General features: G+C 40.9%; 5 protein-coding genes across 13 annotated transcripts; 1 reads left to right on the top strand and 4 right to left on the bottom strand.

Annotated features, from left to right (window-relative positions):
* Positions 1 to 273: 273 nt before the first annotated feature.
* Positions 274 to 2708, top strand: LOC143518478 (DELTA-stichotoxin-Hcr4a-like). Of its 2 annotated transcripts, none has more exons than XM_077010963.1 (3): positions 274 to 425; positions 1386 to 1531; positions 1934 to 2708. In XM_077010963.1, the coding sequence occupies exons 2-3, from the start codon at positions 1389 to 1391 to the stop codon at positions 2361 to 2363; spliced, it is 573 nt and encodes a 190-aa protein (XP_076867078.1). In that variant the 5' UTR covers positions 274 to 425; positions 1386 to 1388; the 3' UTR covers positions 2364 to 2708. The 2 variants fall into 2 exon arrangements, with proteins under 2 accessions (XP_076867078.1, XP_076867079.1); XM_077010964.1 differs by having other exon boundaries at positions 364 to 425; positions 1296 to 1531.
* A 2753-nt stretch (positions 2709 to 5461) lies between these two features.
* LOC143518466 (NACHT, LRR and PYD domains-containing protein 1b allele 3-like) lies at positions 5462 to 16489 on the bottom strand. 4 transcript variants are annotated; one of them, XM_077010947.1, is made up of 14 exons: positions 16340 to 16489; positions 16133 to 16183; positions 15911 to 15949; positions 14832 to 14845; positions 14355 to 14415; positions 14165 to 14260; positions 13124 to 13340; positions 12095 to 12184; positions 11782 to 11999; positions 10457 to 10710; positions 9883 to 9993; positions 9667 to 9742; positions 8969 to 9004; positions 5462 to 8635 (listed from the first exon to the last, which is right to left on the bottom strand). In XM_077010947.1, exons 2-14 carry the CDS (start codon positions 16149 to 16151, stop codon positions 8370 to 8372), a joined length of 1497 nt encoding a protein of 498 aa, XP_076867062.1. In that variant the 5' UTR covers positions 16152 to 16183; positions 16340 to 16489; the 3' UTR covers positions 5462 to 8369. The 4 variants fall into 4 exon arrangements, with proteins under 4 accessions (XP_076867062.1, XP_076867060.1, XP_076867063.1 ...); XM_077010945.1 differs by having other exon boundaries at positions 9667 to 9805; positions 16340 to 16487; XM_077010948.1 differs by lacking the exons at positions 14832 to 14845; positions 16340 to 16489 and having other exon boundaries at positions 9667 to 9805.
* Positions 16490 to 17143: 654 nt separating this feature from the next.
* On the bottom strand, positions 17144 to 23550 carry LOC143518463 (uncharacterized). Of its 3 annotated transcripts, XM_077010940.1 has the most exons (9): positions 23310 to 23550; positions 23123 to 23175; positions 22577 to 22897; positions 22354 to 22367; positions 21544 to 21571; positions 21191 to 21219; positions 19962 to 20022; positions 18842 to 19705; positions 17144 to 18593 (listed from the first exon to the last, which is right to left on the bottom strand). In XM_077010940.1, exons 2-9 carry the CDS (start codon positions 23139 to 23141, stop codon positions 17419 to 17421), a joined length of 2511 nt encoding a protein of 836 aa, XP_076867055.1. In that variant the 5' UTR covers positions 23142 to 23175; positions 23310 to 23550; the 3' UTR covers positions 17144 to 17418. The 3 variants fall into 3 exon arrangements, with proteins under 3 accessions (XP_076867055.1, XP_076867056.1, XP_076867057.1); XM_077010941.1 differs by lacking the exons at positions 21191 to 21219; positions 21544 to 21571; XM_077010942.1 differs by lacking the exons at positions 21191 to 21219; positions 21544 to 21571; positions 22354 to 22367; ... (1 more) ...; positions 23123 to 23175; positions 23310 to 23550 and adding an exon at positions 20226 to 21174.
* A 4908-nt stretch (positions 23551 to 28458) lies between these two features.
* Positions 28459 to 38261, bottom strand: LOC143518459 (uncharacterized). 2 transcript variants are annotated; one of them, XM_077010924.1, is made up of 11 exons: positions 38084 to 38261; positions 37833 to 37885; positions 37089 to 37409; positions 36041 to 36054; positions 35667 to 35684; positions 34359 to 34395; positions 33882 to 33907; positions 32935 to 32995; positions 31313 to 32665; positions 30654 to 30728; positions 28459 to 30532 (listed from the first exon to the last, which is right to left on the bottom strand). In XM_077010924.1, the coding sequence occupies exons 2-11, from the start codon at positions 37849 to 37851 to the stop codon at positions 29286 to 29288; spliced, it is 3171 nt and encodes a 1056-aa protein (XP_076867039.1). In that variant the 5' UTR covers positions 37852 to 37885; positions 38084 to 38261; the 3' UTR covers positions 28459 to 29285. The 2 variants fall into 2 exon arrangements, with proteins under 2 accessions (XP_076867039.1, XP_076867040.1); XM_077010925.1 differs by lacking the exon at positions 30654 to 30728.
* Positions 38262 to 42096: 3835 nt separating this feature from the next.
* Positions 42097 to 58808, bottom strand: LOC143518482 (uncharacterized). Of its 2 annotated transcripts, none has more exons than XM_077010974.1 (4): positions 58637 to 58808; positions 45045 to 45118; positions 43645 to 43787; positions 42097 to 43085 (listed from the first exon to the last, which is right to left on the bottom strand). In XM_077010974.1, the coding sequence occupies exons 2-4, from the start codon at positions 45045 to 45047 to the stop codon at positions 42662 to 42664; spliced, it is 570 nt and encodes a 189-aa protein (XP_076867089.1). In that variant the 5' UTR covers positions 45048 to 45118; positions 58637 to 58808; the 3' UTR covers positions 42097 to 42661. The 2 variants fall into 2 exon arrangements, with proteins under 2 accessions (XP_076867089.1, XP_076867090.1); XM_077010975.1 differs by lacking the exon at positions 58637 to 58808 and adding an exon at positions 49007 to 49599.
* Between the last annotated feature and the right edge of the window lie 2140 nt (positions 58809 to 60948).

The raw sequence follows: 60948 nt of genomic DNA, 5'->3' as shown, positions 1-60948 counted from the left end.
CATAACAGGTCCAACTGTCCAGGTGAGATGGTCCTTCTCGCGTCCCATGGGTGTCTGCATGCTGGTGTAGGTGGAGCTCATGGTTGATCTGGTTCTTACCTGTGTCTTAGGGTGAAGCACCTCTACTAAACATGAAGGATCAGGTGTAGTTTGTTGAAATCAGCCCTTATAAATAGGCAGGTAAAGGTCAGATGTCATGAAGGGTAAAGGTAGCTGCAGCTCCTCACTGCTCCCCTGTGTCAGGTGTGTTCTACGGGACTATTTTGTTAAGTATAATTATAAACTGGAAAGGGGAGTGATGTGACTTGTGGGCGTGTCCTGGGGCAAGAACAAAAACGTGATGCTGTACTGCTGAAGTCAGTCACCCAGGTGGATGTGTAACCTGCACAGTGACACCTTTGGGCAAACCTCGAATTTAAGTACCGGTAAGTAGATTACTTCTTGCAAACCACACCTTTGTTGTTACTATTCAGGCTTATTCATGGAAAATGTACTACATTTTTCATATCTGTCATATCATTTATAGTTATTATAGCTCCGCTGAGCTGATCATCAATTTGGTTAGAGAGGTAAATATGATCAATTGAACACATGAGTTGCAATTAATCTAGTCCAGGGTTAGCAATGTTAACAGGAGATCTAGTCTAGGGTTAGCAGTGTTAACAGTAGATCTAGTCCAGGGTTAGCAGTGTTAACAGTAGATCTAGTCCAGGGTTAGCAGTGTTAACAGTAGATCTAGTCCAGGGTTAGCAGTGTTAACAGTAGATCTAGTCCAGGGGTTAGCAGTGTTAACAGTAGATCTAGTCCAGGGTTAGCAGTGTTAACAGTAGATCTAGTCCAGGGTTAGCAGTGTTAACAGTAGATCTAGTCCAGGGTTAGCAGTGTTAACAGGAGATCTAGTCCAGGGTTAGCAGTGTTAACAGTAGAACTAGTCCAGGGTTAGCAGTGTTCACAAAAGGGTGATAATCCGGTTTGTCTGAGTGTAACCGGTAATCTAGAAGACCGTAGGATCTTACAGTATGATGTAAAATGGAAATTATGTATGTGTTTATGTGGATTTTACATGGGAGAGTAAAACAGTGTCTCATATGATCACACTGGGGGAGCCATTTTATGTAAATGTAAACTGTGGAACTGTGGAATTATGGAATGTAAACTGAAGACAGACAAAGTCTATCCAGAAACTGCAGAGAATAAACAGACCCATAATATCATTGTTTTTATTGTCTTAATGTAGAGACCCTTATCAGTCCAACAAAAGCTGAACAATGTTATATGTTTGCCTTTCATGACAGGTTACCCCTGTGCCTTTACAAGGACATTCATGAATAATAGTAATGATGAAGAATGATTAATTCATTTATTAGTTTATTCATTCACTACAGGCAATGGCATTCACATCAGCAATTATTCCTGGGGCATCTTTGACCGGCACAAGTGCTGAACAAATATCACAGGGCATAAACACAGGAAGAAATGTTGTTATTGAAATTTCCAACTTCAGTGACACGTATACTCTGGGAAACCCGAAGTAAGTAAGAATGGACACTTTAATGAATTAATTCTGATTATTTTTAAACATTCACTTTGTGGTTTCCTGTGCTGCTATGGGGTAACAGGCTGAGGAGTTAAAGAGAGAATGCATCAGACATCGACTATTAGCTTGATGAATTTGGTTAATTCTTTAAATTCAGTTTAAAACTGTTCAGGATAAAAAGTCAGGATAATTCAAATTATTCAGATTCAGAAAACTTTATTCATCCCCGGGGGGCAATTGAGGGATTTATATCTAGGTCTTAACACAATGAAGCTTTTCTCAGTTTCCAAAATCACTGAAATGTAAAAACAATCTTAAAGCATTGTCACTTGATGTTGCCAGAGTAATGGTGACAGGATCCCTCATGTTGACCGAGTTCCTTCTCTCCCTGTACAGGGTCCACACCAGCAGTGGATATTGTCTCAGTCCTCCACAGCCTACAATCCAAAAAAAGACCAAAGAAGCTTGTTCATTTACCAAAACATCAGACACAGCCTGTGGAGCTGTAGGGGTCCTCACATACCAAATGCTCACCAATGAATCCTATCCTGTAGGTGAACTTGCCATTATGTTCTCTGTGCCTTATGACTACAATATGTATGAAAACTGGTTTGCTCTTGGCATTTTTAATGCAGGCCTTTCATGTAATGATGATCTGTTCAAGAAAATGTATTATGATCCATCCACCAACCACAGCACATTCACCAGAGGCAAAGGGACAGGAAGTGAGATCACATTTTCTGGAGGAAAACTCTGTATTAAGGGAACAATGTCACCTGCAGGCAAATCAATTATGAAAGTGGAGTTTTGGGATCGGTTGTTTTGAAGCCTTTTACCAAAACTCAGGAGACACATACCTGAGGCTCAACATGTACATTCACCAAAATATATAGGAAGAAACAAAAAAACAGGAATTTGAAAATGTATAAACGGACAAGTCAGCCAGTATACATAACACATGTACGGCTTACTACAAATAAAAAAACTTGTTAATCTGACTTTTTGCAGATTAACACACAATATTATGCTGCATTTTAAAATGTTCAGTTTGGCTGATTGGGTCTCCAGGATACCAAATATGGCAATTGATGAATTAGTTTCAAATGTAGATTCATTTATTTGCTTTTCTGTAATGTTTCCTGTCACATAAATACATGATGGGGATTTTGTCAAGACACCAACTCTTGCTCTGTTTACTATGTTTATCTGTCTGTAGGTAGATCTACTCACAGAACAATTATTCAGTTTAGGGGTGTGGCGCACTTTCAAGTTCTTCTGGATCCACTGCCCTATAAATATCTAGTTGGCACTAGATACTAAGTTATTCAGCATACTAAACATTTAACAGGTTCTTCTCCTTTAAAATATCTCAGTTCTCCCTCGATCAGAAATAAAATATAGCAGGTTTCCTTTCACCACTGACAATCGTCTAGACTTATCAGGTTTAACACTCGTCCTCATCATCAATGGAGGGAGTCAGATACCGTTCTGTAACCTCTCCTCACTGACCTATGACGATGCACGGAGGCGTGTGTGTGTGTATGATTTTTATTCAAATGTTCTGGAGTGTTCTGTCTCAATAGGCTTCTTGGTCATTCATCTCCTTCACATGCAGTTATAACACAATGCCACACACACACACCTGCACACACACCCATATACAAAACCTCTCCAAAATATTTCATCCTGACAAACACTAACACATGGTTGACACTAACATACATGTATGAAGCATGTACCTTATATCAAAACATAAGCACTAATTTAAAGGTCAGACAACTCCTTATATATATAAGAACTATATACAGATACAGTTAGATTTGAAAGTTATAGCTGCTTGGAAGAGAGAAATATTAAAGAATTTATATTTGATATGTTATATTTAATAGTAACATCAGAGAAAAGCTTATTTCATATGGCAATTTCAATATACAATGTCAATACATTCTAGTGTTATTTATGAACAAAGTATTCCAAGATTCAGTAGTTTGTACAAATCTCTTCACATATAGGCTAACCAAAATTTGCATTGACGTTCTTATAGCATTAATTAAATCACCAAACAATCCTGCCTTGAAGTACAGACACTCTTTACTTAGGAAAACATCAAGGCTTTCTTAGTGCATTTCTAAATCTACACATAAGTGTCAGGAAACACCATTCCTGGATTGGGCAGGCCTGTGAACAATATGTGACCTACGTCCCCGATACATGCAAATGCACACACACACACACACACACACACACACACACACACACACACACACACACACTCTAGCTGACCCAACACCAACTCCACCCTCAACACTCAACCTTCACCATCACCACCTCAATTCCAAGTAATGACTTGAACTAAATACAAGTGAATAAAAGAAGACTTGAATCTTTTGTCATCATCAGAGCAGTGTCATTTCCATTTTCCTCCGCAGAATAACGTTTGACTGCTAGACCACAGACTCCTAGACCACAGACTCTGAGACCACAGACTCCTAGACCACAGACTCCTAAACCACAGACTCTGAGACCACTGACAAGCAATACTCAAGAACTTTTATGGGCTTCTCACACATGGTCACGCTTCGATTAATCTCTTCAGTTGTTATTCACGTTGGACCTGCTTGTGAGCACTTGTTGGTTAGGATCAGTGACTTTTGTCCATTGGATCATTTATTCATGCTCATGAGACATGATTCTACCTGTGAGGATTAAGGTGTTGATTCCTGGAATTTGCGTTGCCTCTGTATGAAATTCAAACAAACTTGCCCTCGCCTGTCGTTGAGGAGAAAGTTACTGCAACAGAGCCAACATCGGCTGGCACGCTTCCTTATGTTGGTGTGCTTGGGCTATTTTATGAGTCAGTAATTCCCAGTATTAGCAGCACTTGTGTCGGCTTCCAGTCCCCTCGTGGTTCACCCATCCATGATGCAGTAGGAGATGTGTTTGTACAGGCTCTCCTTATAGGAGGACAGCGCCACCTACTGCTATTTTAGAAATAATACACTTGGATGTTTGCATTTGTAAGTTTTGCTAGTTTCTTTCTTTTCTTTGGCAATGTTCCTCCGGGGAGGAGGCCCCGAGGAAGACCCAGGACACGTTGGCGAGACTATGTCTCTCGACTGGCCTGGGAACGTCTCGGTGTTCCACCCGAGGAGCTGGCTGAGGTGTCTGGGGAGAGGGAGGTTTGGGTTTCCCTGCTCAGACTGCTACCTTCGCGACCCGGCTCCGGATAAGCGGTAGATAATGGATGGATGGATGTATGTTCACACGTCCACAAATCAGCCCAGTCCCATACAGCCATATATCCATACTGTATACTATATCCCATACAGCCCTATATCCATACTGTATACTATATCCCATACAGCCCTATATCCATACTGTATCCCATAGAGTTCTATATCCATACTGTATACTATATCCCACCCAGCCATATATCCATACTGTATACTATATCCCATACAGCCCTATGTCCATACTGTATACTATATCCCATCCAGCCATATATCCATACTGTATACTATATTCCATACAGCCCTATGTCCATACTGTATACTATATCCCATCCAGCCATATATCCATACTGTATACTATATCCCATACAGCCCTATGTCCATACTGTATACTATATCCCATCCAGCCATATATCCATACTGTATACTATATTACATACAGCCCTATATCCATACTGTATACTATATCCCATACAGCCCTATATCCATACTGTATACTATATTCCATACAGCCCTATGTCCATACTGTATACTATATCCCATCCAGCCATATATACACTTCCATACTGCTTACATTGTTTATTCTTCCTTCCATCTTCCACATATCGACTGCCATATGTTACAATGTTCCAGTTTGGTCTTCGCTGAGAATCGCAACAGCAAATGAAGGACCAAGACAACTTTAATGGTAAATAAATGTAGGTTGTTTTTATTTTTGGTTGTTAGTATTAAGTGTGAAAAAATGATATTATGAAGCAGCCAACCCAGAGGCAATGCGACTACTCAGAATATTATATGTTTATACTTCTCATTCAACCACAATCAAATTCACTCTATCCGGATTAGTCAGGATATGGTTTTTTTTAACGATGACATGCCGGAATGAAAACAAGTTGAAATGAAATTGCAGTAACGAGGCTATTTTTAAAATGTAAGGAGTAGAAAGTACAGACAATGGTGTGAAAATGTAAGGAGTAGAAGTAAAAAGTCAGCTGAAAAATAATTACTCCAGTAAAGTATAAACAAAATTTCTACTTAAGTAAGGTAACGAAGTATTTGTACTTCGTTACTTGACACCTCTGCCTCCATCACCTGCTGAATGTATTTACACTGGAGGGTTGGCACCTCCATGCCAAAAATAACTCAAAAGCAATAGAGAGTTTGGTGAAGGTGAATCACAACAAATCGTGGCTGTTCAGTGAACCAGTTTGTACTTGAGCAGCCCGGTGCAAACTTATGTTGTTCCAAACGACAACAAACCTGGACTGTTCTGGTTCATCCCCCTGGTGATGGAGAATGAGTATGTTGTGCTCTGTGTTGAAGAAGGTGATGATGCAGTGTTGTAGGGACAAAGAGTGGCATGATGATGAGTGGCAAATTCACTGCGCAGTTGTTTCACACTGTCACTGGCCCAGTCCGGATAGACTCACTGAATGGATGTTGCTGATGGTGACATTGTCAGTAATGATGTGCTATTGAAGTTGTCGGAAACGTATGCAGTTGTTTGCTCTGACCATATTGATGATGGTCGCTTTCTGTTCTGAGGTGGATAGCCACCCACCAGGAGGTAGTCTAGTACATGATGTAGTATGTATAGAGGACTACGTATCTATTCTCATTTTGAATTGTCTGGATGATGCTACAGTGTAGCAGCACAGATAAGGTTGGACTCTTTGCCTCCATAAAACCCAACATATGCTTGACCACATGGTCAATCAGAGTGGCTCTGATCTCATCCATTATGGTTGCTCATCCTCTTCCTCATTCTCTTCATCGTCATCTCTATACAGGGTTCATACACTTTTTTGACAATTAATTTCCATGACTTTTCCATGACTTTCAGGCAAATTTCAATGACTATACATTCTCTAAACATATGTGTAGACATGAAAAATAAGAAAAAATCCAGGCCAAAATTCCACAGTATATCATAAATTAATGAAAAGCCACGTGGTTTAATTGAAAAAATAAACATTTACCGTATTTTCAATATCAATATACGTCGCACCTACAAAGTTTTTTAAATGGAAAATGTTGTAGCTATAAGCCGTATCCGGGCTAAAAGTGAGTCCCCGCTTACCGACGGGTCTGGTTAACAACGGACTGGAGTTACGACCGACTTTTCGTAATTTTGCGCGGTGCGCGAAGGTGCAGTGGCAGCACAGTAGAGTGTAGTGGAGTGGTGTATAGTGTATGATAAGCTGAAGCAGCGCAGCCTCCACCGTAGCCCATCTCGACAACGCGATCGCTCTTTCTCGCGTTGTACGCACGCAGTTTTTTTCTATACTGTATTTATGATTAAAGCGTATCTAAATCTAGGGTCACGCTTAACGACGAAAACTGCTTTACGACAGACTTTTCAGTCTCTAACCCCATCGTTAACCGATTGGTTAACCGCACATTTTGCACATGTCCTTGTCTTTCTCAAACCACAGCTTGTATTTGTCCAACTGAAGCAGCCATTGTTGAATCGGCATTTACCAGCATTACGCTGATTTACATGTCAAAGTACAATCTACAGCTCCGTTTGGAGTCCGTCGCTAACGCAGCGAACTAACGTGTGAAGTTACGTTAGCGGTCCGCACAATGAAAAAAAAGGCTATATATATATTTCTTCCGGTTATCAGAACGACAAACATTTATTGTGTCAAGCAAATTTCCATGACTTTTCCAAAACATTTGAGTATTTTTATTTTTTCCAAAACTTATCCAGGCCTGGAAATTGCTATTTTCAAATTCCATAACTTTTCCAGGTTTTTCATGACCGTACGAACCCTGTCTATATAATATTGAACTCCAGTGATGTGCACACTAAGATTTGCAACTTGTGGCCTCTTTATAGGGATTAGGCTTTGATGTCTAAAAATGAGCTAGAAGTGTTGTAACATGAAAACTGGAAATGAATTTGGGAGTCATGGCCTGGTGGTTAGGGAAGTGGTCTTGTGACCGGAGGGTCCTGGGTTAGATTCACAGACCTGAAGCCATGACTGAGGTGCCCCTGAGCAAGGCCCTTAACCCTCAATTGCTCACTTGTATAAAAATGAGATAAAAATGTAAGTCGCTCTGGATAAGGGCGTCTGCCAAATGCCGTAAATGTAATTTTGGTAGGTGAGTGTAGCAGTTGTGTGGCAGTGTTTTCTAAAAGAAATACATGGTTTTCAGTTTAAAACGCTGTGTCTTTAACGTTTTTGCAAAAAGTGTGTTTTAGATTTTCTAAATGAGTGTAAGGCAGAGAATGTGCTTAAGGTTTAGTGCACCCGGTCAATAGATAAGACTACATGGGTTAGTTGTTTAGTGCACCAGGTCAATAGATAGGCTACATGGGTTAGTTGTTTCAGAAATTGTGCTATAAGGACCACTTTTTGTGTCTTAGCAGCTGCAAAAAACTGTAATAGTACTGTATAGAACAGGACAGATGCCATGCTGAAGACAACAAGTCTACAATCAGGTGCCATGCTGAAGTCCACAATCCTGCTTCAAGGATTCAGTGGCATCTGAGCTGTATCTCTCCATGACTCATTAGAACTCATTCATGTACACAGACTTGGTCACAGACCTATGAGAACTGGGTAAAGACCCATTTGACTGAAGCTCCTCTAAGCTTAGGTGGGTCCAGACTCCAGTTCCTTCAGTAAGAACGGCTGTTTCTGCTTAAGGATTCCATAGAACTCTTCTTCCACAGCTCTGCCTCCTGATGTCAGAGCTTGGTATAAGATCCTCATTCTCTCCTGAGAAGTTCTTGCTGCTTGTATGCTGCTGTACATTTCATCACTGATCATGCTTTTGCTTTGCAGCCCGTCTGCTATCTCCATCACTGAGGAAACTCTCTGAATGAGCTCCTCCCTGTGTGTATTCACAAATGCAGCACCTGGAATTAAAACATCAAAGAACACCAAGGTGTATGTCTCTTCAGAACCATTTTTTCTCTCCATCACACACACACACACACACACACACACACACACACACACACACACACACACACACACACACACACATTCACTTTCCACCAGCCTCACACTCCAATATACACATTCTAATATAAAACTGTAATTCACTATAGTATGAAACAATAATATAAAATACGTATTCAAGCATCTCAAATGCATGTCAAGAGCATGTCTTGTCAAATGCATTGAAAGAGCAACACAGTATTGCCAGGTGTGAGATGATTAGAGCTCTATATACTGGAAGCTCATACCTGCATCCACACTGAGCAGGGGTGACTCTGTACAACCTGATGGGATCAGACAGAATCTATTATTGCATAATTTTATACACCTGCGGCCATGGAAGTACACCTGAATTAGATCATTTGGATGGGTGAGCGCGAATACTTTTGGCAATATAGTGTGTGTGTGTGTGTGTGTGTGTGTGTGTGTGTGTATGTGTGTGTGTGTGTGCGACTAGTTGCACTTAAGTCGCCTACAAAAAGACTTCAGACTTGACTTGAAACTCGTACCTAATGACTCTCGACTCAACTCAGACTCCAAAGTAACTACTTAAGGTAATATATAAAAAAGTTATTTTCCATCTCCTGTCCCTACTCATGACTTCATTTGGACTCCAGCCTATAAACTGTATTTTGCAACTTTTGAACATCTCTGATTTTATTAAAGCAGGAACTGTACAATTTCCAACGAGTACTTGTTAAATGATAATCACCTGTTCTAAAATATAATGAAACACTATTTTTATCAGTGTTAAAAATGAAACACTAAGAAGCCATGCCTCTTTTTAAGGCTACCAAGGAGCTCAAAAAAAGAGAACCACATAATGTGTTTATAAGACTGTTAGACACAAAAATGACGTGTTATTGGTAAGCACTCTTCTCTTTGTGTATCTCAGATTATATCCTATTTTGTATAGTGTTCCACTGCGTGCATTACCACAGGATACCTGTAAGATACAGCTGGTGGGGCTTCCAGACCTCCTCTTTGTTCTCATCCAGGAGGCTTACTTTGACATGGTCCGCCTTAGGGTACATCACAAATGTGGGGTGGAAATTTGGACCACAGTCACGATCAAATGTTGCAACCTGAGTAAGAAAATGGCAGTCTGAATACTCCAAGATGCTGATCTAATGATCTAATGATGATCCTTTGATGTGGGTACCTCTGGCTCTGGTGTATGATGGTCACAAGAAGGTCTGTAATTTTTACCAGGGATCAGTACGCATGAGGAACTGGTATTGATATGTTTAAAATCCATATGATGATTCTGCACCTGCAAACGTGTTTTCATGCGATATTCAAAATGATCTTGTTCACAAACACAACTATAGATATTACAAGATGGAAGTTGGAAAAACTCTACAGTTTGGAGATTCAGTACAGTGTAGTGTGGTGATTCAGTACAGTTTGGAGATTCAGGACAGTGTGGTGATTCAGTACAGTGTGATGATTCAGTACAGTTTGGAGATTCAGGATAGTTCGGTAAATTAGCAGTTCCATGCTTAAGAACACCTTGATCCAAGTGAGTTAATGAGAACGTTTAAGAAGCCGTGTTTAGAGCAGTAAAATCATGTTGGACTCTCATGATAGAAAAAGAGTATCAGGGTTAGTAAAGGATATCACTGTATTGTAATATACTGTTAACACAATACATAGTAAATAATGGCAGTTACAGTGTTACTGGAATAATGCTGGTGTGGTGTGAAGAGCTCCCTGTTTTGATAAAGGTGAAGTACCTCTTTCACTGGAACGTTCCCTGGGAGCAAATGGATGTTTAGCTGTTTCAGGTTTTGCCTGCCAGTTATTGGTTTACAGAAGAACAGAATCTGTGCATTGATGTGTCGTGCAGGGAAAATCGTGTCTAGCAGCAGGCCAAAGAGAGAGAGTCCACTGATGGCAACGATCACATGTGTGTCTGTCACTTTCACTGGTTTAATGACCTCCACATTATCACATGTGAAATGGGCCACATCCAATTCAACCTGTTTCTCTGTAACACACAAGCAGAAAAAGGTTTAATCATGGAGAGCAAATTTGAGTTAAATTTTATAAATACCTTCCTGGTTAAGAAAGTTATATATATTGTTAAAAGTTCTAAATGTTTGTTGCATAAAACCTTAAGCCTAACACAAAATCCTAACAGAGTGAGCAGCAGATCACAGGGACGTCTGTGTTATGTTACCCTTCAGCTCAGCACCTCAGAACTCCCATTTCCCAGCATCCTCGGTCAAGGCAGGTCGAAAACACATCATTGAGGACTTCCTCAATTGTCATCCCCAGACATTTATTGGTTCTGACTGTACTTTCCTGCTACTGTGATCTTTTGGATTAGCCCCTCTGTGCTTCTGCTGGCATGATGTGTTTTTGGTTTTGACCACTACCTGCGTTTGGATCCTCACAGTCTGAAGCACAGCCCTGCATAACCTGTTCTCACGCATGAACATCTTAAACGAGTGAAGACACTCTGTTATTCCTCACTGAATTAGTGATGACAGAGAACAGTATTGCCGCACAACGTGTTAAGATTTATGCTCACTCAAGGTTGTAAATGAGACAGGCAGGCAAGATATTACCTTATCTTGGCTAAGGTAATACATAATACACAATACAGTGAGAAGAAACTATTTGTATCAACTGTTTGTACATCCATCTTATTGTTTTTGTGTTTACCGGAAGCAGAATTCTTAATTATCAGTGAAATAATAGTATGGCTGGAGCTACGTGTGTGTGTGTGTGTGTGTGTGTATGTGTGTGTGTGTGTGTGTGTGTGTGTGTGTGTGTGTGTGTGTGTGTGTGTGTGTGTGTGTGTGTGTGTGTGTGTGTGTGTGTGTGTGGAGGGGAAGAGTAACCAGTGAGTCCAATGTGACAACACCTGCCTCACTCACAGTACACGTCCCATTAGAATTTATTTTCAAGGATCATTTAATACTCTTTAATACCCAAATTCTTACAGGGCACTACAACGTTCTCCATGGGATGAAATGAACAAAAATTAGGATAGAAAAATATCTTCAGAATTCTGGAGACAAGATTTATCATAAAGCTTCAAACATGAATTTACCCAAAGCGATTTCACAGTGTGGCAGGTGCAGATGACTGACTGAACCTTCAAAGCAGTCTATATTGTACAGGGGTCCTGCAGGCTGCATGTGTCCTAACCCGTCCATGAGACGCATGTCCCAGGAGACGATTCTGTACAGCACCTCCCCCTTATCCTCCATCTCAAACACGAGGTTGGTGATTTTACACTGGAACACACCAGCGTGAGGGCACTGGAACCTGCAGGACAGAAGACCCATATGACAGAAACATGTCAGATACAACAACCTGGTTGTGCAGTTTGTAGGTCAACATGGAATATGCACATACAATACCTGTATGTGTGTCTGTTCTTATTCTCTAAATAGGTTTCAGGAATAAATACTGAAGTCTGCAGTGACTTGGTTTCCTGAGCATTGTCAGAACTGGAAAGAAAAAAAATAATGGACAAAACATTTAAGATAACTTTGGGTTAGAGTTAGGATTAGGGTAAGGGTTTAGGGTTTAGGGTTTAGGATTAGGGTTTAGGGAAGGATCCGAGGTGAGCAAAAAAAAAAAAAAACCCCAATTGAGCAGTAAGACTTGTAATGCTAACCATAGCACTACAAGACAACAGAGATGGGATTGTAACAGTAACGAAGTAAAGATGGGATTAAAGGGCATGCAAGTAAAGAGTACCTCGTGTTCACATCATTGGGGAGGATAAGAATATAACTTGGGGAGGATTTGGCTAATTGGGAAAGGATTTGGAGTGGGATATAACAGGGATATTTAATAACTGGGATCCGTTTCTCTTGTGATCGATGAGACTTAGACTTGTTGTTTTAGCATATGATTTATTTATGTTAACATTTATTTATGTTAATATTTTTACTATTTTACTAATGGAGACCTATATAAAAGTCTGTCATTACAGGCCACTCAACAGCGCTACTAAATGAGAACACTGGTCAATTCCACCGAGAGTGTTCGTTCACATGTGACAACCACCACATATATGATAGGCAGTTTGCTTCTTTCATTTATTGCTTCTTAATGTCATGATGCCGTGTTATGGAAGTCTGTCATTATTACCGAATAATACTGTTTTCTGAGATTTGCAGCAGAAACATTAGTAGCTGTTGGTTTCAGTCAGTTTCCCAATTTGCTCAATATCCTGCATGAATAACAATATTCATATATTGTTGAATATATTCAATTCATATATTGTAACTCAAAGTTTAAACAGTAATAAATAATACAAACGTATGTATAGTGGGTGGTCATCTCTCAAGCACATTCCCAATCACCCACTTAATGATTATCATATTCATGATTATCAAGGAAGACTGACCATGTGTTAATGTTGAGAGAGGTTTACTTACCAATAACCAGAGGTCCCACTCTCGGAATCCCACTGAAGCAGTTTGTCCATTCCTGCCAGTTCAGTTTTCTGTTTCTTCAGGATCTCGTCTATTTGATTGCCGTGTTCATGCAGTTTCTTTGCTATTTCCTCCAGTATCTTTTTCGTTGTTTCAATCTCTTGGTCTGTATTCTTTAGGAATTCATCTTTTTCATCCGGATGGCTACTTTGTACTGTTACTGTTGTATAAGCATGGCAATTACAATGATAATATTATACAGTTATAAGATTACTGAATTATAAGATTAAGATTACAGAATGTTGAGTACATTTACAGTAATGGTATAAGGAGCACATATAGAATTACAAATATCTTGGGAGTTGTTGAAGAAGACTGAAGCACAAATATGAATGAGATTAGTAATGTTGAATTTAATGACCTGCCTCTAAATGTAAGCTTTGTTTCACAGTGTTACTGAAAACCAGGCTGAACAGAGCTGAACACAGCAGAACTGTAACGTGATGGTTAGCCAGAGGTGAACTGGGTGAGCCACCACAGGGTTTGGGGTAGATAGGACCCACTGAGTGGTCTTAACTGGGAGTGAGAACAAAAGGGGCAACAGGGACCAGTCAGGAGAAGGTAGAGGGTAAAAGGAAAAGGGGCAAAATCCCTGAACAGTTTGAGCGGGAAGAAAAGGACGCAGGGGAAGGACTGGCTCTCTCATTCAGTGAGAAACAGAACTACACTTCCGAACAACAGAACTACACTTCCCAACAACAGAACTACACTTCCCATCAACATCCAGGGGAAGGACTGGCTCTTCGTTCAATGAGGCAAAAAAGGCTTCCCAACAAAAGAATAGCCAAAACAAAACAAAACTTGTTCTTTAGTTTCAAAGCAACAGCTTTTTGTTGAGTAGAGAAAATGACCCAAGACGAGAGATAGAGAGACTGGAGAGAAAGAGAATAAGAGGCCACAATTATCCTATGGCCATATCATATGCATGAAACGAAATTATTTAAGATTTGTGTAATGGCATAACATCACCACTCATGAACTCACCAGCAAACTGAGATAGCATTGCAGTTTTCATTGTCACCAGTTGACTGCTCATATCTGTAAGTTCTTTCATGATGTCTTTTGCTCCTTTTATACATGCTAAAATATTAAACATGATTGTCAGTATAGTTTGTGGAATCTTCACCAAACATCTCTGCGCTTGAATGTGGACCCCTTCTCCTCACACACTCACCTGTCAGCAGAGAAGACGTCTTCCTTTGCATCCACTGCACTACTTTCAAGTTGTCATCAATCTGTGAAAGTGAGTAAAACCGTGCGATCAGCCATCAATAGTAACTCACATTCAATTATACAGTTAACACCCCCCTTCCATGGGGTTATGACCCCATCTACAGAATGGAGTCAAGAGTGGAGCAAACAGGCACCGAATGTACTGTAGTCCAGGATGGATCCTACATCTTCCAGCGGGGTACCAAGTTCAGCCAGGACATCTGAGAGATATAATCTTCTCTGTGATCAACAAACTCTCTCCTCAAGCGGTTTTGTGTTCTGTCGAGCTTGTGTGTGCATCCTAGCTAGCATCTTTATATGACACTGACATGTACCTGACTGCTCTGCATCAGCTATTAATCATGAAAATAAATTACGGTTAGTCCAAACATCCTTTGTGTGTGTGTGTGTGTGTGTGTGTGCATAATTATTAACATACCTGATCTCCAATACCTAAAAGAAAAGGGTAAAACAAGTAAAAGTGCTGTAGGTTTCCATCATTCACTACATCAATCACCCTTTGCTATCAATTCATAGTTTTCGGATGACATCACACAAGCGCTTGCATCATTTTGGTAGGAAAGTTTAAGTTTGCTCTGCTGTGCACTGGCTGTTAGCGATGGGTTGCTAATAAGTTGTATCTCAGTGGTTAAGGTCAAGATGTTACTGTTGGGAAGGCCTTTAACCCTCAATAGCTCAAACTGCATTGACATCTCATTGTATTTCTACAATATAGCTATCTTGTAATAATAAATAGCGATGTTGACGCCTGTGGGCTGGATCACGGACCCATGATGACACAAAGCAGCTCTGTACGATGCTGAGAGCCTATTCAGTGCAGCAGTGTACGTCTTGTGATTTGCACAGACTGCTCTTTGTAAATCTGACAAATGTAGCATTTTTTATCTATATATTAAAATTGTTATTGTTTATTTAAGATTGTAGCATGGAAATCTATGTTGTGTGCAAATACAAATTGCACTGAGATAGCAACTGAGCAATACTTATTTAAATAGCAGTATTATGTTTTAGATACCCCGTGTTCCCTGTGAAAGCTCAATAAGCATTCAAGTTTGGTTATGTCTGCAGCTGTTCTAATTTTTTACATATTTCTCTGTCCAGGAAGGAAATGGCCTAAGACGTTTCACTGCTTTAATCTCATCAGTCCAAAAGATGCCAGTTCATAACTACTCCTACTAGATTTGGGGTGAATAAAGTGCTTTTAAAGCAAGGGGTGTAGTTAATAAAAAAGAGATTATTGCCAGTCCTCCCTCATATAACTTTTTTCATATTACATGTTTTCTTGTTAACTTTACACAGTGTTTTGTGTTATTGGACCTGTCTACCGTGGTTGTCATCCAGATGTGTGCCCTGTTTGGTGTCTGTATGTGATAAGCTGATCTCATGAATGCTGTATGCTGCACCTCATTTATTTGAATAGAACAAAAGTCTTAAATTGTTTTGAAAGTTTGAAATGTTCTATTCAGAGAGGGAAACCGATATTATTGAGATACTTACCCATTAAAGCATCCCCAATATTGCAATTGAACTCATCGTCTTTGGGGAACACACACGCACACGCACACACACACACACACACACACACACACACACACACACACACACACATTAATATCAGGTGTTCACACTCTTTCTAAAAAAAAGATTATTTCAAACTTTAAAGCCCAAGTTATTGTAGCCTAAACAACGCAAAACACTGATCAAGGATGGTTGTCTTACCTCGCGATGCAGATGCCATCGTGATCGTTTATAGGTTCAAAATAATAAAGGCTGAGAGAGAGAACAGCTTTACTCAAACGCGCGGTCTGTTGCTTTAACAGTTAATTACTACAGTGTTACACGATAGGCTATGTAGGGAATAAGATTTTATTATTTTCTGTTTTGTGGGTGACTAGCGTGCATTGGCACAACGCCAACTTCTCTTACCTTTGCTGTTCTTCACACACATATCTACCTTTCAGATCAGCGTAAATTACAGTCACAAATTCATCCCATGAACAGTTCACCCCATTTTGCTGTTCAAGTCCTAAGTACTTTCGTTTTCATTCCAGTCATTCTCAACTGCACGGGAAGCTCCGCCCCTCCGCACATTCATTCAGCAATCTTGAGTTTCAGAAGGGCGAATTCGTTGTAGATTTTATGTGGCACTAATAATAATAACAATAATTATGATCTAAAATTAATATGAGAATAAAAGTGCTATTTTATCGTTTCAATCGTCTGCATTAATCAACTACATGCAGCACACGTCTGCTGATATAAACCCACTGACAAATATATGGATAGAATATGGCATCCTGAATGAAAGAGTCTCCCCCTGCAGGTGGAATAATTTATTGCACCTTTGCATAAAGTTGCACAAATGTCTGCACATTCATGACAATGTCGCATATTTACCTATTATGTAATCCACATTGAATTAAAAACTAATTTTACTCACGATTAATACAAATATGCCTACTCTACACTGAATTTTGGCAATGTCTTTAAAAAAAATCTGATTTTAAAGTAACTAAGAATTGTTTGGGCCTGTAGACCAAGGCAGACAAAAATGTAATTAGTGAACATAATAACTACAGTGAATTCACTGTTACAGAGAATTCAATGTTAGGCAAATCACTGCACAATTACAGTGGCTTACTGTATATTCACAGTAAAACTAGTTGCAGTGACACTGGAACAGAAGGAAACATTCACAGAATCAGACATCTGGTAAAACACATTAAGAGCTGTTGCTATCAGACAACCTTTATTACTTTACATTATTATCACTCACTGATCAGACAGCCTTTATGACTATATGTTATTATCACTCACTGATCAGACAGCCTTTATGACTATATGTTATTATCACTCACTGATCAGACAGCCTTTATGACTATATGTTATTATCACTCACTGATCAGACAGCCTTTATGACTATATGTTATTATCACTCACTGATTAGACAGCCTTTAGGACTACACATTGTTCAGACAGACATAATTTATGACTGTATGTTTTTATCACTTACTTATCAGACAATCTTCTAAACACTTCTCTAGTGTCCTCTCAATGAACTTCTGTCCTTTTGATACTGACTCTCTAATTCCATCTCTGAGATGTTGTCTCAGTGTCTCTAACTCTCTCTCCTTTTCTTCCGCCCTGCAATTAAATTCTTGCTGCATCTGTGTCATAAAGGTCCATATTTTTGGCTTGAGTTCAGACAGGATGATCTTCAGGAAGAGCCCCTCTGCCTCCATCCTAGTGTCCCTGATCTCCTCCATCTCCTGCCTGTGTCTCTCCTCCATCTCTCTCTCCATCTCTCTCTCCAGATCTTTCTTGATACCGTCATCTCGTTCTGCTCTCACCATTCTATCAAGTTCAGTTATTCGATCCTCATGTTTATTGATTTGCGCATGAAAACCATCAGATAATTGTGTAAATTTTATCAGACCGTCCTCTGCACTCCTTTTCAGGATCTCTCTTGTTTCTTGTTCTTCTCTCTCTCTCATCTTTTCTCTTCCTTTCATAATTATTTTATCGATCTCTTGAATCAGAGATTCTGTCTCCATGTAGATCTCACTGCTGTAGAATCTCTCTCTGTTTCCTTCCACCATCTTCTCTATCTTCTCCAGCAGTTCTGAGATGTGAGGCCCATCCCCACTCTCCTTAATGTTGAGACAGTGAAACCTGTTCCCACATTTCTCCACAAGTGTCTGGACCTCTTGGCTTCCTGACTGAATGAACTGTTCAGGGTTTTGCTCTTCTTCACTAACAGTGAAGAGGATCATGGTGTTCCTCCAACATCTCTCTCCAAACATCTCCTCCATTCTCTCCAGCATCCCTCTCTCCTCTCCTGCAGGCTGCTTCACTGGTATGACTAGGAGGAAGGCGTGGGGTCCTGGGGCAGACAGACGGACACAGAGTCCCACGTCCTGTCTCACCTCCTCCAGAGAGAGTTCAGGGCAGAACCAGTCAGGAGTGTCCACCACAGTCACCTTCCTCCCAGCCACCTCCCCCTGTCTGCTCTCACTCTGCTGGGGGAGTGTAGATGTAGCAGCCTGGCTCCTCTCCTCTCTGCCCAGGATGGTGTTTCCTGCTGCACTCTTCCCAGACCCAGTCCTCCCCAGCAGCACCAGCCTGAGTTCTGGTACAGGAACCAGCACTGGAGAGTCTGGACTGGAGGATTCTCCACTCACTGGAAATGAATAAGAATAAATAACAGAATAGTTTACTGCAATCTGGAAAATAGGCTGTTAATAAATCCTTAAGGTACTATATGAAACGAACTATTGTTACTTTGTCAGCCGGGGACATAGCTCCTAGTATAGAGTAACTCTACACTTGGTTGTACATCATCATGTACTTACCATTTAGTAGTACTGGACATTTAAAAAAAAAACATTTCTTCCACTTATTTTTTTTTTTCATAATGAAATCACTCACTCTTTGCGGTCTCCCTGTTGTTGTTGTGTCCTCTCCTGACTGGGACTTGTGGTTCTGGGTCTGTCCTGTCTTGTAGCTGTCTGCTTCTCTCCTCTAGAAGTCTGTCTCTCTCCACTAGAAGTCTGTCTTTCTCCTCTAGAAGTCTGTCTTTCTCCTCAACCTGCTTGTCTTTCTCTTCAAGCTGTTTGTTCTTTTCTTCCAGTTCAGTTTTCTGTTGTTCCAGTAGGATCATCATCTCCTGGAGTTGACTGGTCTTGTCCTGTAGTTCCTTTCCCAGTGTCTCCAGTTGCTTTTTCTCTCTCTGTGTGATAAGAGTTTGAATGTGGTGCTGGAACTCAGGCAGGATGGATTTAATGAGGTGTGCATCTGCCTCTACTGAACTCTTCTCTCTGCTCTCCATCTCCACTCTGAGGTTCTTCACCCTCAGTCTCCTCTCCTCATGGAGGCTCTTCAGTTCCTGCTCTGCTGTCTCCCTCTGTTGACGTTCTCTCTGCAGCAGTCTCTCTAGGTCTTTCCTTCTCTCCTCATTGTGTTCCTCTTTTAACTTTTGTTGGTATTCATTTTCATTTTTTTGAAGATCAGTTACTATCCTCTTAAGATTCTCAGCCTGTTCTGTCTTCCTCACTGAATCTATAGCATCAGTTATTTTTTCTCTAAGTTCTTTTCCTTCCCTTTTTCTCATCTCTATTCTTTCTTTCATGATTCTTTCCTGTAGGAGTCTGATCTCCTGGTGGATCTGTCTGCTGCAGATCTCTGTATTCTCCAGCTGATCTTCACTCTCAGTGTTCCTCAAGGCTTTATGTTCATCCATTACAGACATTAGGTTCTTCAGTGGAGACCAAGAAAAGCTTTGAAGTTTTACCTCTGAAAATGTTTTTGGATTGGATTAATTTTTAGTTTCAGTCAACATGACTGTACTGAAGGGATCAGGAGAACTTTGCTTTCAAATGTTAAATCTTAAGTATTTTTGCATATTAAATAAAAAGATTTAAACCTCATGTCACAATAGCCTTATAAACCTATGACTGAAACGTTAAAGCATCTCTAAGAATTATAAGGTTTATTCATAACCCATACGCATAAAACCACATGGCACAAAAGTTCTTATTTTCCTCCTCACCAGTCAGCAGAGCAGATTCATCCATTTTTATTCTCTCCTCTTCTGTCCATCTTCTGTCTCTCTGTGGAAGTGAATTAAACACAGTGAAGGGTCCATGATGTCATACTGTCCATGATGTCATACATGTGATTCCTCTACTACGCTATCTTCACTGGCTTCCAGTAGCGGCACGCATCAGATATAAAACCTTGATGCTTGCCTACAAAGCCAAAAATGGACTGGCCCCTCCCTACATGATGACCATGGTCAAAGCCCGATTCGTACCATGAGCACTCTGAATCTCAAGCATGGTTCGACTCAAAACTCAATGCTTAAAGCCTCATGGAAGACAAATTTCCAGACTATTCTCTGTCCTGGCTCCAAGATGGTGGAACGATCTTCTCTTTGCTGCTCGGACTGCAGAGTCTCTTGCCGTCTTCAAACGTAGACTGAAGACTCACCAGTTGTTGAGTTCTTCAATGACCACTAACACTGCAGATAGCATTTGTTGTTGTTGTTCTTAAGTTGCTATTGTTAATCAAAATACTAGGTGGTGACATTGATTCCTGTAGTTTAGTAGTAGTCTGGTTCAAGTGTATCTTGAATTCTGGCCTATCTGTGTAATTATCTGGGATGAATTTTGTGAACAGATGCACTTTCTAAGTCACACAGTTGAGGAACAGTCAAAGTACATACGGATCAGATTTACAATGAGTGGTATTAAACCTGTAATAAATCACACAGCTCTGTGGTAATGTGGGTGTATTAAACCTGTAATAAATCACACAGCTCTGTGGTAATGTGGGTGTATTAAACCTGTAATAAATCACACAGCTCTGTTGTAATGTGGGTGTAATAAACCTGTAATAAATCACACAGCTCTGTGCTAATGTGGGTGTAATAAACCTGTAATAAATCACACAGCTCTGTGGTAATGTGGGTGTATTAAACCTGTAATAAATCACACAGCTCTGTGGTAATGTGGGTGTATTAAACCTGTAATAAATCACACAGCTCTGTAGTAATGTGGGTGTATTAAACCTGTAATAAATCACACAGCTCTGTGGTAATGTGGGTGTATTAAACAGGTGTAAATAAACAGATTAAATCATCCTCCGGTGTGTTACTCTGGTTTGTACTGTGTGTGTGAGACTGTAGTTTCTGAGTGTAGGTCCATGACACTGGTGTGTGAGTTGAGCTGTTTCCCTGATAAACTGAACCTCTAACAGAATAAAGAATAGTGTGCTTACCTGTGAAATTAAGACATCATCATCAGAAGCTGCTCAGGAAAAAAGTATAAAGTTTACAAATAGGTGGTATGGCTCTTTGTAATAATCATAAAATCATCTCCTTCATGGACTAGTCTGTGTTCAGTCTGCATTCAGTGTGCATTCAGTCTGTGTTTTGTCCATGTTTAGTTTGTCTTAGTCTGTGTTCAGTCTGTGCTTCATGCATGTCTGTTGATTGCGTCTTGTTTTATAGAATAAAAGGTTTATTCATACAGAGCACATCACAGTCCTGTAGTCACCCCAGTCCTGCAGTCACCCACAGTCCTGTAATCACCCCCAGTCCCGCAGTCACCCCCAGTCCTGCGTTTACTCACCACTCCGTCTTCTCTCTGCTGTCTCAGACTGGCAAAGGGAATAAGACAGTGTGAGGTTGTCATCCATGTCTGAAGTGCTACATGCTGTGGTGTGTAGGTTAGCAATGTGTCACAATTAGCTATCAACTAATTAGCTAACTGCCTAAACTTTATATAATATTATAACTGGCATCAGTAGGGCAAGATCTGTGCAGCAGAACTCAGTGATACAGACATCTATTCCCTCCCCCTCCATCCATCTGTCCTCTGGTACACAGTCTTACAGCTCTTAGAAGCCAGGATGCTTCCTGAGATCAGTGACAACAACCCCCTCTATCTGCACAATGCTGCATTACACTGTTAACCAGCTGGTTGTTGTAACGTATATTTTTTCTAATAATATTTGAATGGCTGCAGGCAGTGATGGTGTGGGAGGAGGAGCAGTAGGTCTATGAGTTGTGTAGTAGTACTGTTAAATATGGAGAAGGAGAAAGTAGAAACAAGAGAGAAGGTGCTGATCTAGACTACTGATATTTTCAGTAGTGGTTGTATTAACACAAATCTGAGCTGTGAGAAGTGAGTGTAACTGGAGGAGTTGAGAGGGTCCCAGAGACAGAGTGTGGAACTGGTGCTGATGACATCATCACATTACTCATCTCATTGTGACATCACTCCCAGACTATTGTGTGTTCTGGTTGCCATGGTAAACTACACTGTCTCTACAATTCAAAAGTGCACAGGTGCATTGTGGGAATGAAGCTGTCAGATTATCAGTAAGATAAGATTCTTTACGAAAAACATTACAGGGAAGAATATTTGTTATTTGCTTACCAAAATGCCACAACCTGTGTAAAACAAGAGAGGGGAACACAAAGTTACATAAAACAAATGTGGTGTTAAAAACAATTTTTTCAACTTCTGTGGACTTCCTAATCATCATCGAGGGACACTTCCCAGTATTTGTTATGTCTGTGTTTTTATTTTTTATGTTCATTCTGAGATGAGACTGATGGTGATGTTGAGATTATGTAGAGTGGAGCTCTGGAATACTCACCTACTCCTACTGTGAGCTCCTGTGTTGTGTCTCCACTGGTCACCTGACATAGGTAATGTCCTGTATCTGAGTCTCTTAAGTCTTTCAACTGTAAGTAGATATTCCCTCTTATCAGCTCCTCCATGAACAGACTCACTCTGCCCTCGTAGTCCCTCCCCTCTGTCACCTGTCTGTTCTTATAGAGACAAACACAGTCTGTCCCCTTAAACCACCTGATCTCCATGGCAACAGCACTGGTTTCAGGAGACAGGTGACAGGAGAGAGTGACAGTAGAGCCAGACTGAAGCTCTCTGTCATGTGGGCCAATGAGTTTAAATTTATCTGTAAGAAAACACACACACACACACACACACACACACACACACACACACACACACACACACACACACACACACACACACACACACACACACACACACACAAGTGAATTAGTTTCCTCAAGTATCAAGTAAAAAATGCTCTCTGATGTTACTGTATACAATCCAGTGTAGGGTAATGTATGCTGGGTGATGAACTGGACTCACAAACTCTGGAAGTGTTACTTACTTCTGTTTGCAGTTGCCATCTTAATCTCCCTCTACAGTTTAAACTCAACAAATCTGAGAGAGAGAGAGAGAGAGAGAGAGAGAGAGAGAGAGAGAGAGAGAGAGAGAGAGAGATAATCATCAGGTGACTGTGAAACTGAATTCTTTAATACATATATTTTCTCTAATATGTCATGATCACCTCTTACCTTCACTGTTCTTCACACACATCTGCTGCTTTAGGTGAAGTAGCTCATGTCGGATCTTTGTCTTAGAGATGATGAATTACAATTACAAACTTTCACAAATTTATCTCCAATTTGCTGCGCCGAAAGAAATACAACATCGCTTTCGTTTTCAGGTTTATTTCAGTGTCCTCGCTTCGACCTCTGCCCCTCCCCCTCCTCAGAGCGACAGAGCTCTCATGTTTTTTATTTATTTACGTGCTACAAAATTGATGTGTGGGCATAAACAACAGACAAACAGTAATTTAGCAATTAACACATTTAGAAGTACCCTGGTCATTGCATTTTTTAAATTAAGATCGTACTTAAATATTTGAATGAAGTTTCTATTTTTATAGTTTCAATCTTTTGCATTTATCATCTACATGAACATATTTCTCATAGTTTTTGGTGTCATATAGTACAGAAACATACCTCTGTGCATTACTGCGTATTAACACTGTTGCAAAGAAAATAGGAAATTAAAATTGTTTATATTTGGAACTTTTAACCACAAGGGGGCACCAACACAACACAAAACCAACAAAAGCATTAGTTCATAAATTTACCTAATTTCGGCGAAAAGGATTTGAATTGTATTGAAAAGTTTCTAATAACTATAAAGAAACTGTGGCACAAAATCTGAGCTACTTAACAAACATGGTATTAGTTATCATCAATATGCAGATGACACACAACTTTACATTTCTCTAGAACCTAAAGCCCTAAAATCAATTTGCTCACTGTTTGACTGCATAGGTGATATACAGACATGGATGTCTGACAATTTTCTGCAATTAACCCTCCTATTCTGTGCATTCTTCAAAACAGCAGTTATGTTTAAGGTCACTTTAACCCTGGTGCATGTTTAATTGTTCAAAAGATGTCTGAAACCAAAAAAATCCTAACAAACAGTGTGAATATTTAATTACTAACTACATTACAAATTATTCTATCAATATTTAGTGCAATGGTGTTCCTTACTTGTAACAGGTAATGGTTCAATTAGGATCGTTTTTCATAAAAATGTGAAAATTCCCATGTTCAAACTATGATACCAAACACACACAACACTCTCATACACTTATACACACACACTCACACACATACACACACACAAAAACACACACACACACACACACACACACACACACACACACACACACACACACACACATACACACACACACACACACACACACACACACTCTCATACACACACACACACAAACACACTCTCATACACACGCACACACATACACAGACACACATACACACACATACACAGACACACATACACACACACACACACACACACACACACACAAACACACACACATACACACAAACACACACACACTCTCATACACACATACACACACACACACACACACATACACACACACACACATATACATACACATACACACAAACACATACACAAACACACAAACACACACTCTCATACACACACACACACAAACACAAACACACACTCAAACACACACACAAACACACACACACACAGTCAAACACACACTCAAACACACACACAAACACACACACAAACACACACAAACACACACACACACAAACACACACACAAACACACACAAACACACACACACACAATTGTACACACACACACACACACACACACACACACACACATACACACACAAATTAAAAAAATAAAAATAAAATTTTTTTAAAAAGGGTAAAAAATTTTAAAAAGGGTCAAATTTTCCCCAACAGTATCTATGTGATATAAACAAGCAGGGGGTGGTTGCAAATATCTGACATGAATTATTTTCATATAATATGTTGATTACACTAATTAACCCTAGTAGAAGAAGTTTCATACTGAAAAAAATGATTTTAAATAGTTTTCCTACATCTTCAAACTTTGAAAAGGGTCAAATTGACCCACAACACGATAGGAGAAGACAGAGGTTCTTGTTCTTGGTAGTGATTCACAAAGGAATGATGTCCAGACTTATTTAAATCAAATGAATCTGAATGCCAAACTATGTGTTAAGAACCTGGGTCTCACCTTTGATGAGCTCAGCTTTAAATCACATGACTACATGCAAGACAGCTTACTTTCACCTTCGAAACATCGCTAAGGTCCGAGATATGCTCTCTCCTGCTGACAGTGAAAAACTTGTTCATGTATTTATCATATCAAGGCTAGATTATTGTAATGATGTTCTATCTGCTCTTCCAAAGAGCTCTATTTCTCACCTACAGCGAGTTCAGAATGCTGCTGCAAGGGTTCTGACCCGCAGGAGAAAGAGAGATCATATTACACCTGCACTCCACTCACTGCACTGGTTACCTGTCAGCTTTAGAATAGATTTTAAGGTTCTAGTCATGGTTTTTAAATGTCTTCATGGTCTTGCTTCTCTTTACCTCAGTGAAATGATGATTAGATATGTTCCAGTCAGGTCTCTCAGGTCTTCAAACAGTAATCTACTGGTGATTACTAAAAGCCGATTAAAGATTGGCGAGGGTGCTTTTAGCCACTATGGCCCAAAGCTCTGGAACTCTCTTCCTGAAGAGCTCAGAGGCATTTCATCCCTGCATAGCTTTAAGAAGAGTCTCAAAAGCTTCCTGTTTAGATCTGCTTTTAGTTAAGAAACTCTAACTCTGTTCTAATTATTTTAATAGTTTTCCAGATTATTATTATCTTATTTACTTTACTTTTTTATTTAGTTACATTTTATGTTATTTTAATATTTATTTTATTACATTATTATTATCATTTTATAATTTGTCATTATTTTATGATGTCTGTTTCCTTTTTATCTTTAATTTCTTTTAACATTTTCTTTTTGTCTTATCTTTGCTTCCTTTAAATGTTTCTTTTTATTTATTCTGTAAAGCACTTTGAGTTGCATGTATGTATGAAAGGTGCTATACAAATAAAGATTATTATTATTATTACTTGAGATTTTTATTGAGATCTTGTAGTACAGTCAGAAACATGGAATACAACATACATGCTTTCATTTTATTGCATGTTTCAATAATGAATATAGCATTTTTTGTGAAAACCCCTCTAACCACAAGACAAGAGGACAAGAGACAGGTTACTATGGGAATGAGTAGATTCAAGGATTCAAGGATTCAAGGATTCAAGGATTCTTTATTGTCATTCGCATCTCATGTGGTGCATGAGGTGGAACGAAATTCACAATCTCAAGGTCCCAGTTTTTAAAGCAAACCCAGCATTATTAAATAAAGAACCAATGTAAACAAGAGGGCATTTAAATATCACTATAAATATAAGCTATAAATGTCTGTACAAAAAGAAAAGAAAATATAATAAAGTAAAGTGTGAACAGTGCAGACAGCAGCAGCAATTTGGACATATATGGATGCAGAGGAGAAATGGGACAAATATATTTTTACCCACAATTATAAAAAATATATAAATTGATTACAAATGAGTTGTGCATTCGACACCATGAAACGCATATCACACTAGACAATATTATCAAATAATACAAGACCTAAAGATCTTACAGGCAGAGAACATGCAAGATAATGAGCAGCAAAAGTCAGTCTCACTTAACAAAAAGAAAAAAAAAAGGAAAGGAAAAAGGAAAAAAGGAATCATCGACTGAGAAAGTCGTAGAAACACAAAACGGCTTCAATGAGGAACGTCGTAACATAATGGGACACGGGTGGTCCAGTGAGTGAAGCATACACAATACCCCAGATATCACAGATATCACTGAAACATCTGCACATCACAGCATGGATTAATTAGTACTTGAATAGTGTAGAATGACACTTGTGAGGTCCATTGACCATTGTTTCCTAATGCTGTATAGAGCAGAGGTGTCCAAGGCCAGTTCTGATGATCTACTACTCTGCACATGTACAGTTTAGTTCAGACCCTCTAATCTAGCATACCTGCCTCTGATTGTCTGAGGGCTCTTAAGGGATCAGGTGTGTTGGGTTTAATTCTGCAGTGTGCTAGGGTTAGGGTTGGAAAAGCACTTGGGTATCCTTAGTGTAGAGCAGAGGTCACTAACAGGCGGACCGCGGTCTGGATCCGGACCCGAACGCAGTCCTGTCCGGACCCAATCTCATTCCTGATTAACTCTGCAAATTTCTATTTCCGTGGTCCGCAACCAACGGACCTCGGTCTGGATACGGACCCAAATGCCATCTCATCCGGACCCAGAATAAATTGTTAAAAATATTTTTTAATTTTGACGGGAGAATTCATTTTAAACTGCAGCATTTATTTCAGGGCTATTGAAAAAACACTCCGTCAGGAGTGTTACTTTGCCTCCCCCGGACCACAGGTCAGAGCTATCTGCCAAATTTGGCCCGCAGAAAAATATAGTTGATTAGCCCTGGTGTAGAGTATCCACCTCCAGCAGCTGAGGTGTCTCTAATGTGACGATGAAGATCAGAGGTTCAGTTCCAGTGGAGATCAGAGGTTCAGTTCCAGTGACGGTTAGAGGTTCAGTTCCAGTGACGGTTAGAGGTTCAGTTCCAGTGGAGATCAGAGGTTCAGTTCCAGTGACAGTTAGAGGTTCAGTTCCAGTGGAGATCAGAGGTTCAGTTCCAGTGACGGTTAGAGGTTCAGTTCCAGTGATGGTTAGAGGTTCAGTTCCAGTGGAGATCAGAGGTTCAGTTCCAGAGGTTTCAGTGAGGAAGACTTACATTGTGTCTTTCTATGCAGTGAATTGCCTTGAGCTTGTGCCTGGAGAGACAGCAGTTTGAGTCTCACTATCTCTCCATCCAGTTTCCTATTGGTTCACCACAGCTGGTACATATGGCTCCTCTGCTTTCAACATCTTTAATGTATATGTGGAGCTTCATCAGAACTGTTCTACTGACTTCAATACATATTAACTGTTTCAAATATAAAAAAAGAAAGAAAGAAGGCACTCTCCTCTCTGGTCTCTCTGTCTGATCACCTTTATCCTCCTGAGTCACACTTTGTAATTTGATGAAACTGAACCAGCTCAGATATCTACCCGAATTTCTACATGGTCCATTTAATTTAGCAAGAACTAGTTGTCCTCCCAGAACCTCCATTTATAACTTGCTGCTTCAGATGTAATCCTGCACTATAACCTCTGCTAGGAATGACTGGCAATCGTCTAAATCGTCTAAAATATTACATTGGTGACAACTTAAAAACAGGAGAAAAAGAAAGTCCTTATGAATATGAACAGGTAGACAAAAAATTAATACTCAGCATATATATGTAATGTCTGTTGATTTAATATGATTTCAAAAAATTACTAATATGAAAAAAATACAAATAAAAAATGTGTTCTTTCTGAATTTATGAAAGTTTGTGGGCATACATCTCACAGAAATAATAAAAAGTGTATCCAGTCTTACACTGGCCAGGTGTCACACTGGCCATATCATTACCCAGAGATGAAGAAGACACCAAACCCAGCACAGATCACAGTGGCTCTGTCCTCTACACTAATGATACTGTTCACAGATCAGTGATTCTCTCCTCTACACTGATGATACTGTTCACAGATCAGTGATTCTGTCCTCTACACTAATGATACTGTTCAGAGATCAGTGGCTCTGTCCTTTACACTAATGATACTTTTCACAGATCAGTGATTCTGTCCTCTACACTGATGCTACTGTTTATGTTCATAGATATGCTAATGTGCTGATACTGGAATCTCTGCTGCTTAGCAGATCAACGGCCTGGTTGGGTTCTCAGAACTGAATCATGCCCTCTGCTGCAGAGAACTCACAGAGTTAGACAAAGAACTGTAAACTTACAGTGACTCGCTGTATAATCACAGCAAAACCGATATAGTGACACTAATTCACTGCTAGTGGCACTAAAGACTGTCAATGTTCAGAAGCTGTTATGGCTGTTAAGTTAGTGAGTATCACTCACTGATTGATTCATACATGAATTGATTATAATGGGATCACAAATCTTCCTCCAAGAGTCTGTTAAGCTGATAAATACTCCTCAAGTGTCCTCCTGATCAACTCTCCTCCTGTTGATACTGTGGCTCTAATTCCCTCTCTGAGTCCTTGTCTTAGTGCCTCTAACTCTCTCTCCTTCTCCTCTATCCTACAGTTGAATTCTTTCTGTTTCTGTGTCATAACACTCCTAAGTTTTTGCTGGAGTTCAGGCATGATGATCTTCATGAGGTTCCTCTCTGCCTCCACCCTGGCCTCTCCTTCATACGTCTCCCTGATCTCCTCCATCTCCTGTCTGTGTCTATCCTCCATCTCTCTCTTCTCTTTCTCACTCTCCTCTCTCAGTCTGTCTAGTTCCAATTGAGCCTCTTTCCTCTTCTGAATCTCTCTCTCCAGCTTTCTCTCCAGATCTTTCTTGATAATGTCATCTCGTTCTGCTCTCACCATTCTGTCAAGTTCAGTTATTCGATCCTCGTGTTTATTGATTTGTGCATGACAATCAGCAGATAATTGTGTAAATTTCATTAAAACATCCTCTATACTCCTTTCCAGTTTCTGTCTTGTTTCTTCTTCCTCTCTCTCTTTCATCTTTAGTCTTTCTCTCATAATTATTTTCTCCATTTCTTTGATCTGAGATTCTGTTTCCAGGTAGATCTCACTGCTGTAGAATCTCTCTCTGTTTCCTTCCACCATCTTCTCTATCTTCTCTAGCAGTTCTGAGATGTGAGGCCCATCCCCACTCTCCTTAATGTTGAGACAGTGAAACCTGTTCTCACATTTCTCCACAAGTGTCTGGACCTCTTGGCTTCCCGACTGAATGAACTGTTCAGGATTTTGTTCTTCCTCAGTAACAGTGAAGAGGATCATGGTGTTCCTCCAACATCTCTCTCCAAACATCTCCTCCATTTTCTCCAGCATCCCTCTCTCCTCTCCTGCAGGCTGCTTCACTGGTATGACTAGGAGGAAGGCGTGGGGTCCTGGGGCAGACAGACGGACACAGAGTCCCACGTCCTGTCTCACCTCCTCCAGAGAGAGTTCAGGGCAGAACCAGTCAGGAGTGTCCACCACAGTCACCTTCCTCCCAGCCACCTCCCCCTGTCTGCTCTCACTCTGCTGGGGGAGTGTAGATGTAGCAGCCTGGCTCCTCTCCTCTCTGCCCAGGATGGTGTTTCCTGCTGCACTCTTCCCAGACCCAGTCCTCCCCAGCAGCACCAGCCTGAGTTCTGGTACAAGAACCAGCACTGGAGAGTCTGGACTGGAGGATTCTCCACCCACTGGAAATGAATAAGTATAAATAAATAAATAAATAAGCTAAATAAGCAGTTGCTACAATACTAAAGGTTTGTTTATTCATGAAACATAAAAAAGAACAAGAAGGCTCCATTATTAACTCACTGAATACATGTAAAATATTCATACTGTCTCTCTTCCTTAATGGCGGTGGTGCTGAGTGTGGAGTCTCTACAGTCACTATAATGGTATAAAATTTAAGTAATGAATTACAGAAAAGAAGTGAACATTTTCAGTGGTTAAATTGTACTCAACCCAAATAAGCGTCAGCATCAGTTAAAAGGTTGGACATACCAAGCAAAGCATAACAAACCAAGCGAGTCGTCTATTCAGGCGTGTCTAAGCTGTGTGTGTGTGTGCGTGCGTGTGTTAAAAGTTATTCCAGGTAGGTGGAGGTGGAGCTGACTGCCTGCGAGTGTCTCCACATTAACACGCTAACTGCAGTTTCTTTATCAGGAGCAGAAGAGTTCTCACTCTCAGGCTCTCGCCCCATCACGCCTCGTATTGCTTTGTGTTTTATTGGCTCTTATTTATATTTACTTACAGTGTTTTTTATATTATTATGGTTCAAAGGTCAACCACATGTTCTGACTTAACCCACGGCTGCCGATATATTGTCTATCTCCTGAGGACTAAATGTATAATGTAATGTAATGTAATATGTGCTTCTACATCACCAACTTTTTCTACATCGTTTACGTACCCTTTAGTAGTACTGCCCTTTTGATAACTTTTTAGTTATTTTTCAGGACCAGATAACTCACTGTGTGGAGGTGCCCACATGTTGATTTCTGGAGCTGTTTGCTGTCTGCTTCTCTCCTCTAGAAGTCTGTCTTTCTCCTCAACCTGGTTGTCTTTCTCTTCAAGCTGTTTGTTCTTTTCTGCCAGTTCAGTTTTCTGTTGTTCCAGTAGGATCATCATCTCCTGGAGTTGGCTGGTCTTGTCCTGTAGTTCCTTTCCCAGTGTCTCCAGTTGGTGTTTACTGGTTTCTCCCTCTCTGACCGTGTTCTCCAGTAGTGTCTCTCTCTCACTCAGCACTTTGATCATATTCTCCAGTTGTGAATGTTTCCCCTCCAGCTCTCTCTGATTCTCCTCTAAGGTCCTTCTTCGTTGTCTCAGCTCATCTTTAATCTCTCTGAGCTGTGTCTCCTTCTCTTCTATCATCTTGTCCTTCATCTGAAGTGTATTTGTATTTTCTTTCAGAAGTCTCTCTTTCTCCTGTAGTTCCTTTCCCAGTGTCTCCAGTTGGTTTTTACTGGTTTCCACCTCTTTCACTGTATTCTCCAGTAGTCTGTCTTTCTTCTTTAACACTTTGTTCTTTTTATTGATTGTTTTATTTTGGTGCTCTATTGTTTGTGCCTGCTTGATTAATGAAGTGTCTCTTTCTCTTAGTTGTTTGTCTTTCTCTTCTAAGGTCTTTTTAATGTCCTCTAGTTTCTGTTTACTGTCCTTCTCCATCTGGGAGTGTTTCTCCTCCAGGTGTGACAGGTTTAGTCTCAGTGTCTCTAACTCTCTGTCTTTTTCATCTATTCTACTATCAACATCTTTTTGTTTCTGTATGATAAGAGTTTGAATGTGGTGCTGGAACTCAGGCAGGATGGTCTTAATGAGGTGTGTGTCTGTCTCTACTGAACTCTTCTCTCTGCTCTCCATCTCCACTCTGAGGTTTTTCACCCTCAGCCTCCTCTCCTCATGGAGGCTCTTCAGTTCCTGCTCTGCTGTCTCCCTCTGTTGACATTCTCTCTGCAGCAGTCTCTCTAGGTCTTTCCTTCTCTCCTCATTGTGCTCCTCTTTTAACTTTTGTTGATATTCATTTTCATTTTCATGAAGATCAGTCACTCTCCTCTTAAGATTCTCAGCCTGTTCTGTCCTCCTCATTGAATCTATAGCATCAGTTATTTTTTCTCTAAGTTCTTTTTCTTCTCTTTTTCTCATCTCTATTCTTTCTTTCATGATTCTTTCCTGTAGGAGTCTGATCTCCTGGTGGATCTGTCTGCTGTAGATCTCTGTCTTCTCCAGCTGATCTTCACACTCAGTGTTCCTCAAGGCTTTATGTTCATCCATTACAGACATTAAGTTCTTCAGTGGAGACCAAGAAAAGCTTTGAAGTTTTAACTCTGAAAATGTTTTTGGATTGGATTAATATTTTTAATTTCAATCAACATGACTGTGCTGATGGCTGAAGGGATCAGTAGAACTTACTTTCAAATGTTAAGTCTTTTGCATATTAAATAAAAAGATTTAAACCTCATATCACAAAAGCCTTATAAACCTATCACTGAAACATTAAAGCACTTCTAAGAATTATAAGGTTTATATCATTATATTTATTCATAACCCATATGCATAAAATCACATTGTCCAAAGTTCTTATTTTCCTCCTCACCAGTCAGCAGAGCAGATTCATCCATTGTCATTTTCTCCTCTTCTGTCCATCTTCTGTCTCTCTGTGGAAGTGAATTAAACAGAGTGAAGGGTCCATGATGTCATACTGTGTGTTATATATGAAGGACCAGTGTGGATTATTGAGAGCTGATATTATTAAGAGTGGAGACCCTGCTGACTGCAGCTGCTGTAAACTGATACTGTGTTTGGTAGCACACAGTCAGAATACAGTCAACTGAGGAACACAGTCAAAGTACAGACTGATCAGATTTACAATGAGTGATTGTTAAACCTGTAATAAATCACACAGTTCTGTGGTAATGTGGGTGTATTAAACCTGTAATAAATCACACAGTTCTGTGGTAATGTGGGTGTATTAAACCTGTAATAAATCACAGTTCTGTGGTAATGTGGGTGTATTAAACCTGTAATTAATCACACAGCTCTGTGGTAATGTGAGTGTAATAAACCTGTAATATATCACACAGCTCTGTGGTAATGTGGGAGTATTAAACCTGTAATAAATCACACAGTATCATGGAACCATTGAATCACAATACGCACAGAACCGGTGGAACCATAGAGAGAAACACAATACAAATCTGTATGCTTTCTACAAATAGCTGACAGTACTTCAGGAAGAAAATTAAACATGCAGAGTGATTATATAAAGTTGGTTATATGGATGTAGGGAAATATGGAACAGGTATGCACAAATAAACGGGGGGTGGGCTATCTGGTTAGTTGGTGTTGGGGATTGGTGCTAGGTTGCATGACAAAATGAAGTGAACTTCCTTATGTATCCTCCTTTTCTGCATGTCATTTACACTAGAAAGATGTAGTAAATGTAAATGTAGTATTTATTTCAGTGTATTAAAATGATTGAATTGTATTAAATGCAATATTAAGGCAGCCCATTAATGAAGTGTGTAATATTCATGTGCTTACCTGATAAATGAAGACATCATCTGAAACTGACCAGGGAAAAGTGCACTTAATATTAGCATACATGCTGATGCGGATAGCTCAGTTTCAACAACATGGACATGTTGTCACGTGGTCCCACCTCCCCCTGTCAGTCATGTCTTTTGTTTTGTTCTCTGTGTGTTTGAGTGTCTTTTATTTTGAAATTCCTAGTTGTCGCTGTCTTCACACCCCTGCCTTGTTCTCCGCCCCTCGTTATTGCTTTCAGGTGTGTCTTGTTGGGTTCCTTGTTTAGTTAGTGTATTTAAGTCCTGTGTTTGGTCTCTAGTGTGGTGGGTTATTGTATTTATTGTAGTAGTAAGTACTGGTTTTTGTTCATGCCTTGTGTAATTTCTGCTCCTCCTGTCTTTATTGTTAGCCTTTTATGTCACCTTTGTTCTTTGATAATCACAGAACATTACATTCCTGCAGCCATCTCAGTACTGCTTCTCTCATACTCACGTCTTTGTCTTGTCTTCTCTAATAATACTTTACAGGTCTGTAAAAGTGAATAACACAGTGTGAGGTTTTCAAAGGTCTCGTATCAACTTTTGTGAGGTCTCGTATCAACTGTTGCCTTCAGCAGAACTATTGAAGTGTATAATAGTCTCATATGGCTTTATGCATACTTTTGAAGATCGCTTTGCGTGAGATTTGAACCCGGAGGAGGTGGCGAGTGTAAATTGTTGACGGGGGGGGGGGGGGGGGGGTGGTTAGCGTAAGTTGTTGAATTAAGTATTATATCGTGATCTATCGATCGCCGGTGGTTGGCGCCAGAGCAAACTAGTAACTCATTGAATCATAGGTGTGGATCAGAGGTAAATAAACTAGATTTTTTTTTTCCGGCGTGAGATATCGCAAGTGTGGAATGAGAGCGTGTGAAAACGGTCAAATGCGTGTGTCTCATGCTCAATGCGTGACAGTTGGCAACCCTGTTATAACATGGTTTATCTATTCTTATTTTAAGATTCATCTCTCGTTTGAATATGCATCTCACCTATGCCCTTGTCCACGTGATGCCACTCACAACAGGGTTCCCTGGTTTGTTTTATTCTTTTCACATAGCACCATGTTGTGTTGTGTTTGTACTATCTATGTCATGTTGCCACGCCCCCTCTTTGTTCCCCACCCATCAGCTGTCAAGTTAGCATGCTCTGTAACTTAGCTACAACCTCTATCTGATGCATCAGTCATATGTCTCTTATTGTAGGTAAATGTATTTCTGGAGGACTTTTCATTGTTTGTATTTGCACTACCTGTTTGGACTAATTTTGTCTTTGCTCTTGTTTTCATTAAACGCATTTTGTTTACATATACCCTGACTCTTGTTTGCATCCTGCCTCGCATTTTCACATTGGCTGTGGTCTGGACCATCTTAACACCAAAACTGTATTCTAGTGTTCCCATAACAGGGGTGTGGAGTGCGAGCAAGATACTGAGATGAAGAGCTGAGTTACGGATGGCTAGTTTCATTTGTAGCGAAAGTGATTTCGTGCTAACAGGCAAACACCAATACACCAACATCACGCGTCAAATAACGACTTACAAAAAACATCGACAACACACACACTTAAATACAAGCACGTAATTTTCCAAATCCATGTAACGGGACTCAAATAAATCAGTTACAGTGATCTAAGTGCTCTGACACAAGTAGCCAGGGCCATCCTACAAAACATGGTAGTAATAATGGTAGTCAGCACAGTGACATCGCTCCCATCAGACCAAGACAGTTAATTAATTGAGTTAATTGAGTTAGTTAATGCTCACCTTTAAGGCCCATGAAGCCTGAAAAGGAAACAGTGGTTAATGACTAAAGGTTTTGACAGCAGTGTAAATGTGTCCTGCTCTGTTGGCCTGTTTGTCTCACAAATCTAAAAGAGGACAAATCAAACATGTGCAAATATGTCTGCTTGACATAATACATGTGATTACATCCAGTGCATAATTGGTTTATCACATGACAATTGTAACAAACTACATGTTATACTACTGTCTGTTTTCTGGAGTAATTTGTGGAACAACGAGTGTATCAAAAATATGTAATTTTCATTATTAGAGCAACAGGAAAGTAGCCACCAATGCCCTCTATCCGCCCTTTATCCAGCTATCTGACTGTAATGATATATTGATTATTTGCTTACCCAAAGGCGCCTACCTGTGTAAAATAATAAAATGGAACACGTTAGATAAAACACCAACAAACACCATAAATACCATAATAAACCCTTTTACACTCTTTTTCTCTTCCTAATTTCCATACTGGGACAATACTCATGTGTGCTGTGGTAATTCAATTAGTTAATTCAGATAGTTTAACAATTAAACACCTACAGCAGATCCCCACGTATTTATATTCAAACAACTATAATACTTCATGCAGTGTTTGCACTCCTAATACTAATACTAGTACTGTGGTCCTTTGTTAACAACAGCATCATTTACAGCAACACACAGCTACACGACCACCGTGAGATGATAAACAGCTCTATGGGTTCAACAGTCCTATTAATGTGTTATCAGGATTCACTGCTCTGGTATCTTAGATTAGTGTAGATTAGTTTAGATTCTGGCCTGTCACAGACGCCCAGTGCATGAATTCTTTGTTAGGGCCTCATTAGGTACACAGTGACAACTGCTTTACAAGTCAAACATTTGATTATGGGAGCTCCGCCCCTTTCTCCATCATAAGTGAGCTGTTATAAACCAGTTTAAGTCCTGGCGTTCACACCTGCTCTCTGTTTAACTCCAGTATGGTGTGGAGAAGGAGGCCCACTGGATTCTTCTCTTCATGATGTCCAGCAGTGTGATGGAAGAGTGGAGTTGGGCCTCCACACCAAGTCATTTTAAACTACTGTGCAGCAACTGTGGAAAAGGAGCTGCAGTCCTGGTTTCTCTTTCTGTTGGAGGAGATCTGCTGCTATTGTGGATTGTGCTCTGCTCAGCTGTGCTGTGCTGTGCTGTGCTGTGCTGCTTTGTCTCACAGCGCTCACACAGTGTTTGGATTCTACTCTGTTTTGGGGAGTTTCCTTCCCTTCCATTCACATAATTCACCCCCTGTACACTGAATGTCATTTATTTGAACAGAATTATGAACATCTGGGTTTGGTTTGTCTGTCTTTTCATGTTCATTCTGAGATGAGACTGATGGTGATGTAGAGATTATGTAGAGTGGAGCTCTGGAATACTCACCTACGTCTAGTGTGAGCTCCTGTGTTGTGTCTCCACTGGTCACCTGACACAGGTAATGTCCTATGTCAGACTCTCTGCAGTCTCTCAGCTGTAAGGAGACGTTTCCTCTCTGCAGCTCCTCCGTGAACAGACTCACTCTGTCCTCATAGCCCTTCCCCTCTGTCACCTGTCCGTTCTTATAGAGACAAACACAGTCTGTCCCCTTAAACCACCTGATCTCCATGGCAACAGCACTGGTTTCAGGAGAGAGGTGACAGGAGAGAATGACTGTAGAGCCAGACTGAAGTTTTCCATCATGTGGGCAAATGAGTTTAAACTCAACTGTAGGAACACACACACACCAACACATACACACACACACATACACCAACACATACACACACACACACACACACACACACACACACACACACAAATAAGAATAAATTAGCTGTCTGGTTTTCTGCAATTTCTCTTAATTAAAACGATCAGTGGGTTCAACAGGATACACACACTCACACACACACACACACACACACACACACACACACATAAATGACTCCTGATTAAGATCGCTATGATTATTTGATTTCTCGCGATTAATTTCATATGTAGGATACAACACTCCCTCACACACATAAACACACAGAAATAGTTTCACATTGCATGATAAATAATAAACTAGTGTATTTGATACTGTAACCCCCTGTACATTAATGTAAGTTAAGTGATGTTCTGGACTGATGAACTCTAAAAGTGACTTACTGATACACACAGATGCCATCTTGATGTCCTTCTACATGTTAACTCATAAAATCCTGGGGGGGGGGGATACAAATGTGGTTAGTTCCTTAAAGAATTCTTCAATATACTTTATTTCTATGTAATATATTGTTTTTACATGTTTATAATTTGTTGATTATAAACAAATTATATTTATATATTATATTTATAAACATTATAAAAAACTGATTTGTTGGTGACTAACGCGCTTTAGTATGTCATGAACTCCTTACCTTCGCACACATCTGCTGATTTAGGTGCAGTAGATTGTCGACATTTCAAAGAAACTTAAATCACGTCTTTGTCTTAGAACAACGCGATGAATTACAGTAAAAAGTCACGTTACAAACAAATTTGTTTCTATGTTAGTTGCTGTTATGTTGTGCAAAAAGAAGCAATTACTTTCATTTTAACGTTTATTCCACTCGCTGTGTTTGTGCGTCAGTCTCAGCAGTGCTGAAGCTCCTCCCTTGGTCCCTCCCCCTCCCAGATTCTTTTTGTGTATTTTATGCACTTAATTTTGTATAATAATAATAATAATAATAAGTATTATTATTATTATTATTAACAAAGTAGTGCTTTCAACACAATTATGAAATAAAAGTATTTTATTATGTAACATTTTACTGTGTATATTTTAATAAGCTATAATGAGAAATGAATAAGAAATGAACCCTCACCACCTGAAATTTATACATTTTAAGTACCTAAAACATTTTGTCAGCCATTTTAGTAGTAATAGTGTTTTAGGTGTAGTAGAACTGAACTTGAAGTCTGTGAGGCAGCCATGCAAATTGGAATCTCGTGTTGTGTCATTGTTTTTGATCTTAAAATACGACAAGACCTTCACATTGTCTCAGCTACGTTAGTGAACAGACTATATATAAAGAACATTCCAGGTCATCTTCAAGATAACATAACAAACCACATTTCAAACCAGCACAAGAGCTTCCAGATCTTATCAAATCTAAGGGCACCTCACAACTTCTACCTGCTCCACATTCCAGACCATCTTCAGGACATATAACAATAAACACATAAAAGCATGAAGAAACACGCTGCACATACACAACACGACAGCACGTGCTATATTTCACGAGCGTGTGACCATGGCCGCTATACAAACTCAGAAAACATTTTACACAGGTCAGCTTAGCAATTTTCGTAAACACATGCAACTTAAAATATGCTGCAAATACAGTTAATAATTAACTGTAATAATACAGTTAAAGTGGACACTGAGCCCAATCTGTCTAAGATGATTTTAAGACATGCATTGAGTCTTAATGTCACATGATATGACATTGATAGGAGGTAGTAAGTTAAAAAGATTTTTAAAAATATGTCATTTAGCTATAAAGTAGCATGTTACAAAATAGTAACAAAATGGCGAAACAACAAGTTGTAGAATCTGTAGGCTTGTCAGGATGAATATTCAAATAGCCAGTAAGTAAAATAAGCAGTAAGGGTTCAGTCCCTGTTTGACATGTGTGGCATGTGGCAACAGGAAGTAACACCTAGCGGCATGTGCCACAAAATACGTCATCCGCAATCGGCACATGCCGATCAGCAGTGGCACGTATATGCCCCATATATGTGTATATAATATGTGTGTGTGTGTGTGTGTGTGTGTGTGTGTGAAATAGTTTCAAATGAACAATAAAACGTCATTCATTAAAATGTATAATGAATGAATTAATGAATTAATGAATTTATACACTTATTACTATTCCATATCATATGTCTGTCTTTGTTAAAGAGCATAACATTTCAGCATGAAAGAACGTATTTAATGTGTATGTAATGTGTAACAGCGCCCTGTGTCATAACTACATCTCTGCTGTTTGTGGCAAACCAAACTGTGTGAAAATCGGGTAAAGATTTGTAGAGTTGTGATTATTATAGTAATATTATACTCCTTTCTCAGTACAAATAAATGTACTTGGAGCGCAGGGGAGACCCATCCAATATGGCGGCCGCCTGTTACGCCAGCGCCAATAGGCGGTGTCAGTCCGTGAGGCGTCTATGGTCTCAACCCCACCCTCCTTATAATCCCTTATGATACTCCTAATTTAATTTTGGCATTAATCTAGTTCAGTGGAGACATTGGCGGTGGTAGGTGCCACTCCTGAGGGGCAGGAGCCGATGGTGGCTGCCACTCGCGATGTAGGCCGTTGTAGAATGTATTCAAGCCGTGCCATTCGCACGCAGTGGTTTGTATTACGCTGGTGGCATGGATAACTTGAACATACAGTGATAAATATTATCTGTAATAAATCTTTTTAGCTTACAATGCTCTCGTTAACTGTCTACCACTGTACCCTAAGCCTACCATAACGTACATTCGACGACGGCTGTCAGCTCGTTCACCCAACATAAATTAACAAACAAAAGTTATAAATCTTAGTTTACACAAATTCTACAAATGATTTTCAAGTGGCTGTTGACATTGGCGATGGTGGGTGCCACTTCTGAGAGGCCGGTTATGTTAGCGGTTGCCATTTCTAATCGGCATGTGCCACTGCTGATCGGCATGTGCCGATTGCGGATGACGTATTTTGTGGCACATGCTGCTATGTGTCACTTCCTGTTGCCACATGCCAAACAGGGACTGAACCCCCTCTCAAAATAAGAGTCTCTCAGAGTGAGTTGTTATTTTTGTTAGCATATCTCCATATTCATCACGAAAACCTGGATAGTGGTTAGATAGTATTGTTTTATCAAATAAAGCACGATCGATTGCATCTTAAATTGTCCGTTTTTGTTGTCTGTTTTTTGTTAACCTCATCTACTGCTCTGAGATCTGGACAAATTGCCAAACTGAAAACATTAAGTATACTTCTAAGATTATAGTCAGGCACTTGTTTCTCAGCGATCAGCAGCCATATGTGTACAGAAAATAATTTATTCAATATAAATTATTGAATAATATATATTAGAACATACTGTGGATGTGGTGTATTTTGGAGGAGAATGGCAATTGCTGACATCATGTGGACACAAGAGGTACTACAGAATTTGAGTTTTTCTGATCTACATTTATAAAATGATAATTGAAATTGATGTTTCACCAAGTCTATAAATAAATATCCAAGGTGAGCAAATATTTCACTAGAATACATGTCATTCGTTCATGCATGTCATTATCAATATTAGAATTCAACTGTACATTATGGATTATGTTTATACATAATAACTACATACCAATAATTCATAAGGAACTTGTGTCCAGGGGAGGGACACAAGTCATTTCTAAGCCCTCTGGTCCCCAGAGACTGAGAGAGACTGAGACTGAAGTCTGGATCACTTCAGTGTCAAGCTTCCTTCCTCAAAAGCAGAGCAACACTCAGTCAGTTTGCAGTGATCTCCAGTCTCTTAATGTAATCAACATGATTGATTGACATACGTATACAGGGAAGCTGTGTGTAACGGCAGATCCTGGGTCAGACTCTGGAAATGTGGATACTATGATTGGTGAACGTATCCCAGAAAGTATGATAAAGTATGTTCGTCGTCATTTGTCAGATGCTGGTGTTGCACTGCGTCACTTTGAGTGCAGAATAAGAAACGTTAAACGCTGCTCTCACCATGGCCGTGAAGCTTCGTGTGAAGATTATAGTTATAAAAGGTTGCATAATTACACGAGTGAGAGTGATCAACTTACTTTTTATTTATTATGTAGGCTAATTAATAAAATATAGTGATTATCCTCTGAGTGGAAATTACAATGTGTTTTGCAACTTTCAGTATGACAATTGTATGAGAATTTTTATTTTTCTATTTTAACAGAACTGCAGCATGAACACACCCAATAACACCCAATAAAATTCTGAATCCAAGATCTCCAAGAACATTAAATACCCTCCAAATCTCAGTCCTCCCAACCTGTTGTTCCTGGTCTCTGAAAACAGGTACACATGATTAACTAATAAGGGTGTTGTTTTAGTTTGCTTGTTTGATTTAACACTTATGGACTATTCTATTGTTTACAGTTTTTACAGTTGTGTACAGTTGCAATACTGACTTTTAGAACCATGTATTTTACAAGAGGTTTACAGCACGTCATTGGACGTGTGTGTGTGGTGTCAGTATCAGGACAGACATATAGAGGTGAAGTGTGTGTGGTGTCAGTAACAGGACAGACATGTAGAGAAGATGTGTGTGTGTGGTGTCAGTAACAGGACAGACATGTAGAGGTGAAGTGTGTGTGGTGATTAGATAAGATTAATGAACTAACCACACAAAATCATGTTAAGATGTTTTTATTTCTATTGTTGGCAGTGACAATATACTAAATGTTATACTGTTAATCTGTCATACTAAACAGTTATACATTTCCTATGGATCTATTATTTATAAATAAAGAATAATTTGATTTGCAGAATACATTACATGGATTTCAGAGACATCTACTACAGGCATTCGTGACTTCATCAGCTCACTGTTCCTGAGCTGAGGAGGAAGTCATCTTACTAGCAAGTTACCAGATTAATATGCATGCATTATGATATATAGTTTCACAAGAGAATAACATAAAGCATTGAGGGAGGAGGCAGCATAAGAAAAAGAACAATAACATTTTTTTGCCCAAGCACAGTTCTTGGAGCTGCTCAATTCTAGCCGAGCAGAGTGGGTTTCTGGAAGGGATTACTGGTAATCCAGTAGAGGGTATTTAATTATGCTTCACCTGACTCTGCAGAGTTGCCTGAATCTTCAAGAGCTGCTGGTGCATCTATCCAGGTTAAATAAAGTTTATAATAATAATTTGTGAATTTTCAAAAATTTCTCTCGTCTTTCCAAGTCTGTGCCATTCAACCTTCCCAAAACTCCACCTTCATAACTGATTTGGCTGCAGGTGACATTGTTCCCTTAACAGTCAAGTCTCCTGTAGAAAATGTGATCTCACTTCCTGTCGCTTTGCCTCTTGTGAATTGGCCGAGTTTGGTGGATGCACCATAATACATTTGGTTGAATAGATCATCGTTACATAAAATTCCATTATTAAAAATGCCAAGAGCAAACCAGTTTTCATACAAATTGTAGTCATAAGGCACAGAAAACATAATGGCAAGTTCGCCAACAGTATTCTTTTTATCATTGAGGATTTGGTATGTGAGGACCCCTACAGCTCCACGGGCTGTGTCCGAAGTTTTGGTAAATGAACAAGCTTCTACAGTCTTTTTTTGGATTGTTGGCTGTGGAGGAGTCTGACAATATCCACTGTTGGTGTAGACCCTTTAGTGCGAGAGAAGGAACTCAGTCAGCATGAAGGATATTATCACCTGTTATCATCATGTTCAACACACTTATTAACATATCTTGCATATTAATATTGGGAAACTAAGCAAAATGCTAGGAATAATCTGTCACGGTACGGCGGGCCCCCTACTGGTCACCTCCGTCTACAGCGGCAGTTGTGGTGTTATTGTGGTTGTTGTGTACGTCCCTCAGGTGAGCGGAGCCCGCGATCCGTCTCACCTGAGGGTCGTTTGTTTGTCTATATATGTCTTGTCTTTGTACCAGTTGACCGCTGGTTATTATATCCTTAATTTGGATCGAGTCATGGGTTTTTGGTTTGCGCACTTTCTAAATTAAACCATCCTTTTTCCCTGAGACTTGGCGTGATTGCTTCCATTTTATTTCGCTCACCCTGCCCGTCACATAAACATTATGAAAATTCTGATTCTCCTCAGCATTAAACAATTAAAATATAATTAGTCAAGAAAGTGAGAAAGGTAGTGAAAGAATTCATTCTTATAATCCAACCTTATATTCATAATATTCATCTACTTGCCTTGGGTTGCGTAGGATATAGGAATCACTGTAGTTGGTAATCTGAATGACAATGTTTCTGCTTGTGTTTATGCTGTTAGAAATTTGCTCAATGCTGTTGCCTTGCAATGACACTCCAGCAATAATGGCTGTTGCAACCGCTTCCTGTCATAAAAGATGAAAGCAATGAATAAATGAATGAATGAGCCGTATTAAGCAAACTTTCTTAGTGTGTGTGTGTGTGTGTGTTTGTGTGCATGCTGAGCACTTGTAGGATTAGGGGCAACATTTATTTTTGAGGAATATAATTTTTGAGCAATGCAATTACAACATCATTACTATTATTATTATTATTATATACACTATGCATTGTTTGTGTCACGGTAGGCCGGGCCAGCTCCGCAGGGGAGCCACCCACTGCACATTCCACACCACAACCACTCCCGCTTTCCATTTCACCCACTTACACCTTAATCACAGGCACCTGTCCCCTATCACCGTCACTCCCTACTTTAGCCCACAGGTCCAGCAGGTCGGCACTGTGCTTTCCTCGAGCCTGGAGGAGTGAGCGTGTGAGCTGCATCGCCAAGTTACATACTCTGCACCTACCGTGCTTATAGTTGTTACTCCCCTATGCTGCGTGTGTCTGGCTTTACTCTTTTGTTCTTGAGTGATATTGTGATTGCTGTGCAATGGACATTATACTCAACGTCTGCTGCATCTGTCACCCCGTTAAAGCATATATAGACCATCAACAATAACTATATTATGTCTTTATAAGCAAATCTAAGCATAAAACATTAGCTAAAAATGCCTTTAAGACTATGTAGAACATATTGTCAGCTATGTCCAAACTATTGACTGGTAGAGTATATACTTACATAAATACAATGCAGTTACTTACAGGGAATCTTCTTAAGACATTACTTATTGCATATTCCACTGCCTCATTGTTTGTTTAACAAGAATGAAGCCAGAATGGTGAAACTATGTGTGAAAAATTAAGCACACCCCATGAACATATAGCTCACAGAAGCACTTTTTGCACCAATATCTTGAAGTAATTGTGGGCATTCGGGAAAGTTCTCTTAAGGTCTCACTAAGGTCTGGACTTTGACTGATTGCTTCTCACCAGCCAACTGACAAAACCTCTGCTTTTACAGATGTGGGCACACATGCTGCTGATTAATTAATCAATGCTTTTATTAGCAGCATCTGAGTGCTACTAACCCTCAATCTTTCACACACCGTGTCTGCATTTTGGACTAGTATTTGGTAAATAATGACATTATAATGCACCATATGCTGTTCATCTGAGGTTAAGGACCAGATGATGTTTTTATGTCCTGCTAAAACCTGATAATTCATAATGGTTTTGCACATGACTGCGCATATATATATGCAGAAGTTAAAGTTCATTACCATTATATTTGATGTACTGAGGAGGTCGAACTAAGTGACAATTGATCCACACGGACTTCAAATATGCGATCAGTCTGAAACATAAATCATAAAAAGGGACACATATCACACACATTCGTGCCATTGCCATTTCTTAAGCGCTTTGTGACAACATGTGTTGTGAAAAGCGCTATACAAATAAACTTTGATTTGATTTGATTTGATTTCTGTGCAAGGACAGAAGTGTCACCACGGACGCCATCTTCACTGTCTCCGGATAACAGATTACTAAAATACAACACAACTGCCTGGCACGATCGACACAATTAAAATAGGAATTCTCCATGCAGATGAATAGATCTGGCAGTGCCGTACTGAAAGTGCATATTTTGTCAATGCCACCTGGTTAGAGGAAATGAAGTGCCATGGGCATCATTAGAGAGGTTTCCTCACAGATGGCTTTATGACGAATTAAATACACAAGAATTCACATTCAACCCATTGGTCACAATAATTGAATTTGAAAAATTCAAATGTCACTTGAATCTTGGAAGAGTTTTACAGGGGTATTACTTCATGACGCTGAAGTTGTTTACTTATTCGCAGCTTCTGATTTCTTTGGCTACTTATTCGCAACTCGTTATTAGACGGCTGAAGTTGTTTCCTTATTCATAAAGGGTGTGTTCATGATGCGTGTTTGCTGCACACTTTGTATAAAAGACATTAAACAAACAAGCATATGATCATACATTTAAGAGGTTATTGTTTCCCATACTGATTTTGTGAATGTATAAAAAAATATTAAAATGTAATGAAAGCATTCCTTTTGTAAAATGGTTTCTATTTCAAGTCATTCCAATTGTATGCAATTTGTACTGGATGATAATTGATTTCTTCAGCATTTCTAACGTAAGGAAACAGTCTTAGATTTGAAAACTAAAAACACAGAAATGCTCTGTTTTTACACGTGCATCACGCCAGACAAATAACGTATGGATCATACATAACTGGTTCCTATATGTAAGAGAAACCTGATTTTGGCCTGGCTCGACATCATTTTAGCACTCAGCTCTAACTGGAAACATGACACATGCAGTAGTGCGCACAGATGAAATTGTTCAGGAGGTTGATTTCAGAGGCTTGCTGTATACATCTAAGGTGCCGGGCCAGGCGAATAACGTATGCATCATACATAACAGTGTCCTATGTGTAAGAGAAACCTGGTTTGAGCCTGGCCCGACATCATTTATAGGTTTATACTTGACGCGTCGCGAGCAGCGCGAGGGTCTGCCGAAAATGACGTAATCGCGGTGGCCGCCCCTGCACTATTATGAGGTCAAATCCAATTCAAAAATCGCAAGAGCGAAAAATTATTTTGCGTGAGGAAAAGTGCTTATTCATGCGAGCAAAAATGCTCTCGCGTGAGCAGAGAGTTGCTTGCGTGAGGAAAATTTGTCACACCCTTTCTGCTTGCGATTAAGCTCCTGCTCGCAGAGCAGGTCGTTTGATTTTTGACATCATGGGAGGGACCCAGACCGGATTGGCTGCGGCTGTTTTTAGCATGTGAATTGTGATTGGCTGTCAGTAGGGTCTGTTTCATGTTTATTTTTGCAGATATCAACACATTTAGGCAGCTGGAAGCTCCAAATACTATGAACTATGGTAAAACAAATAACCAGCTAGCTAGCTAGATATTTATAAGTCCGACTAGCTATGCTAGCTAGCTAACTAACTATGTATACAATGCTAACGTTGGACTTATTTTAACATACATAAAGAAAGGTTTTGCTGCAAGGTATTGTTAGTTTTCTCATTAACATCTAAGGATTTTTACCTCATAAACCAAGTGTCCACTTATGTGGACATTATGCAACAATGGCAATACGTTGAATGATGTACCATGTCATAGAATTTTAAGCCGTTCATATAATATTAGTAAATTTGTACAAAATGTGTTGTTGCTGTAAATAGAAACAAATATAAAATATGCCATTTTATTGCCTAAAAAGAAGCAAAATCTAAGAACATTTGTGAGTGTGTGTACTATAGGTGAAAAATTCATTAATTGTCTTTCTGTAATATTATATACATACAATATACACATATGTATTGATTACACTTAGTAGTGAGTAGAATGGAAATCACGTTCTTAAGGTATATAATGAACATATGTTAGGCCTAGTACATGTTGATCATTGTATGCCTTACATGCTTGTAGGCACTCTCTCTAGTAATAAAGTAGTAAATTGTGTGTGAAGGCACTCCTTGTGAGATGAAGGCAGACAGCCCTGAAGGTCTTTGGCCTTTAGATAAGGATGAGCTGCATCAGAATAGAGGAACAAGGAGACCTTGGCTAAATGAACCTGGCAGGAAAGGAATGATGGGGGTGATACCTCACCCCATCACCTCACGTGGGCCACCAATGAGACCTAACATGTTTAACTCATGTCATGGAAGTATGATGTAATCATGTAGCAAAATAGTATAAGAACTTGGTCTGTGAGAGGGGGCAGCTTTCTCTTGCAGACGCTCTATAGTGTGTGTAACGGAGATCTCTGGATCGATCCATCTTTCTATTTTTCTTTTGTCTTTAATAAACTTTGTACTCTACTCGGATGCCATACCCAACTGCTTTTGACTGTTCTTGCTCACCATTAAGGTTCAAACTTCAACAACAGTACATTATAGTACACATGTATATGTGTTGTTTTTCAACCAGGGCAGTGTAGATCATCAACATCACACTATAAAGTTATTGAGGATATTCCAGTAGGCAGTGTGTCAGAGTCCACTTACAGTCCACTTACAGAGTCCACTGACAGTGACATCAGCGAAGGAGAACATGAGCCAGATGTGAGACGAAGTGAAAAAAAAGTGAAAAAGAACAAAACGAGGAAGGGGACAAAGGAAATGAGGGATGTTTAAATAATTATCAAAGAAAACAGAATGTCAGAGGCAGGAATAGAATCTGGAGATGCAAGGATATTGATTACCAAGGGGTCCCATCTATGTTCATGGGGAATTTTGAGGTGAAAGCGCAGGGTGAGGTACTCATTGAGTTATTCTCCAGTCTGTTTCCAGACTGACTAATAGATGAGACTGTTTTGAGGGATTTCATACAAGGAAATAGCTGTGGAATGTTTTGACATCACTGCCTATCTTTATTTATCCAATACAAGCTAAATTGTAGCCTGAACGGTATTAAATTGCAATTAACTGCTCAAGTGTTAAGAGTTGTTTGTTTCAAGATTCTTTAAACAGAACAAAACTTACTTGTTTTAATGAAAAGAGGATAGATTCTCACAATTTGGTTTAGTTTTTGGCAATTTTTATAGAAAATATTCACTCCGTTCTTGCATGGTGTCCACATATGGACAGTTGAAAAACTTTATTTAAAAAATATTTTTATGTAAAAATAATGAACCATTTGACTTTTTATGCATGTCAGACAAATAAAAACAAATATTTAAATCTAGCCGCAAGCTGTGATTGCATGTTCACACACATATAGGCCCTATAGGCCTAAGCAGCCGAAAAAAACCAATGTGTTGTTTTGAGCAAATGTTTGACCCTTGATATGAATGTATGAAGTGTTTTTTTTCTTCTCAGATGAGGCACTAAATCCCCAAAAAATCCAAATGTGGCAAAATATGATTCAGATCATAGAACTAAATGACATGCTGAGATTAGCTTTGTGTGTATGTATGTGTTTGCAAGGTGTTTCATGTAAGCAATGCCTTTTGAGTCGGGTGCTCTTTGTTTTGTTTGTTTTTGTGCGTTATTCGTGTGTCTTCGTGCTCCTACAGTCGCGAGGAGCTACTAAACATTCAGAACAACAACCCCTACAGGCATTCCACCAGTATTTCTAGTGCCTGCTGCAGTATTAGCGCACTTTATTAACAGAAAAGTGAGACGCCGCCGAAGAGGGAAGCGAGCTGGCGTACTCGTACGCCTTCGCACATGGGGGACGTGTACGCACCTACCTGGAATTTTCCTCTCCAACGTCCGCTCACTCTCCAATAAAATGGATGAGATTGCGCTGCTGATGAGAAGAAATAGCGACTTTTCCTCCTATAGTGTGTTGTGCTTCACCGAGACGTGGCTGAACACACAGATCCCGGACTGTGCGCTCCATCTCGAGGGAACTTCCCGGAGGTAAAACGAAAGGTGGAGGAGTCTGCTTCTATATCAACAACGCCTGGTGCTCCGATGTGACGGTGATTTCCCAACACTGCTCTCCTTCCCTGGAATACTTCTTCATCAACTGTAAACCGTTTTACTCTCCACGTGAGTTTTCCTCATTCATTCTGGCCGCTATTTATATTCCACCAAGCGCCGATGTGCGCGAAGCTGAGCGTGCTCTGGCGGACCAGATTATGAACGTGGAGCAGTTTTTACCGGACTCCCTTGTTATAGTCCTCAGAGATTTTAACAAAGGGAAACTTAGTCATGATCTACCGAAATACAAGCAGTTTGTTACATGTCCGACCAGAGAGGGGAACACGTTGGATCACTGTTACACTACAGTGAGTGGTGCTTACCGTGCTGTGCCCCGTGCGGCTCTAGGACTCTCAGATCATGTCATGGTTCACCTGATCCATGCGTACAGGCAGAGACTAAAACTCTCTAAACATTTACATTTACATTTATGGCATTTAGCAGACGCTCTTATCCAGAGCGACTTACAAAAGTGCTATGTAGTTGCTTGGAATCTCCAAGGTAGAATAGATAGTCCTGAACACAAGGTACTCTAAGCTGGAAAAACCACTAGACGAAAGTCAAATGATACCTAACAGTTATACCTGAATATACACATCCCCTGAGGAAAAAGACAGTAAACAATTCCTATAACCCAATTATGCACAATACCTGAGGAAAGAGACGATAAAGTACAATAGACAAAGCATAATTATGCAAAGTGCACTTGAAAGAGGTGGGTCTTCAGTCGGCGTCTGAAGACAGCAAGTGACTCCGATGTTCGGACACACAAGGGAAGTTCATTCCACCACCTTGGAGCCAGGACAGAGAAAAGTCTGGATGCTTGTCTCCCATGTGTCCTGGATGATGGAGGGTCAGGACGAGACATACTTGAGGCGCGGAGGGCTCTAGGTATGCATCTGGGTTTTACCATGGCCATCAAGTAAGGAGGAGCTGGACCATTCTTTGCTTTGTAGGCCAGCACCAGGGTTTTATATTTGATGCGGGCAGCTACCGGAAGCCAGTGGAGGGAGGACAGCAAGGGAGTGACATGGCTGAACTTGGGAAGGTTGAAGACCAACCGAGCTGCAGCGTTCTGGATCAGATCCGTTCAGATCACGACTAAACCTGTCGTGAGGACATATAAAAAGTGGACCAGTGAAGCTGTGGAGGAGCTACGCACGTGTTTGGACACCACAGACTGGGACATGTTCAAGGCTTCTACAGACAGCCTAGATCAGGTATCACCAAATGGCGGACCGCGGTCCGGATCCGGACCCGAACGCCGTCCTGTCCGGACCCAATCACATTCCTGATTAACTGGATACGGACCCAAATGCCAAAAAAATTTTAACGGGAGACTATATTTTAAACCGGAGAATTTATTTTCAGACGAGTGTTACGTTCACCACCAACCCCCCCCCCCCCCCGCTCAACAACTTTCGTTCGCCACCGCGGACCCGGACCTATCTGCCAAAAATGGACCGCGGAAAGATTTAATTGATTACCCCTGGCCTAGATGAATACACAGATACAGTGACATCATACATACATTTCTGTGAAGACTCCATCATTCCATCACGCCCCAGAATCACCTTTAATAATGATAAACCCTGGTTCACACCAAAACTCAGACAGCTTCGCCAGCAGAAAGAGGTTGCTTTCAGAGAGGGAGACAGAACCAGCTACAGAGGTGCAAAGTATGAACTTAGCAGGGAGGTGTTAAAAGCTAAAGCCAAGTACAATGCTCGTCTGAGGCAGCAGTTCTGTGCTAATGACTCTGCCACCGTATGGAGGGGGCTGAAAGAGATCACCAACTATAGGCCCAGAGCACCTCAATGTTCAGAAGATGTCAAGCTGGCTAACGACTTCAATGACTTCTATTCACGTTTTGAAGTCATGAATTCACACCCTCCATCCTCCTTCCCCCACACCACAATACACTCAATCACTCTGGATTGCCCACCTGCCCCTGCCGCCCTCTCAATCCAGGAGGGGGATGTGAGCAAGCTGTTTAAGAGGCTTAATCCACACAAGGCTTCGGGCCCTGACTCCGTGTCCTCTGCCACCTTGAGACACTGTGCTGATGAGCTGGCTCCAGTCTTCACGGGAATCTTCAACTCTTCCCTGGAGTCATGCCATGTCCCAGCCTATTTCAAGTCCTCCATCATCGTTCCTGTCCCCAAGAAACCACGTGCCACAGGACTTAATGACTACAGGCCTGTGGCCCTGACGTCCGAAGTCATGAAGACCTTTGAACGTCTGGTATTACCCCTCTTCAAGTCCATCACCAACCCTCTTCTGGACCCCCTGCAGTTTGCCTACAGGGCCAACAGGTCCGTAGATGATGCCATAAACCTGGCCCTCCACTTCATCCTGCAGCAGCTGGACTCCCCAGGAACCTATGTTAGGATCATGTTTGTGGATTTCAGCTCTGCATTCAATACTATCCTTCCCACTCTGCTTCAGGACAAGCTCTCTCTGCTTAATGTGCCCGACTCCACCTGCAGGTGGATCACAGACTTCCTCACGGACCGCAGTACGGCTGGGGAAGACTGTCTCGAACACGCAGACTTTAAGCACAGGATCTCCCCAGGGCTGTGTACTTTCCCCTCTGCTCTTCTCCCTGTATACAAACTGCTGCACCTCCATCCATGACTCTGTCAAACTGATTAAGTTTGCAGACGACACCACCCTCATTGGACTCATCTCTGACGGTGATGACCTGGTGCAGCAACAGCAACTTGGTGCTCAATGCCCAGAAGACAGTGGAGATAACTGTGGACTTCAGGAAAGCCACAAGCCCCCTGTCTCCACTTATCCTTACCGACACCCCCATCACCACTGTGGACTATTACCGGTTCCTTGGTACCACCATCACCCAGGACCTCAAGTGGGAGCCGAACATCAGCTCCCTCATCAAGAAGGCCCAGCAGAGAATGTACTTTCTGCGGCAGCTGAGGAAAGCCAAACTGCCGGCCCAGCTGATGGTACAGTTCTACACGGCCATCATTGAGTCCATCCTCAGCTCCTCCATCACGGTGTGGTAAACCGGGGCCGCTGCCAGAGACAGACAAAGGCTGCAGCGCATTGTGCGCTCCGCGGAGAAGGTGATAGGCTGCAGCCTCCCATTTCTCCAAGAACTGTATGTCTCCAGGACTGTGGGGAGAGCGGATCGGATCATAGCAGATCCTTCTCACCCTGCACACGGACTATTTGATCCACTCCCCTCAGGCAGGAGGCTTCGGTCCATTTGGACCAGAACCTCCCGCCACAAGAACAGTTGCACCTTAATGCCGAAACAAATTCCTAGTCTGCGAACCCTGTTCACTGACAATGGCAATAAAACTTTTTCTGATTTCTGATTCAGATTTTTCAGTAGCTTCCAGTATTTGGTCAGTAGATGGAGCCAAAGTACTACCATACAGATATTACAGCGATGAAAAGACATTTTAGTGAAATAAAATGTTCATTCCTGGTCAGGCAGTATACTTTTTGTAATAAGATGTAATTACAAAGTTATTTGGCTCATTGGTCTGAATAATAAAAGACTCATTACTTTTCTGTATTCTGCATGACAGGATTGCAGCATTAGTTTTGATAATTTTAGAGGTTTTTGTGTACAGTAGCGTCTCTGACAGGTAAATTTAAACCAAACTTGGAGCACATCACAGGAACCTCAACCATGACAGCATTTGAAATTGGGAGTTGATCACTTACATGGTTTGAGTTATAGCAATATAGGTCATTTATGGCATGGCCTAAATTATATAATGAAAAAATGGACCAACCTGAAAAATTCAAATTTTAAATTCAAAATTGATTGGAACAACAAAGACATTTTATATAAACACAAATCTTTATTTTATCATCTATGGTTTCACAATATACTCTTACATTTACAACAGTTATTTAACTCAAATGGCTCTCTGACAAATCAAGAATTTAGTAAATATTTAGTAATATTTATTAATTAAATTCAATGTTGCAATTCCTTTTGCTGAATTAGTTATAAATGCTATACCTTCTGGAGTGATTATGCTATTTAAAAGTACAGCAGGACATGATCCAACATTATTACCCATCGACCCAACCAATCTTGAAACAGGGAAAATATATTTCTCTACATCACACAATAGTAATCATCATATACACTCACTGTTTCAGAAAGATGGTGTATCTAATCCATATTTATCTATTGGAACACCATCGTTAACAACCACGACTGGAAAGAGGTCTGGACTTTGCCAGCAAAATAAATATATATGATACATAAAGTGAAAGAAGTATCTTTTAAAATAATTTACAGAGTTTATCCATCAAAAGTTTTTTTTTTTACAATGGTTTATAAAGGACATGGAAGCGAATTGCTCTTTCTGCAGAATTAACCCTGAGAACATTTCCCATTTCTCCAAATTATGGGAAAATATCTGCAACATGTCTCGTACCTGTATTGAACCACATTTATCCCTCTGCTTTGAGCGTGTATTGTTTGGCTTCACTGTCCACTATTCATTTGTGGAAAAAAAAAACATTGTTACACTGCCAAATGGCATATCTACAAATGTTTCTTTGTGTATGTTAAAATAAGTATGACATTAGCATTGGTATACATGATTAGTTAGCTAGCTAACTAAGGAGGCTTGCTAGCTACATGCAAAGTGCATTGCTAAGGTAGTTTTATTATGTGTACTACAAATAGTCAACTTAGCTAGCTAGCTAACTAACCATATATACAATGCAAACGTCAGACTTATAAATAACTAGCTAGCTGGTTATTTGTTTTACCATAGTTCATAGTATTTGGAGATTCCATCTGCCTAAATGCGTTGATATTGTGAAAAAATAAACATGAAACAAACCCTACTGACAGCCAATCACAACTCACATCCTGGAAAACAGCCGCAGCCAATCCTGTCTGGGTCCCTCCCAAGACTGTTAAAAATGAAAGGATCCGCTGAGCAAGCAGAAAGGGTGTGAAAAATTTTCCTCCCGCAAGCAACTCTCTCCTCGCACGCTAAAGAGCATTTTTCGCGTGAATAAGCAGTTTTCCACTCGCGCTAAGTGATTTTCCGCACTCGCAATTTTTGACTTGGATTTGACGACATATTCGCCGTTCTTGCAGGTTCGCGCAAGGTGTGCGGAGTCGCGCGCAACATAGGGTGACCAGACGTCATTTTCCCCAGACATGTCCTACTTTTGAGACCTAAAAAAATGTCCGGGGGGAATTTCAAAATCGTCCGGGATTTTGTTCGACTGCCTCAAACATAATACATGTACAGTGCATTGTGATTAGAATTGCCACGCTGTTGAAGTACCACGGGCAAAGTTACAGATGTTTCCTCACAGGTGGCTTTATGACGAATAAGGAAAAACCAGCGGTTTTCTCTATATTGGGTAGGTCCATAGCCACCCAGTCATAGATGACAATGATCACTGTCTGCTCAAGAAAAGCCAACGTCAGTTTAACCAGTTAATTTTTATACATGAAGGAACATGTTGCATTACTGGCATTTTTGTACACGGCATACATGGGATAGGCCAGAGAGAGAGAGAGAGAGAGAGAGAGAGAGAGAGGTTTCTAACTGAGGAGCGGACACACAGATATGGGAGTGAACCGAATGTCAGAGTGTTCTATCTGAGGGTCACAGCAGTCCCCTCTTTTATCATATTGATAACACAGAAATATGATAACAGTAATCACTAAGCTAGTAAAGGGTGTGACTAATTTTCCTCGCGCAAGCAACTCTCTACTTGCGCGCGAGAGAGCATTTTTGCTCGCGTGAATAAGCAGTTTTCCCCTCGAATAAGTGATTTTCCGCGCTCGCGATTTTTGACTTGGATTTGACGTCATATTCACCGTTCGTGCAGGTTCACGCGAGGTGTGCGGAGTCGTGCGCTACGTAGAGTGACCGACGTCCTTTTCCCGGACATATCCTACTTTTGAGACCTAAAAAAATGTCATTTCAAATGTGATTTCAAAATCGTCCGAGATTTTGTTAAGACTGCCTCAAACATAATACATGTACAGTGCATTGTGATTAGAATTGCCACGCTGTTCCATTCCACTTCATTCCAGGTTTCTCTGTATCGGAAATTAGTCACGCCCTTCTCCTCAAATGTATCTACTTTGTCTGTGTGTGAAGAAGAAAGCGTGTGCCTGCCAGTCTACTCCCCAGTGTTTACAAGCAAAAGCACGTGTGTCCGTCGGTTCTACGGAAATGCCGAAACGAAAGTGTACGTTTAAGGAGGAGTTAAAGAAAAAAAATCCTGTACTTTCGCCAGGGTGTTTTTGTTGGTGTAGCTACATATGTTTTTGTTAGTGTACTATAAGATAAGATAAGATACCTGTCACGTAGGGCTACGCCCCCTCTTCTAGCTGTCACTCCAGGTTCCCTCATGTCTGTGTTTCTTGCCTGTTCATCCCGCCCTGCTCGTTTGTCTCTATGGTTTCCCATTGTCTTCCACGCCCATGTAGTCATTGTTAGCACCTGGTCCTTGTCTAGTTCTGTGTATAATAGTACCTGTGTCTCCCATGTCTGTATCGATCTTTTTGTTCAAACCTGTTCGTTGCCATTGCGCCTGTTTGTAAGTTCGCTCTTTTGTGTTTCCCGTCCTCCATGTATTTTGCCTGTTCTTCCCTAGTTTACCTGCCTTGTTGCTTTCCTTGCCCGTTGTCATGCCTTTGTACATTTCATGTTTGGACTGCCCTCCCGATACAACCTGCGCCTGTTATTTCGACTCTGCCTTTGGAATTTCCTTGAATAAATCTCGCTCTCCTCAGCGTTTGTGTCCGCCTCCCAGTTCTGCGCTACGCAGATCGTTACATAAAGACCGATCCTACAAGGACACAGTGAGGGAGCGAGACTCTGGTGAGTTTAATCGCTGTGATGAGATGTTGGCTGGTTCAGTTCAGTTCAACTCTCCGATATCTCAGCGCAAACGAACCAGAGACAGAAATTCCCCTGGCGCTGTGGGAACACGGAAGTCTCGTCGCACACCGAAGAAAGCACAGTCACTTTCAGTTTCGACTGGCTTTCGCGACGAGACTCCTGTTGAGCACTATGTGTCTGCCTGGCTTGGTGATCACTGCAGGGAGGAGTAACCTGTAGTGCAAGTTGCAGGCATAAGGAATGAGTGCACAGACGAGCGTTGGCTTAAACCTCGGTTGGCTCTCGATGGCTACTGTGAGCTCCCAACGCCTCAGAGGAGGTGAAGCGGTCGCAGAGAGAGCCACAGAGAGGCTTGTGTGTCTGTGTATTCTTCCAGGCTCACCCAGGACCCTGAGGAAGACGACCTACCTCCACTGATCCCACCAGCTACTCCACACGACACTCCCAAGAATTTTTTGGGGGGGAGTAGTGGCCACGTCGGCATGGCGGTCCCGCCCCACCATGACGCCGGCATGACGGTCCCGCCCCACCATGATGTCGGCATGGTGGTCCCGCCCCCCGAGGACGTCGGCTTGCCGGTCCCGCCCCCCGAAGACGTCGGCTTGGCGGCTCCACCCCCCGAGGGCATCTCCTTGCCTCAGCGACCTGTTCCCGCTGCCCGACAGTAGACCACGCCGGTTCCTGTCCCTGTGACCCAGGAGGGGTTGTCCATGCCAGTTCCTGTCCCTGCGACCCAGGAGGGGTCGTCCACGCCGGTTCCTGTTCCCACTGCCCGTCGGCAGACCCCGCCAGTTCCTGTTCCCGCTGCCCGCCAGCCGGCCATGCCTGTTCCCGCTGCCCGCCAGCCGGCCACGCCTGTTCCCGCTGCCCATTTGCCGGCCACGCCTGTTCCTGCTGCCCGCCAGCCGGCCACACCTGTTCCCGCTGCCCGTTTGCCGGCTCTGCCTGTCCCCGCTGCCCGTCTGCTGGCCCTACCTGTTTCCCCTGTGACTGTGCTGCCCACGTGTGGGCATGGGATGGATGTCTCGTTTCCCATGTTCTCCTTGCTCCCATGTCAATACAATACTGGTTTTGTATTGGTTCCTGTCCCTGTGGTTGTGTCTGTCAAGGTCTGTGTTCCAGTTCCCGTGTCTGTTTCCTGTGGTGTCATCTCTGTTCCTGTCCCCATGTCTGTTCCCCAAGTGGTGACCCACTTCGTGCCCGTGCCTGTCCCTGTTGTCCATAGCATCTTTGCCTCGGTGTGTGCCTCTGCCCTGTCCCCTGGCCCCACTCCTGTGTCTGTTCCCGGTCCTGTCCTGTCTAGCCCTGCTCCTGTGTCGCGCCCTGGCTCTGCACAGTCTCCCCGTGTCCTGTGTCATGCCGTGTCCCAGCCCTGCTCCTGGCCAGTCTCTGCTTCCCCTGTCCCTGCCGTGCCCCGGTCTCCGTGCCCTGCTTTCCCCTGGTCTGTTCCTTCAGTCTCTCCTGTGTCCGCCGTCCCTGTCCGTCGCCGTGTGCCAAGGTTCCCTGTCGGGTCCTAGTCTGGTTCCCGGTCCTGTCTGCCCTTGCGTGCCCCGGAGTGGCACGCTTTGAGGGGGGGTTCTGTCACGTAGGGCTACGCCCCCTCTCCTAGCTGTCACTCCGGGTTCCCTCATGTCTGTGTTTCTTGCCTGTTCATCCCGCCCTGCTCGTTTGTCTCTATGGTTTCCCATTGTCTTCCACGCCCATGTCGTCATTGTTAGCACCTGGTCCTTGTCTAGTTCTGTGTATAATAGTCCCTGTGTTGCCCATGTCTGTATCGGTCTTTTTGTTCAAACCTGTTCGTTGCCATTGCACCTGTTTGTAAGTTCGCTCTTTTGTGTTTCCCGTCCTCTGTGTGTTTTGCCTGTTCTTCCCTAGTTTACCTGCCTTGTTGTTTTTCTTGCCCGTTGTCATGCCATTGTACATTTCATGTTTGGACTGCCCTCCCGATACGACCTGCGCCTGTTATTTTGACTCTGCCTTTGGAATTTCCTTGAATAAATCTCGCTCTCCTTAGCGTTTGTGTCTGCCTCCCTGTTCTGCGCTACGCAGATCATTACAATACCTTTTATTGTCATTGCACATGTACAACGAAATTGAGCAGCAATCCTAAGGTGCATGAACATACTGTAATAACAAGAATTAAAAATTTTTTTTTTCATAAATTAAAACGTAGAAAAAACTAAAATATACAGATATACAGATACTATGTTGTTTTGTGCTGTTCAATAAATGCAATTTTTACACAGACACCATGTCATTTGTGTCATGTCATACACCAAAAAAAGGATCAGAAGCTGCGAATAAGTAGCAACTTAAGTGTCATGATTACTTCTCCTTTCAAGCAATGAGTAATTGAGCTGGTTACATAACTCGTTTCACATTCCGCTCGATTTTAACATGTAACCATCATGCACATAAACGAACACAATCATTTGTGTCTCGTTTCTTCCTCAAAAATTACAAAAGAAATTCAGTCAACACCAATTACTAGTAAAAGAACATACCTGGTTAGAGGGAACATACCTGATTAGAGGGAATTAAGTACCACGGGCAACGTTACAGATGTTTCCTCACAGGTGGCTTTATGACGAATAAGGAAAAACCCGCGGTTTTCCCTTATATTGGGTAGGTCCATAGCCACCCAGTCATAGATGACAATGATCACTATTTGCTCAAGAAAAGCCAATGCCATTGGTGGATGGGTTTTAACAGAAATAAATACCGTTTTCAGTTTAACCAGTTACTTTTTATACATGAAGGAACATGTTGCATTACTGGAATTTTTGTACACGGCATACACGGGATAGGCCAGAGAGACGGAGAGAGAGAGAGAGAGAGAGAGAGAGAGAGAGAGAGAGAGAGAGAGAGAGAGAGAGAGAGAGAGAGAGAGAGAGAGAGAGAGAGAGAGAGAGAGTGAGTGAGAGGTTCTCTGAGGAGCAGACACACAGATATGGGAGTGAACCGAATGTCAGAGTGTTCTATCTGAGGGTCACAGACAGTAAATCACAAATTCCCTTACAGTCCCCTCTTTTATCATATTGATAACACCAGTGGCGGACTTAGCAATTTGGAGGCTCAAGGCAAATTTAGTTAGGGGGCACATCAACATTAATATGCGAGAAATAAGTTAGCTAGTCAGGGGGCCCCTACAGTGGGCTGCAGTGGGAGGAGCCCAAGGCAGTTGCCTAGCCACGCCTCTATGCAAAGACCTCCTCTGGATAACACAGAAATATGATAACAGTAATCACTAAGCTAGCAAAGGAGTCCACAAAGGTCCCCACGATGTGGAGTGTCCTCAGAGTCAAATTTACTTGTTTAGCGCTACAACAGGTGTCACAATGCAGCTTTACATATGTCCAAGTTCAAGTACAAGTCCCAGTCCCCAGTGAGCAAGCCAAAGGCGACAGTGGCAAGGAAAAACTCCCTAGAGCATGAAGAAGAAACGTTGAGGGAAACCAAGACTCAAAGGGGAGACCCATCCTCTTCTGGTCAACAAAAGGCATGACAAGAATGTAATTGTTATTCAGCAAACAGTAAAGTAAGGAAATCAAAAAGAAAGAAAATAATGTGCATTCTAGTTTTCTAGAAATCCTAGTCATGATTTGCTATGTGAATGTGAGTCTGAAACACATTGGCACAGCAACATCTGTCCAGTGCAGTGGAGTTGGTGTGACGGAGGGAGACATCAGTGGATGTTTGGAAACACCATAACAGCTGAAACAGGTTGAGACTCAGTAGCAGCATGACATCAGGAGTAGGTTTACCTCGGCAAAAGTAGAGACAAGATTATTAGACATGTCTTAGTACAGAGAAGTATAAATTAATGGACTATAGTGGGCTCCAGCAGATCTACCTATTGCAGCACAGCTAGAAAGGTGGAGCTAGAACATAGCACAGGCATGAGGGCTCACTGAGACATCAGGAATAAGTTTATCTGCATAGACTAAGAACAAGACATGTTAATATGAAAACCTTTGTGTTATATGAGGACAGATGTGTATTCACCGACTAACACGTCCAGGTTACCTGAAAACGAAACACAATGAGTGACGTTAACCTGAAAAAGGAAACACCAAGAGAGCTCTTAATTCATGGGGTGTAAATACTTGCCCAAAACATGCTCAGGTATGAGTACAATTTTGTTTGTTTGTTTCTTAATCAAAATGAATCACCAATCATATTAACGACCCCCTTTTGGGCGATACGTGTAATGCGATGAACAAATCGCACAAGAAATGGTAGACAAGACTTGGAAGTTCTGTCCTACCGTCTGAGGATCGGATCAGAATAGAGTGATTTGGAGTGCATGACTCAGGTGTGGCTATTAACAACCTGATGCAGTGTGTGTGGCGTGAGTGGATGAGATAAAACCAGTTTCTCAGCGTCATTCACCAGTAGTGCGGTTGGAAACAGTATATTAAAGCAAACGCTAAAAAAGATTAGACATTTGAGGTTTTGCAAGTTGAGAGAGAGAGAGATAGAGAGATAGAGAGACGCACTTCTTGAGCATAATGCCCAGTGGGATTAGGTCAGAATTCTTCCCTAAAAAGACCAACATAATCGCTTTATTATTATTTTTTATGTATTTTAAAAAATTCTTATTTTCTATTAGTGTTTTTTATGTTTAGGTTTGTTCTTAAACTGCTGCAAACAATTGTTAAAATTGGCCGTGCCAATAAAGCAATCTTTAAGTGAATCGAGAGAGAGAGAGAGAGAGAGAGAGAGAGAGATGTTTCATAGTTTAAGGATTGTCTTTGGCTACTTTTCTCTGTGTAGAGACAAACGTAATTTTCACCTAAACGTATTCATTCTTTTATTCTCTGTTTCTGGTTCTT

Source organism: Brachyhypopomus gauderio, chromosome 7 (genome assembly GCF_052324685.1).
Source record: "Brachyhypopomus gauderio isolate BG-103 chromosome 7, BGAUD_0.2, whole genome shotgun sequence".
NCBI classification, from domain to species: domain Eukaryota; kingdom Metazoa; phylum Chordata; class Actinopteri; order Gymnotiformes; family Hypopomidae; genus Brachyhypopomus; species Brachyhypopomus gauderio.
The sequence above is the reverse complement of the archived record's forward strand: the minus strand, read 5'-3'. Positions and strand labels throughout refer to the sequence as shown.

Excerpts from the sequence above, each read along its gene's own strand:
- LOC143518478 (XM_077010963.1), top strand. The coding sequence starts at position 1,389 with ATGGCATTCACATCAGCAATTATTCCTGGGGCATCTTTGACCGGCACA. Across the intron at positions 1,532-1,933 it reads TATACTCTGGGAAACCCGAA|GGTCCACACCAGCAGTGGAT; the intron begins GTAAGTAAGAAT and ends CTCCCTGTACAG.
- LOC143518466 (XM_077010945.1), bottom strand. Across the intron at positions 12,185-13,123 it reads AGTGGGACCTCTGGTTATTG|TTCTGACAATGCTCAGGAAA; the intron begins GTAAGTAAACCT and ends TTTTCTTTCCAG. Across the intron at positions 9,005-9,666 it reads CCACCAGCTGTATCTTACAG|GTTGTACAGAGTCACCCCTG; the intron begins GTATCCTGTGGT and ends TGATCCCATCAG.
- LOC143518463 (XM_077010940.1), bottom strand. Across the intron at positions 19,706-19,961 it reads TGAATCTGCTCTGCTGACTG|AGGTAAAACTTCAAAGCTTT; the intron begins GTGAGGAGGAAA and ends AAACATTTTCAG. Across the intron at positions 18,594-18,841 it reads CAACAGGGAGACCGCAAAGA|TGAGTGGAGAATCCTCCAGT; the intron begins GTGAGTGATTTC and ends ATTCATTTCCAG.
- LOC143518459 (XM_077010924.1), bottom strand. Across the intron at positions 32,996-33,881 it reads ATGATGTCTTCATTTATCAG|AGAGACAGAAGATGGACAGA; the intron begins GTAAGCACATGA and ends TCACTTCCACAG. Across the intron at positions 30,729-31,312 it reads CATGTGGGCACCTCCACACA|TGACTGTAGAGACTCCACAC; the intron begins GTGAGTTATCTG and ends ATACCATTATAG.
- LOC143518482 (XM_077010974.1), bottom strand. Across the intron at positions 43,086-43,644 it reads TATATCCTACGCAACCCAAG|GGTCTACACCAACAGTGGAT; the intron begins GCAAGTAGATGA and ends CTCGCACTAAAG.